Raw genomic sequence first — 72,089 nt, 5'->3', positions numbered from 1 at the left:
TGCATACAACAATACCTAAACTACATACCCGCATGCCCACCACACAAACCTGTATGATGATCTGCTCTTACCCCGACGTCCATTGTTGCAACTTCACTTTAATTATTTTCATCTCCTACTCTATCTCAGTCAACACAATAGCATCATAGCATACCAATATCATCATGATGACCTAATTGCATACAATGACCTCATGCACAACAACCTTCACCATGACAATGCATGCATAACAACATACAAACATTGACATGCATAACAAATCCATATAGAACCATACACTCATGACGACACATTCCACAACAACACCATCAACCTTCACATGGCAACATCACTACAACCATGATCAACAACATGAAAATGAAAAAAACACATGGACTACAAGCCTCAAGAACTCATATGCAACCGACATAATGAATGACCAACACACCCAACCCATCCAGTCCGAGGGGTGAACCATGCTCTGATACCATTCTATAACACCCTCCTCCCACATCTACCCAAGAAACCATCCAATCAGGGTAAACATGTGACAAGAGGCCACTATGGTATGATTCAACCTCCTAAGTGATGTTAAGGAAGTGGAATCGATGGACACACACCATATAGACATTCAACATCAGCATTAGGACCCTCAGGAACCAATCCAATCTTTCTACCAACCAACCCCTGGGTCCCACTGAGATTTTGGACCACTTGACCTCTGGACGCTCTCATGCTATGGGAATTCCAGCATCCAGGGACCTCTGGACGCTCTCACAGGCCTGTAAGCCAGCGTCCCTCAGTTCTGTGCTAGTGTCCCCAAGATTTAAGCCACATTTTCAGGCCCAGAGCCCAGGTAACTGCCTAGAATTGAATGGCACATTCCAAACAGTAATATAACATGGAAATGACAGTACAAATGAAACTACTTGAATAATACCTTGACTGGACTCCTACTAGCCATGATAGGCATTTCATCAAACATATCATGAATATGTAATCTACAGGTGTAAATAACATATCTAAGCATAGGGGTCTCATACTTCACTGATAATCGCTAAGAGACATTGATGCCTCAACACATTAGCTTACATTTCTTCCATTATGTGATACATAGTTCATTCATTTACTAGTAGGTACGTGATGAGAGCCATACATAGTTACTATCATTAATCACATACATAACCAACATAATAGCAACAAAAATACCAAGGAAATCATAACCACATAATCCATATGTAGACTAGTATAATACTCATAGAAATACAAGGAGAAATAACCTCATATTGATGATGCAAAAATCCAAACCCGAGATGGGACTTCCACGTTCCAGCTGATTGTAGAATGGCTGAGCTAGATATCTCTTCATCCATTCACCCCCGTGCCATATTCCAAGCATGATTGTGGGATCTCATAGAACACATCAATCCAAAACCATCCAGGGCTTCCATAGGCCAACCACCTCAACCCATCAAACTATGATTCCACCTCATGATCGGACATCACAAAACCATCATTATATTGGTCTCTATCCAAGCCTTCCAAGGCTCCATAGCATTTGTTCCAACCCGACTTCCAGGACTAGTAACTCAACCCACGGATGCTACTGGGTTGTAGAGAGTTTGTCCAACCAAGGCTCTAGGACTAGTAATTCAACCCACAGTTGTTGCCAGGCTCCAAAGTGTTTTTCCAACCAAGGCTTCAGGACTAGTAACTCAACCCACCAAGGGATTGAGAGCATTTGTCCAACCAAGGCTCCAAGACTAGTAACTCAACCCAAGTTGTTACAGGGCTTCTAGGGCATTTGTCCAACCAAGGCTCCAAGAACTAATAACTCAACCCAAGCTAAAGGAAACATGAGAACCAACCAGGAATACAAAGAAATAAACCCACAACACCATGGCTATCTAGGAAATAGAAAGGCTAGGTTAACCCACTGCCAATCTAGGCAATCCTCCATGCCAATGACAGATCATGACCAATAAACTACATGCGTACCAAAACTAGTGAGGAAAACATACATGCAACTTGGTACCTGCAAGAAAAACTAGTTGTAGTTGTTGATCCCTATGTCCTCTTGAGCTTTCTTTCTCTTCCTTTTCCTCCTTTCTCCAAAACTCTAAGCAGTCCACACTCTCCAAGAGTGCTCCAAGAAAACTCTAAGTGTCCAAGAGTATGAAAGAGAGAATAGAAGAGAGCTCCACAAAAGTTGAACTAACCAAGCTTACTCACTGATCCTCAGAAGCCTTTTTATCAATGAGGCCTCTATTTTCTTCATTTTCCATTATTTTCCTTCATTTTCCTCCTCACATGTAACCTATGACCTTTCACCTCCCTTTTCTCCTAATTTCCATTATTTTCATAAATAAAATTCCAATAAATATCTCTTTTCCTTTCCAAAACCTTTGTCAATTTCCTTTAGCCATAATAAACCAAATGAGCACCCACTAGGATGTTTTTCCCACCATTCAGCTTGGAATACATGTCCCATCATCGTGGCCTTATATATGTTTATATGGATTTTTAACCAAGGATGTTACAAATAACACACAGCTTGAAAGGAACACACAAGCATAAATGACATCAAAAGCTAATATGTGAAATAGTTCACAAGTTAACAGTGATGAATTCAACAACAACACGCATTCAACAAGATTCGTACCAATGAAAATGAAATAGTTCATAAGCATAAGTGTAAGTTAAATAACATACATTTCAAACATAACAAAAATAGTCCTACTATATTTACAACATATGCATGAAAATGTGTCGGTTATGAGCTTTTATTAAGTGAAAGTTCCAATCATACATATACCATTAACGAACCACTAACCCCAACAGTGGAACGTGAAGTCAAAATCACTTGCTCCTCCAAAGAAAGATAACTGCTCTATGCTATAGACAAGTCAAGGCTCTCACAAAATCCCAAGCCTTTGATTCTAATCCTAAGCCTAGCCAAAATCTTGGCTTCCAAAAACCCTTTACATGAGTTATAAGGATGCATTCATAACAAGATGGGTGACTCTTCACATTCCCCTTTGTGACACTTGGACTTCCCTCATGACTCTTCAACTTCTTTACAAATGACTATTCAATTACATTACATCACGACCCTTCACATTCCACAATTGACACTTGGAATTTCACTTACAAATTATTTACAAATAATATTACAATATACTTATACCCATATAGGAAAAAATTGGGTAGAGCCAACTAGACAACATAATAAGACAAAACACTATCATGCTTGATTTTGGGGAATGCAATCTCAACAACTTCCAGTTGATGTCTTTCGGTCACGTATTAGTGCCAAGCTTGGTACTATGTGATGACATCCCCAAACTGTGCGATGGTGTCTGGCTGGAAGCAGACTCTAGCCTCCATGGCATCTGGGTACAATGATTTGGAACCAGTTTGAACTTCTTTCTAGAGCATGAGCAACATTATCTTGATTTGGACAGGGCCACCAATGTAGTTTTGCATATTCTGTTTGTTCACCTCCAAATCTTCCTTAGTGGAAATCTGTCTAAGCTACTCCAAGTATTCTTCTATCTCCTGCTTGACCTGGTTCCTGGGTTTGGCTTTAGTGAGTGAGCCAACTGATGGGATCCTATGGGACTTCACCAAGAAATCCAGACCATTGTATAACCATGCATACGAGGCCTAAATGTTACCAATGAATGACGTGGGTTGTTTTTTTTTCTGGATCAACATCCACATCTTTCTTTCTCCAAATCTTCTTGTTGCTTCATTTTCTAGCCCAAATCAAGTGGTGCCCCTTTGTATCACGTTGACCATTCATGCACGACATTGATGGTAGCTTGTACATTCTTGAGAGTTTTAACAAAGTCTTTACATTTTTTATGAAAGGCATGCAAGTGGACACCAACCTTATGCACGGTAACAAGCTCCTCATATAGGCTCTGCATGGTCTCTCCAGGTGTCGATACTTCACCAAGTATCAATGCCTTCATTTCCTCTAGGTCGATCTGTGCGGAATCTGTGTTCTAAGATGTTGCGCGGAGCTGTTCAAACTCTTGCCTGGAATCCTACAAGTTCTTTTCCAATTGCTTGTTCTCAACCATCAAATACTCAGTTTTTGACTTTGCAATAGCTATGAAGGCCATGTTGGTTGTGCCAATCGCATTGGGATTCTTCCTGGTGTCCACCACTATCACACCTTCTCTAATAAATGCAGGAGATGCGAGGTCATCCAGAAAATTCTTCTTTCGCGCTAGTACAATCTTCTTCTAAAGTTCATCATATGAAAGATTGTATGTGTCCATGGTTAGATCGTCATCAAGAGGAACAACTTCCTCTTCCTCGCTTGGAGCTAACTCTACTGCTAGAGGTGGTGGAGTCTGAACAATGACCTGCTATGTACTTGGCATCAAGTCGACATCTTGATTTTGTGGCTTTCGTTCTTCCTCCATGTCTATGATATTTATCAACTCTTTAATATGTTGAGAAATCTCCATGTCCTACATTTGTCTTCTCTCCTCCACTCGTTGCCAATTTTATTCTTGCTCTTCAACGTGTTTCTGCATTGTTTCTTTTGTTATTGCACTTTTCCTCTCTTCTTCTTCCTGCTTCTACTTCCATTCTTGTTCTTGCTTCTGCTTTTATTTCTCCAATCTCCTATTCTCTTCCCTCTTCCTCAACTTTTCCCTCTGCATCCTTTGTTTCCTCTTTTCCTCTACTGCTAAAGTCTCTTTCATCTTGCGCCTTCGTTCTCCCCGTGGACTATCAACAACCTTTCTCTTTCCCTTATCCTGTGCAAGGTTACTCCCTTCTGATGGCACTGCTTCCAGAGTAGCTTCCTTTTGGCGGAGTAACCTGTGAAGTTCCTGCATAACTGACCAAATCACAGGACTTGGAGGCATTATAACAATTCTTCCATGGATCCTCCTTAGCCAGTGAAATGTCCCGCCGAGCCACTGGAAGTGAATTCTCACACAGTGATCTTTGCAAATACCATAGGGATCGTATGAATTAAAGTCCTGAGTATCGAATGAAAACTTCTCTATCGCCTTTCTTTGGTATCTGTGACCTTCAAGTTCTTGATCTCATACATTCCAAATTGCATAGGAAGAGTTGGCCAAGGTGCTTTCTTCTTCCTGTGCAAAGCTACTGACAACCCTGTGGAGAGATGATATGCAACTTCTTGCATGAAAATCTTATCGGTGGCATACCTTGGAAAAATATGTGGTGACTTCTAACTACCAAACACTCTAAGGTTCCATTCGTTGAGGCAAATCAATCTGCGATCTCTGATACTACTTCCATTGCCCCACGTGACATGCAAGGTGGTTATTCCTCAAAGATAATCTTGTATAGCAGAATGAGGAAGTGCTTAGTTAGCTTCTCCATTACTCCTCTGTGGTTGAAATATGAGAGAAATCTATAGTGGATGTGCATGGAAGGATCTTAAGGTGTCCTAGTCAAGTTCATGCCATGGAATGAATTGTGTGTGCAGATTGCATCCAATAAATATCAAGCGAACAAGCCTGACCAGTTTAATGGCTTCACCTCATTCACAACCTGGTTCAATAAGATTTCCCACCCTTTGGGAAAGGTCTCAGTGCTCTGCTAACCGTATTCTGCAAGATAGGATGATCAACAGCTGATAAGCCCTCCTAAGATATTTTGTCTCGTATGTGTTGGTGGGTGTATGTTAAGACTTTGTTGGCTCTTTTACCTAACCTTTAACAATGTCCTTCATGCCCAAATAGATGTTGGTGGCATAGAAGTATGAATCCATGAGCAATTATGGCTCATGAAAATGGTACATAAGACGGTAATCTGTTGCCAAAAAAGTAGCAAGCTTATGTCTGCTAGTATTGCTCAAAGTCATAGTCTTCTCATCAATATGTGAAATAATCTAGCTGATAATATTTGCAGATGGGAAGGCTGGATATTTGCATGCAATCCTATGTAGCCTTGATTTCTAGACATTAACATATACCTGACGGTCCTCTAGATCTGTTTTTAAGCTCGTTGCTGAAAAAACTTCGTTCAATTTCTGCAATGTTAGATCTGATTCCTTTTCCACAAACAATTGAGTCTTTGAATATACTGACAAGTTTACTGGTGTACTCTCAACTGTTTCCATGGTACTGCTTTCTATGGTATCTTTTGAAGCATCTCCCTTGGGTGCCATGATAATAGTGATTACTGGAGAGAAATGCTCAACAATTGTGATACCTACAGGAGGAAAAGGCACTCATGGAAAGATTGCATTAGCTTTTGCAAATCAACTTTCAAAGCAAGATTAGGAAGCAAACACACAGACTGATGAGAGAGATTACACAATTCTTGTGATTAAGGGAGGGACACTGGTTGAGGGAACTACGCATTGTGCAGTCTTAGCAACCAATGATGCAACCTGAGGCTTGAGACTGCGCAATTCAACCTTCGTAGTGACAAGGAGAGATTGTGCATTATGCAGTTTCAGTGGCCAAAGTGGCAAGATTGAGCCCTGGGATTACGCAATGTGTAGTTGGGCTAGCCTGTACTGCACATTGCATAGTCTAAGAGGCCAAGCTCTCAGCTTGAGCCTTGGACTTATGTAATGCCCAGCTGGGAAAGGAAGTGCATGGCCAAGTGAAGTGCATATATTCCTGGTGAGGGTGGAGGAAACAAGAAGATCTAAGTGATAATGTAAGTTAAAGTGCATATCTGACTAAGTATGGATAGATCAATGTGATTCAAGTGCAAAAACTCAACAAATTGAAGGAAAAATAAGAAAAATGATGCGACACTTATCAAAGGTGAACGAAAAACTGAATCAACATTTCTACAAGCTAATATAAGTTAAAACACCAGCAACCATGAAGAGAAACAATTAAAACAAAACTCATAGAAGTGAAATGACAAAAAGCGATAGAAAAAGCAGCAAAAGACAACAAAAGAAAAACTCACCTGGAAAAGCGACGTAACCTCCAACAAAGGCTCCTTGATCTCCTTGGGAATGTTAGAGCTCCAAGATCGAACGTACAAATGTTGTGTAACCAGCTCACAAAATAGAAGAAAATATATATCAACAAATTCAAAATCAGCGTCTTCGAGGGGGCAACCTCCTTTACATTACACAAATGAACAATTCCTAGATGATATAAATGACAAGACCTCATTTCTATATATAGGACTTTAAGGGGTCCCAATATAATTAGAGCCTACATAACGATAATATTGTAGAGGCACAACAATAACAATAGTGGGCTTCTATGGGGCATAATAATAACAACATGGGGACTAGATGGGCACAATAATACAATAATGGGGTTGCACTAATAACAATAAGGGGTTACACTAGTAGTATAGGGACCTAACATGCCACTCTCCTTAAAAAAGTGTTGTCCTCAACACTTGAGTAGTTCTGGATGCTTCTATATAAAATTCTCATCGTCCCATGTGGAATCTCCAGCGGGTAAGTTCTTCCACTTTATGAGATACTCTAAAATTGATCAATTTTGTAGCTGTCGATTTCTTATTTTTGTGATTGCTTCTAGTTCCAATATGATTTTTCCTTCCTCGTCAAGTTCTAGAAATATTTTTTGAACTGGAATCTTCTCACCTATAACCTTCTTTAAGCATGAAACATGGAAAACTGGGTGCACTCAGGAAGATGTAGGAAGCTTCAATTTCAAATGCCATAGTACCAATATTTTGTAACAGCTTGTACAGACCATAATACTTTAGTGATAATTTTGTTATCATTCTTAGCTTGCTTGAGGGACATTTGTTTGTATGGTTGTAGTCGTAGAAATACCCAGTCACCTACATCAAAAATTATTTCACTATGATGTTGATCTGCCTGTTGTTTCATTCTGTTCTGCACCAAAGTGAGGTTATCCCTTAAGAGTTTGAGAACATATTGTTGATGCTCGATGTGATCTTCCACTGCTTGAACCTTATAATTTTCTTTTAAAGATGATGTGATGGATGGTGGATGATATCCATAAAGTGCCATAAATAGGGTCATTTTTACTGCAGTATGGAAGGAAATGTTATACCACCATTCATCCAAAGGCAACCACTTGACCCATCGTGTTTGTTTATCATATACAAATCAATGAAGATATCCTTCCAAACATTTGTTCACTATCTCAGTTTTCCCATCAGATTGAGGATGATAAGATGAGCTATGAGCTAACTGAGTACCCAAATATTCCACCTCTTGTACTCCAAAGAAACATTTGGATCTTTTTTCATTTAATTGTTTCTCCTCCAATAGTTTGAGCACCTTGTCAACATGTTGAACATGATCCTTCCAAGACTTGTTGTAGATTAGTATATCATCAAAAAATACTAACACAAATTTTCTAAGGAAGGGTTTGAAAATGGAATTCATCAAACCTTGAAATGTATAAGGTGCATTGGTAAGGCCAAAAGGCATGACCAAAAATTCATAATGACCCTCATGACTTCTAAATGTATTTTTTGGAATGTCTTAAATCTTCATTATGATTTGATGATATCCTGAACGAATATCCAACTTGGTGAAGTAAATTGATTCATGTAATTCATCTAATAATTCATCAATGACAGGAATGGGAAATTTATCTTTAATAGTGATATTGTTGAGCTCCCTATAATCTAGACACATGCACCATGATCCATCCTTCTTGTGTACCAATACCACTGGAGTAGAGAAAGAACTTTGACTAGGTTGAATTATACCAACCTCTAGCATTTTGTAACCATACGTTCAATTTCACTCTTTTGGGCATATGGATATCTGCAAGGCCTGATGTTTGGGGAACACTTCCTGGAATCAAATGAATAGCATGATCATGATCATGAATAGGTGGGAGGCCTTTTGGAGCCTCAAATACCTTGGAATGATTGTCAAAACGTTTTGGAGATCTGGAGAAATAGATTATTTCAATGTGGGAACCTTTAGTGAACATAATTGTGCAATTACGCCCCGTTGTTCTTTCTTTAGAAGTTTTTCATGCTATTAGAGTTGATTATCTTTCCTGGTTTCCTTGCGATACCCCTTAATTCAACTTCCTTTCCTTTCCAAAAAAATTTCAAGAAAAGTTCTAGAAAATTAGAAGCTATCATACCAAAAGATTGTAGCCATTGGACTCCTAGTACAACATCTGCACCACCCATTAGAATTGAAAGCATTGGACTATTCAAGATATATTATCCCATGGATAGCTTGACATTATGGAACTTTCCAAATAAATTTATGATTCCTCCATTTGCAACCATTACTTGACACTCTAGTGCTGGATATAGGAAGCAAATCAATTCCTTAGCTATCTTACAATGAATAAAATTATGGGTACTACCCGAATCAATCAACACTATTGCCTTTTTCTTCTTGATATGCCCTTCTATCTTGAGAGTTTGAGGAGTGGTAATTCTTGTCAATGCATTACAATATATGGTCAGATTCATTTCTTCTTTCTCTGGGATTGGTTCCCAGTGTATATCCTCTTCTTTTGATGTTTCTTGTCCATTTTCTTACTCCTCTTCCCCATCTATGTAAATTAATTTCTTCTCAACACACTTATGATCTTTAGTGTATTTTCTATCACAATTGTAACAAAGCCCTTTTTCTCTTTTTTCTTCCATTTGTTGTGATGTCAAACTTGTAGGTGGTGAAAGGTGAGGAGAAACAACACTTCCATCTTTATAGTTGTGAGTGGTAGCCTTCCTTATTGCCATAATTTTGATTTCCATTTTTCTTGCCAACTTGAATGCCTTCTCCAATGAATTAGGTTCCCAAAGGCGAACCTCATGTTGGTTGTTATCCTTTAATGTCCCCATGAACACATCAATCTTATGCTCCTCTGGAATATCTTTTACCATTATATTCAATTTTTGGAAGTCCTCAATGTGCTCCATCATTGAACCCTTTTGTTTGAGATTTATCAATTGGCTAAAAAAGGTGTTTATTTTTGTATCCTCATAATGTGCTATCATTTCTTCTATAAAAATTGCCCAAGTGACAATTTTTTTACGAGAGAAAATCCATCGATACTATACAAACTGATTTGGTTCCAAATATAAAGTTGCAATGCGTAACTTTTTTGTGTTTTTCACAATATGGAGATCGAAATATTGCTCCATCTGTAGTATCCATGTTACGGGATCCTTGCCATCAAACTTCCTCATATCGTTCTTTGGAACATGGTGGGTCTTCAATCCAACGTTAGAGTCTATGAAATCATGATTACATTTCTTTTATTCTCATCATGAGTTTCCTTTACTACCCTTTCGCCATTAGTAAGAATTTATTTTAACAAATTTGTCAAATCTCTCTTCAAATCTTCCATGTTGCCTTTAAGTTTTTATTCTATACCATCCATATTAGCTTCCACGTCATTCATCTTAGCTTCCATGCCTTTCTTTAAACCATCCATATTAGCTTCCACATCTTTCTTTAAACCATCCATCTTAGTTTCCACGTCATCCATCTTAGCTTCCATGTCTTTCTTTAAACCATCTGTCTTACCTTCTATTACTTTTTGTGAGAGTGAATTTTGTTGCACTTGGTCTCATAATTTTGATATATCCTGTTTCATTTCTTCCTCTTCTTCATGAGTCATGCTAGATCTTCCAAGTTGCTTACTAGGTGTTTCCATTTTCTTTCTTCGAGACATGAATTAATGATAATAATGCTTCACTATGCCCTTTGAATTCCTTCAAACTAATTTTTCAACCAAACTTATGCAAAATTTAAAAAAAAAACTACACACCTTTTTTCACTTTGTAGGAGCTCAATATTGAATCTATTGTATCTATGTAATTTCGGATCTCCAAAGTCTAAAATTGCATCTTGCAGTATCCCTCTAAGTCCTCTTTCCAACCCTGCAAGTATGATCAATATTGGATTATCCAAGGAAGAGTTATGCCAAATCTCCCACGATGACCTGATTATAGACCAATTCAGTAGAGCGAAAATGCCATGATAACTTGTTTGGAGCAGCAAAACCCTACAATCCAAAGCTCTGATACCAAATGTTATGTAACCAGCTCACAAAATAGAAGAAAAGATAGATCAACGACTTCAAAATCAGCCTCTTCGAGGGGGAAACCTCCTTTAAATTACACAAATGAACAATTCCTTGATGATACAAATGACAAGACCTCCTTTCTATATATAGGAGTATAAGGGATCCCAATACAATCAAAGCTTGTATAACAATAATATTGTAGGGGCACAACAATAACAATAGTGGGGTTCTATCGGGCATAATAATAACAACATGGGGATTATGTGGGCACAATAATACAATAAGGGGGTTACACTAATAACAATAAGGGGTTGCACTAGTAGTATAGGGATCTAACAACAAATGAGCTATAGAGGCATCAATTAAATAGATTTTTGTGGATTAGGGTTTATGACACACATGCCTAAAAGCAAGGAAAAAACGATGCTTGGCAAAAATTTCTAAAAATAACAATTGTGCCACCTTCGAGAAACTAAGAATTATTCCCTTTTTTCTAGGGATGCTTTTTCATTTTTTTACTTTTTTGCCTTTTTGGTCTTTAAGGAAAATTGCCATGAACACTGCCAAGGAACATTGTGCAATTTTGGGGAACTGAGAAACTTCCCAGCTCAGTGCATTGCATAGTTTCTGAGAAAAAATGATGGTTTGCATATTTTCTGAGCTTAGTGTTGGGATTCTATCCATGACTGTGCAATTCTCAAGCTCAAGGCTGAGTTGTCATTCTAGATTCCGCAATTTCCATCATCAAGGCTAGCTTGCCTTCCAAGATTGCACAATTTCTGGAGGCAAGCCCATGACTGCTACAAGGTCAATTCATAAGGTTATCTTGTGACTCAAAAGGATCAGATCAATATCAAAACAATAAAACACAAGAAAAAAGATAAGTCTTGATAAAATCATGAATACTTGACGACAATAAAATATAAGCTCCTGTGGACAAAAGGGAAGGCTCCAAAATCAAAGAATAGGAAACATTTTGGAGGGTGGTTGTAGCAACTACAACAATAATCTTCTAAAATTTCATCCTCTTGTTGACTCATCCTAAAAATTTCTTCTTTAGAATTTCATGATTTACAATAAGGTTGATATTTTCTCAAAAATTCCTTTCTCATATCATTCTCCTAATCCCATACACCATTTTAATGTAGAACCTTTTAACGTAGCTAGGAATATACGAAGTTTTTTTGGATCACTTGTGTATCCATATATGCAGCATAAAATATCAAATTGAAATAGTAAAACATCATGTTCTTCAGTAGGTATACGATAGGCTTTGGAAAGAACATATGTATGGATATTCTTAATTTTTACCTCAAATCCAAAGATTAGGATGGGAAATCCAAAATTAGTTTCATCTTCTTAGTCTTCTTCTTATTCAACTGTAGCTCTTCTTCCTCCTACATTTGATCCTCTCTCATCATGATCTTATTTTCTTTTCTTTCCCTTTCTATTTCAATTCTTTCCCATTCTTCTCATTTTTCCCTTTCTCTTTCACACCTTTATTCTTGTTCTCTTTCTCTGTTTTCTCATTCACCATTTACATTTTCCATTTATCCTTGAAACAAACTTGGAATATCTTCAATTCAGTGAAAATCACCCTCTAATGTTTCACTATGAAATTGAGGTTGTTCTTCTTTAGATGTCCCTAGTTATTTAAGTATTGGTTGAGGAATTGATTTCCTTGGTTGTTCCTATCCTACCTTTTGTTTTTCTATGGAGGATGTTTCTGGTTGTACTTGTTTCTTATTTGCTTGTTGTATATTATTTTTATTCCAACTGTTTAATCATTATTCTTCCAACTCTTGTTATAGTTTGTTCTTATGATTCTTTTTCAATTTTTGATGTTCTTGGTACCACTAAAGGTTGGTTAGTAGTGGGGGGTTTCATTTTATGTACCTATCTTTGTGATCCCTAGGTCTATTGTAACAATGGATAAACAAACATAATTAAAAACTAAATCTAATACAAAATTGCAAATATAAACATGACTAGGATTCGTGAAGACTCGGCTAAAGTGAATGTGCAGGTTCTTACCTCTCATATTACCTCCTTCACACATTCATGTCTTAAATGTTTCTATTTTCAAACAAAATGAATGTAAAGATTCAAGAAAATATTCTAAGTCTAAATCTAGCTTGACATGTGCTTCCCTAGCAATGATGCCAAGAATGTCAATCTAATTTATTGACATAAATTTAAACATGATATTTTAATAAATTTGGGTGTTCATAAACTTAGAAGTACACTACTCTATGTAGGGAATTAGGATTATGTTTATTGTCAGGTTAGGAAATGGAAAATTATTATTTGTCCTAAATATTAGAGCTAGGTTTCTTAAAATTGACAAAATCAAGAAAGCATGAAACAAAATTATGATTTAGCAAGCCAAGCAACTGAAAGGAATTAATCTCACTTCTTGAAAGTAAAATCACATAACTCACTTAAAATATTTTAGATGATCAGGCATGCACTATTGTTGCACAATGTGGTTCCTTTGGGTTCAAAGGCCTACAATGGCTGACTCCTTAGTCTTGTACTCTTATCATCATGGTTGATTTCAAATGTAAAAATGAAAAGCAATTCTCAGGAATGGAAAAAATGCTTTGACGCAAGGCTAGTTTGATAGATTATGCATGCATTAGGGCCTTTTCTTAAAAGATGGATTCTTGTAATCTGTTATCCAATCCTTCAATAAGCTTATTTCTCAAATCACAAGTCTAGCTTGATAGATTATGCATGCATTAGGGAATTTTCTTGAGAAAGAGGCTCTCCTGATCTTTTACCTAGTCATTCAATAAGCTTATTTCTCAAAAGCATTGACAAATCTATGATAAAAAGACTTGATTTGTTCATAAACAATAGTAAAACTATGACGACTAGTAAAGTAATAAGGTCGATAATTCAAAATAGGGAGTTTTGAACAATTATGGACAAGAAAAGCATGAAAATGAATGTATGGAAAAGATAATTGGAATCTCATAAAAGTAAAGACTTGCTAGCATATGTAAATGTAAACATCAAAACAAAATACATACAAATATATGGAAATATCCATAGATATGAACAACAATTCAAATAAGTGCACATGTTGAGAGATTGGGGGCCCTCAATGCCTTAGCTTGTACATCGAAGACTACCAGTTACTAAAAACTCACAAGGACTGCATATATTACTCATAATGAAGCTTGAATTAGAGATTCAATGATGAAGATTTTGAGGATTGAGATCACAATAGAAATATGAAAGTTTGAAATCTAAAAGTGATTTCCAAGCTTCATTGGCTTGTCACTTATACATGAAAAATGAAACCAAATACTAAATATGATCTTTAGGCTAACAAAATACTAATTCAAGCCTTCTTCTAGATGAAATTCAACTTTCCCCATGGCCAAAATTGTGGGATAATTGCGTTTTCTTAGATTTGGGTGAAATTCCTCACCAAAAATTTGTTTTAGTAGGCAGATTAGCCATGTTGACCGGACCTTTGCATACATTTTCTCACAAAACTAGGGGGAATCTAACTATCTTGAGATCATGGGAGACAAAACTCGTGTCCCCAATTTTGCCCAGCTAGAGTAAAAATAGCTAAACAAATGAATAATTACAAAATTCTTTTATTTCCTGTAAATTCCAAAGACTTGATTTATGATGCATAATTTTTCATGAAATTCCAAAAATAAAAAATTAATGACAAAATGCCTTGGGAAGTGGTTTATTATTAAAATAAATGCGAAATGTAATAAAAGTGATGCAATATAAGTTTATTTAGATATGGATGTGGTGTATTATCATGGAAAATTATTGTAAGAATAGAGTACTAACATCACTGATGCTAAATTATCCATTCTGAACGTTCCCACAAAGGGATTAAGAGGAGTTATTGAGTGTATAACCCCAAAAACCAACCTTTTTTTATTTTCCAATTTCATTGTTCTTTCATGTAGCATACCATTTCCCTCTCTCATTTTGTAACATACCCCCTACTATTCCCCACCCATGTTAAGGTTTGTGGGGACGCAATTACTATGACGACCTAAATCCCATAGTCACATTATGGAAATGGGGTCTAAATTTTTCGTTTTCTTCTACCTTTCTGAAACTCAAAACAAATGATATCATTGCCTTCATGTCGTTAAAACGATTCCAACGATATTAAATTTGTCCCAATCTGACGCCCGAATCAACATATATGGTTGATTGAAGTCATGACCAATTAAAGGATGCCATAACATCAAGATGCCACGTGATCCCCGCATGGATTCTGTGGATACCAAATCATAAGCCACAAGTAAGTTGTCAAATCACTCATATTTTGGGTCACGAATTAACCCTTCTCAACAACTCATAAGGCTCGATGGAGAACATTAAACACACAACACACACACACACACACACACACACACACACACACACAGATATATATATATATATAGTTAACATGTGCGTGTGCGGGCCACCCTTGCCACCTCACCCGGAGACTTTAATCCCAAGAATTACATTCATGCTCATCGTCCAAACTAGCCAGGATGATGAGGACCAGGATGACATGGACTTGTTGAGGGTGTGTCAAGCCTCAAACCAACACTAGGGTGACGATGCTTTATACGGTGTCGTCCATCACTAAGAGATGGAGATGGTAACTTCCCCATTCCACGGAGTCTGTCTCCCAAAAGTTTCAACGAAATCCAACACAGAGATGATCTGGGATGATTCAACGTGGGGAGGATGTGGCATGAGGGCCTATCTGAGTACGGGAAGGTGAACGAACAACTGGAAAGTGGAAACAGGCCTGCACAACCCAATCGTAGTGCTTATGTCATCTCGGAAGGAATATCCTCAGAAGTAATAAAGGGTGCGCTCCAAAGAATGGCCTGGGAGAATGAGGCGTCGAAATTACATTGAGGCAAAACATGCACATCTAATAGAATCCTACAGAGGGTGTCCATGCCACTGTTGAGATGTCCTGACGCTTGAAGAAGTAGCTAATATTGGGTGTCGTGTCTCATATGACCATAGTCATGAACCTTAGTTGCATGTGCCTCCTTGTTTGCATTAACTCTGAGATTAAATGCCCACACACACACACACATATATATACAATGGTCGAAGGTGCCATAAAAGGGAGATTTTTTAAGGGAAAGGGTGATAACATAATACATATATAATACATACGCCCATAAATAGTTATCAAGTATATGAAATCCTTTCATCATGCTCTTATAATTGAGCCTTCCTCATCCCACAATCATGATATGCTATAAGCATGCTATAGGAATGAACAAGTTCAATACCACCTTTGGGTGAAGGAAGTATATATATATATATATATATATATATATAGAGAGAGAGAGAGAGAGAGAGAGAGAGAGAGAGAAAGAGATCTGTGTGTGTGTGTGTGAAAATATGTGTATCAATCCACATGCCCATAGCGTTATCCTTCCTGAGCTTGAAACTAAAGGAACAAGGCTTATTAGCCTATTGTATAAGCACAGTAAATAAGACGAGGTTTTCCCATTCATAACCCCTAAGGCCCATTAGACAAATTGCAAGCTCATCGCAACTCATAGGTCTACAAACCTCTTAGGCTTATATTAATACACATAAATAAATCCCATCTTATCTTGGAGATCCACTGATCTCTTGGGTTATTAATAAACATACAACAAACTCATGAAAGTGAACAGGAAGCATACAATGCCCAAATTCCTACAAGAAATCACATTCCATATGTAGACAGGAAATCTCAGTCCCTATTCTATTCAAAGGTATAAGCCACACATTTGAGCATCAAAATAACATCATTACAAGCATGTATCCATCACAACATTTGAATAAAATATGTGTGCAAGAACCAACACTCCTCAATATTAGTATGTCATTATCTTAATGCAAGTAACCAAGAAAATATAGTAATAACAAGCATAAACATAAGGTTGTGTTTATCTTATAAAAGTTATGGCAACTAAGAGTGTGACTCCAACTCTCCACCCAACCATAGACAAGACGTTGCAGCCAAGTCTTTCTTGGAATTCTCACCCTCGAGCTAGATTCCAAAGCTTGAGGTAGAGTGCTTTCAGAGGAGTTTTAAACCAATAATATTAACTAAAATAGGGTACCTCGAGGCCGCCTCACCTCCACCCACAAGCTATCAAAACCAAGAGAACATGGTGAGCCACTTCATGGGCATACAACCTCCTTCTGCTCAGAAGATTAAATCGATATCAATAATTGCAACAAAGTGTCTCAAGACCACACTGCCTTCACCCACTAGCTATTCAAAGATTTCACATCAAACAAGGAATGCTTACTTTTATATAGGGGGACTTACAATACAACATCCCAACATCTCTAGGGATTTAGTTACAGTGAGTCTCAATTCAGATATGGAGAAAGAGATATATAGTTAATGAGATGGAGGGCTTATCAACCATGTTACCTTTGAAGGAATAAAAGTGCACATCCCAACGGCTCAGTGGAATCTTCCACATCTGTTTTTCAGCCCAAATCCCATGAACTCCCATCAAGTGTTATTAGCCCACTAGCCCTGCGTGCCTCCACCTTTCAAATGTTATCAACCAACAAGGTCTCTGATAGATTTGTCGGCTTTGTAAGGCACAACCATTATTCTAGGATTATTAATCAGCAAGCCCCATGGGCTTCTCAACTGGATATCATCATTGTTTCTCTTCTCTGCGAATTCTCTTAGTTCTCATATATTCTCTACCCTCTCAATGATGTGCTTGATCCTCATGAGCCCCTCTGCCTCCTCTTTTCCTTCAGCATCTCCCTTTTAGCTTTGTTCTCTTACACAACGAATCTAGACATTACGTTCTCTGAAGATGCCTCCTGCATTTGCGTGAGAGAAAGAGAGAATGTATGAATCGATAATCAAATGTTCTAATTCCTTCCTCCAAAATGAACTAACTTCCCACACTTCTCCACAATTTGCACAAAAGTCAATGTCCTGGCAGCACAACCCATGCATGTCTTTAATTTTTGTCCTTTTCTTATCTATTGTTTGAAACTGAAGGACACTAGGAGCAATCCTTCTTCTTTTAGTTAATTTATTACCTAGTCAACCCACTCAACCAACCATGACTTGGTATTTAAAACAACAATTTCCTCAAGCAATATCCTTCCTCAAGTAATGGAATCTATGTGCCTCTCTCAACCATTTAAAATAATTACAATTATTTACAAGAGAGAAATGTTAACCAGGGGATGTCACATGTTCCTTCAATCATATTACTATTATTTTCCATGAAGATTTCAAGCTCTATTTGCTTATTTTTTGCTAGTTCAACCTATAAGTTTGAGCATGTCATCTACCTTCGGATTACTTCAACCCACACTACATAAATTCTCTCCCAAACTTTTCCCATCCCTCCCACTTTATGACATATAACAAGAAACAATCATGTACTTCACCATCATTTATTTCACACCTCCCATTTCCTCTATACATATTGTAGTTCTCACATATAATACAATGCTTAACATGTCCATGAGGGTTAGTTATTGTTTCAAACATAAATGAAACCTTCTACTTGACTTCTAGGTTTAACACATAACCTATTCCAAGCTAGATGTAGCCTGTAAGGAGCTACCCTTTCTGAACTCTCCCACTCTCGGATGTTGGAATTCAGTGAGGATGAACATTAAAACAAAGATAAAATTTCAATATTTCCCAAGCATACTACCACATGAATATGTGTGTCCCATCCTCACAGAGTTGATTAATAGAGACTATTACAACATAAAATGTGGATGCACACAAGGGAAGGGCCTCTTAAATGCCCAAATACATGTTTCCATTACAAAATGTCTCATGTCCCATGTTTAAATGTGCTTTATCCTTGTATCCTTGTAATTGAGGTTAACAAATACATCATGGGAGGTAACAATGAATTAATCCACCACCCCATCAACCTTCACCTTCCGTCCCTACCCACCCCTGACTCTACCTTCATTAACCCTTAACCATTTCCATAATTAAATTGGTTGCTTCATTTGCTTAATTACTATGTAAGAGTTATGCCATCTCAAAATTCTGAAGAAATTTATAAATTGAAAAAAAAATTAATAATACATATAACAAATTATTACTCTGTAATTTAGGTTTTTAAATAATACTAAAATATTAAAACTTTGTCTAGGTTTTTTAAATAACTTAGATCTATAATATATTTTTTGGAATTTAAATAATGTTATAATATTAGAACTATTTTTAAATAAAAATTTCTTGAATTTTAAATAATATCAAATTATTAAAACCTCTAAAAAATAAAAGTATTGAAACTTTAAAACAATATATATATATTTTATTTTCTTGTTTGACTATTTTCTATTTTGACTATTCTCAAATGGCTAGTTTTCAATGGCTACTTTTTAATGGCTAACCTTGGGCATTGATGCATCCTTACTATTTATTTCTGAAGATTGTACGATTTCGTTCATCTTGCCTTGAGGATGAACCACAATGGTTAGTTCGAAACGTCAACCAAATCTTAATAATGTGATTATTCCAAAAGACATTTATCTATAATATAAATCACAAAAATCTTAAATCTAACAATTCTAAACTATTCAAAATTAATTAACCCTTCTCCCATTTATAATGTAGGTAATTAGCATAATAGTTCAGGTTATACATAAGCAGATACACCTGTGAGCTGTAATAACTTACTAAGCCATATAAGCTACGGTATTTACCTAATGATTCCACTGATGATTCTAAGATACTAGCATAAAGGAGGAGGAAAAACTTACACGTGTTGTATTGCCAATATGCACGTATTTGACCTAATTAGATGATGAAGTTAGTGTGATAACCTATCTGCCATGTGTGTCCTTATCTTTCCATAATATATGAGCAATATGAACCAGGGTAAGCTAATGTCACTTGTACTAGCTCAATCTCTATGAATCAATATGGATCGTACTAGTGAATGTACAAGCTAATATGGACCAGAGTGGTTCATTCTCTATATCAATAGTAACGTCTCAACTTAATCATTAACAATTTTACCAAATCCCTAGACAAATACAATTTCTTTTTTTCTTTTCAAATAAAAAATGATACCACACTTATTACCCTTATCCAACACGTATTACCCTGATCACAATCACATTATCAATAAAATAAACTCTATGAAAAAGAATGCCACAAAATATTCGATAATGGCATTGCTTATTTAATTTATTAAATGTACTTTACAAAATAAACTCTATAGAGTACATTGGAACAAAATCTTCAATAATGACATTAAAATATTAAATTTACTTTACAAGTATGGCTTTATAATTACATAAGTGGGATTCAATAGGCATCCATTATATTTTAAAGTTTTCGTAGCCTTGATGCAATGGGAATGAACTTATGGCTTTTTGTCCATCATTAAGCACACTTCTATCGAGAAAAATAAAAGACAAGAATCATTATTCATATTACACTTATTAATCATGATATTAAATAAATAATCATGTATATGCTGTTTTTAGTATAAACTAAGTAAATAAGGGACACATAGTACTTCTCTTATAATCATGAAAATGAGGGACGAAATAATAGCACATGAAAGGCAAAAAGTTTATAGCTCATGGGCTTGATTAACGATCCACATCATGAGTTGGGTTGGTGGTCATAAAAAAAAATACAAAATTTAATATCAACAAAAACATAAACTAAAACATCGAGTATGAAATATCTAATTTTTTGTACTATCAAAATTAATATGCGCTTACGCATTGAAATAATTCTGGCAGGCTTACGCATTGAAATAATTCACGCATATATTTATTATAGTAAATGGGTCAATTATGCATTTCTATTATGTGCGCTCAACATTCCAGTGGGTTGGAAGTGCCAATTAATAATTAAAAATGATGACCAACATACATTTATTCAAAGTGGAAGTGCCAATTTATAATTAAAAATGATGACCAATACACATTATTCAAAGTAAAATAATGAAAAAAATATATCTATCTAAAATCTTTATTGCATATTGAATTAGACCTATCATTTCAGAGATTCAAAAAATTATCACTTAGAATTAAAATGTGGAGACTTTATAGATTAGGAGAATCTATGAATAGACTTTTAATTCTTAAATTAAATATTTATACATATATATTTCTCTCCATACAACCCATGTTATGTTGTTTTATTTAATGACATTTGAAAAATTCTAGTCAAATTTTAGGAATAAGTTGCGGAAGTCTATTCATAAAGAGTTATCTATCGATAGTGTTATAAATGATGGGACTATCAGGGAATGTGAGCACAAAAAAATAGCGAGACTCATTTAATACAATCATGCATACCTTTTACATGTTACATGCCATATATTGCATAGGGTTGGACCATATCTACTGCTATGGGGTAAAATGCACGGGATGAAAACTACCCTCGAAAGTCTTCCCAGGACTTCCGACAGACCGTAAGGTTATCTGCAAAAGGTACCTGTTACACACATGTTCATCTATCTAACATATATTGACAGGATATGGAGAAAGGATCACCTTTGGTTCTTTCTAGATTCGCTTGGGGATCTCCGTGCGGTAAGAAGAACTCCTCCTGACTGGCTCCAAGACGATTCCTGCACAAAAGAATGAAGCAAACCAATCACAACATATACTTCTGACAATTAATGAAAGAATCCATAACAAACATGTATAAATGTGTAACTTATCTACTCAACACAACAAGCATCAGAATGGACAAATAAATGCACAATATCACCGACACTTCGAGTAGTGGAACACAACCACAGTCCTATATTTAGAACAGAAGAATGATTACAACAACCCTGTTGCATCAGCCTTCCTTATCCCTTCTTCCTCTCTCTCTCTCTCCTTCTTTCAGCTAGCTCCTTCAAGAATATGACAATATCACAACAGCACCATGTACTATCCTTCTGAATGCTCTAACCCCTGTGCAATGGCCCTCTCGTTGCTTAAATAGCAATCGAATTATTGCTTCCCAACTCCACCTGTAGTTCATTTGGGTAAAAACCATGAACCTGCCACGTTTACCAGCTTTTTTGCATTTGCCTCTGTTTCCAGAATAGAATTTCTCCAAATATTTTTATTTTTGGAGATTCCCTGCTTTTCTTGCACAAATTTAGGGAAATAATATCTAGATATTTTATGGCAGATTCGTTGGCGTAACCACTTTGAGCATCACTAAAGTTCACTAACGCTCCCCCTGGTCTAATAACATGAGTTAGCAAGTATACTAACGCTCCTTTATGCTTGTAAACAAGATTTATAAAGCAGGTTGTCAGTGTACAAAGAGCGTTAGTGTGGATTCTGGGCCTGCAACTGTGGTCAATCTTTCAGTCATCTTGTCCTTCTCCTCTGAGTTGATTAGGAGGTCAATTTGTCCTATAACAGATGCCCCCTAAAGTATGAGATCAGAGGCAGAGATGATGGCCGAAATACTTTATGAAAATACTGTAGTTTCCTGTCAAAATCTTTGTAGAGAGAGAGAGAAGTTTCGGGCGATAAGGAAAACCTGATACAACAAAAGTACATATATATGAACTGCTAAAATCATGTCTTGAGTCGAGCATTCCCATGCTCAGTAGCTATGTCAGAGTAACTTTCTCCTCAGAGATATAACAATGTTGGCCGCCAATATGGCACAGGGCGGATCCAATGTCATAATATATTATCCTAAAATGGTTGTCTTCAAAGAACAATATCGCAGCTTGGGAGAGGAAACAAGGCTGAATGATGTAAGCCTCTACCCAAGGTCTTGATTCCTGCTTCACCGAACAACATAGATCGGTACATGTGATAAAGTGAGTTGATGTCGAACATGCACGAAATCATCTGATTACCAGCCAATAATGGAGACTATTAACAGATGCGAGGAAGGCCACCGATAATGGTGATGGTCTCCAAGATGCACAGTGCAAACTAGCAAGTGTGAAAGATTTTTTGTCGTCGAACACTCATAGAATCGCTTAACCAGGAGCCAATGATGAAAACCCGTGATCAAGCACAAGGTAACCTGCCACTAATGTCTACAAGCACCAAGGCATTGAATGTGTTTCTGGGTTATCTTCCTAGATAGAGTGTTGAAGTCGATAGGAAGGAACCTGTCGAAAGGTAGGCAATGACGTGTCCTACATCAGTCGACACGAAACCGGACAAGGATGATTTTGTTTTCTGAAGAAACTTTTGAGCTTTTGGGTCTAAACAATGGAGGGCATGATGAAAGGATATGTAGGGTCAGTTGATCGAGGAAACAAGTAGGGACCCTTGAACAATAGAAGGCACGACAACGGTTTTAACCAGACAGCACTAGACTCATGAACACTACAAAGTGTTTAAGATACAGAGATGCAATGGCATCAGGGTATATAGGCTAAAAACTCATAGTTTGGTATGGTTCATATTGAGAGGCTATCAAAATGACGGTTTATCTGAGGGAGTGCCATGTTCAAGGGAGCTTCTGCTGCTAAACCATGCTTCAGAATACGGTTGTATTTCCACTTTTCCCCATCTAATTTTTAATGAGTCCAGACGGGTAAACTCGTCGATCTTTTCATGTTTAGAGAGTCTGAAAAGGATCACAAAAAGAACGACTCTTTGCCCTATCTTATTAGTTTAATGAGTCTAGACAGGCAAACTCGTCGATTTTTTCATCTTTTAAGAGTCTGAAAAGTATCGTAAAAAGAACGACTCTATATCTTGTCTGTTTATTTAAAGATTCCAGACTAGACAACTCGATGATCTTTTCATCTTTAGAGAGTCTGAAAAGATCGTAAAGAGAGACTCCATGGTGGTCCCTTTGTCATAGTTGTTAAACGGGTGCAAAAAAAAGTTAATAGTATACCCGTATCGGTTACTTTTCCGTATTTAATCTACCGGACTCGGATAAAGAGAAACCTTTTTCTAATAGATGTCAACCTCATTTTGTTATGAGTACGAGGCGGCAAACTAAACTCGTGTTTTGTCGTGACACTTTAACGAGCTCAATAACAAAAACTCAGGATTTTTCATTTTTTAACGAGCTTGAAAAAAGTACCTGAAAGAATGATTGGGTCATCTTTAGCATTTTTAACGAGCAGCAAGACACAGCTCGGGATTTTTTCAGTTTAAAGAGCGAGAAAAAAGTGCCTAAAAAGGATGCTCCGTTGGTCTTTTTCAGTTTATGAGCTAGAACTAGATCAAAAAAGAGGTGCTCAGAGCATCGTTTGCATATATTTAACGAGTGCAAATGATGAAAAACTCGGGGAATTTTATATTGTTTAAAGAGCGATAAAATATCCCTAAAAGTGCTTTACGGGTTTGTGGTATATATATTTAACGAGCCCTACTACAAAAACTCGAAGGCGTTTATATTTTTTAAAGAGCGATAAAATGTCTCCAAAAGTGCTCTATTTATCATTGCATAGATTTAACGAGCGCAAGGACAAAAACTCGGGGATGTTTATATTTTTTAAAGAGCAATAAAATATCCCTAACAGTGCTCTACCATAGTTAGAAAGTGTTTAACGAGCTTAACGATGAAAACTTGGGGATGTTTGTATTTTTTAAAGAGCAATAAAATATCCCTAACAGTGCTCTATTATCTTCATTTGTAGTTTAACGAGCCCAAAGAAGAAGACTCAAGGTTTTTCAGATTAACGAGCAAGAAAAATACCATAAAAAGAACGCTTGATCTTTCTCGATCTCATGCTTGACATTAGAAGGGTCTATGCCATGCATTTCCTCATAAGACCAAGGAAAAACATCGCGGAAGTCCCTAAACGGGTAGGTGAAGCTCACAATTTCCTCAGGATTGTGATTGGCTCCACTCTGTATGTTTTCCACGATGCCTGTCATGACAGAAATATCGGGGAGCAATGTTTGTGAAATATTGCCCCTGTTTCCTTCCAAGTCCAAAAGTTGGATAGTCGTATACAGTGAGGAAACGATTTCATGTGCGTCAGGTGACAGGATTTGAAGAGGCATCATGTCCGAATCAGATATCGAAACATGATGGTGTGAATCCTCCCAAGGTCGGCCTTCTAACCTTGTGATCTCTCTAATAGCTTCGTCCACCGATAGGACTTGATTGAGTGGATCAAAAGAAGGAGCGGTTATGGGAGGGGTAGTGGTACCATTGGCCGAAACCAAAGTGACCGAAGATTCGGGTGTAATTTGAATGGCTTCGCAGGCCAATTCAGCTGGTGACAGCAGCATTTGTTCTCCATAAGTGTCAATGTCTGAAGGAGCCGGTAGGATCCATGGATCGGTCTGTTCATGAGGAAAATATGAAAGCATGTTGATTGATTGTGAAACCTTCGGCGGTTGAAGAGGGAAACAACCCATGAGGGAAGAAGCCTTCAGTAGACCGGTACCTAAACTAACGTAACTGTCAGTTCCACCTCCTACTAGGGGTATAGAGCCACTTGGTAATGGTGAATAATCAGGGGTGCAGAAAGACAACTGATCTACTGTAATAACCTTTCCATCCAATGGAAATTGGATGATGCGAAAGACAGTAGATACGACGGCCGTCATGGCATATGTCCAACTACGACCCAGCAACAGATTATAGTCGAGTTTTCTGTCTACGACTTCTACGTCCACCATTACGGTTTTCCCAGCCAAAGTGATGGGAAAACTGGCTAAGTATCCTTTTGGGACAAAGGTGTGGTCGTTGAAAGCTTTAAGGGAGTTCGACGGTGGGGATAGGGTTGGGGAACCCAGGGCGAGCCAACATGAAGCCGACATGATGCAGGTTGAAGCACCTTCGTCGATGACAGTTCGGTGTATACCTTTACCTTTCAAAGTGATATGCACCTGAAATGCAAGCTGGTGGGAAAGGGGAGGTTTACACTTGTCCATGTCGAAAATAGCAAGCATGGAATTTGTAGGGTCAATACCCCTGATAGCCGAAAGCAAAGCTTTCCTTTGGCTGGGGCATGTTTGTAATACTTCGAGCACCGACATAGCCGACGGCACTTGCGCCAAATCCTCTACGATGTTGTAGTGTTGAGCGGCATGTGCAGATGTGTTGTGCATTGTGCGTCGAAGTGCCCCCTTGGGGGGTCAAATTACAAAGTCCTCAACTGGCCTTTTGATTCGCAAATCATTGGGCGGCGATGGGTTTTGACCTGCGGATGATTCTGCTGCTGGAGCGACAGGAGCTCCATAAGATTTGGCTCTTGTGGTGAGATCTACCATTCCAAATGTGTAAACGGCAGAAGATCCTTCACCAGCTGAAGGATGTTGTGAACCGTCGCTGCCCCCTGACGTGGGTTGCGGTTGGTTGGCACGAGATTTTGCTGCTAGTGAGTAGGAAAAGGATTTCTAAGGACAGCAGGTGCCTTACCAGAATCTCTTTTGGCAAGGTAATCCGTGCATTCTTGAAGACACAAACAATGCCAGGTTTCATGATCTTCAAGACAAAGTTTGCATGAATAGTTGGTGCCTTTATCCTTTTTTGCATCAGTAGGCACAGCGGCCTTCTGTTTTGTGTTGGGCTACTTTGTTGACCGCTCTTCAGAAGGAGCGGTCTTTTTCTTATTTTTCTTTTTCTTTCCACTGGATTTCTGTGTAGTTATTCGCAGTGGCAGGAAGAGAAGTCGTTTTGGTAGAGGGGTCCACTGCAAACTTGGCAACGGACCCACTGAGTTGTTTTACAACACCCGTGGAGGTTGCGCCGACAATCCCGTCAGACTGTGCTCCAAGGCGCTGAGTGGTGGGGGGATTGGGGTTACTGGGAGCATAGGGGATAATGTCGTAGAGAGTGCCAGACTGTGAATAGATTAAATCCAAGTGTTGGGCATGACGTATGGATTGGTCCTCCGTGACCGCACCACCTAGAGCGACATCTCTAGCAATTTGTGGGAGTAATGACTTACAGAACCAGTCTGTTAAGAGAAAGTCAGGGATGGGGGCTTTGACTAACCTCCGCCTACGTCTCCATTCATGGATATGATCGGAGATGTGGGTGGCAGTATCCTAACGAAATGAAGTAAGGAGCTTCGTCCCTATCTCATAACGGATAGGTAACTGAAAGTGCTTTAGGAACTCCATCGCTAAAGCGTCAAAGGTATTCACTAACGCACGTGGTAACTCAATATACCACTTTGTAGCATTGCCAGTGAGGGTGCGGGGAAAAAGACGCAACCGGACACTGTCATCCACCATGGAGTTGGAAACACACCATAGATGGTAGGTGGTGACGTGAGTGCCTGGATCCTCCCCTTGTTTTCCGTCGAACTTAGGAATATCCGTCGTATTTTATGCAGGATCGGTGGCCATTGTAGGTTATGATAGATGGGGTCGTTAGTCAACTTGTATAAGTTGGGGATATCCAATGTTGCCAAAAAAGGCAAATTGTTGGGTGCCCCCGACTCGGACCATTGTGAAGACGGATGACCTGAGGAGCTCTACGCTCCTCCCATCATTTGGTTCCCCATGGTGTACATGGGTTGCGTGGTGTAGCAGTTGCTTTGCGGTACAGTGTTGTAAAGTGAATTACCATGAGGATTTTGATACTGGGGTATGAAGTTGCCCCCAGTATAAGCGGTGCCCCCTTGACTCATCTGAGTTTGTGAGTAGGGTGCCCCCATGGATTGGGTGGGGATCCCTTGTGGATTCCCCACCGACACTGAACTAACCATATGGCTTTGATTGACAGAGGGAAAACTCATATCAATCAGCGACTGTCTGTGCATGCCTGAGAACGGCGGGGGAACTGTGACATTCCCCGCCGCCATGTGCATATTGGGAGCCGCCCCAGATATCTGAATCTGGGGGTTATAACCATACATTGGCGGCTGACCTTGGTTTTGGTAAACTGGAACCGCGCCCATAGTGCCACATTGAGTGTTATATGGAGCACTATATGTGGCACTAGTCGAAGGTATGCTTTGGCGCACCATAGGAGTGGAACCTGGCATCTGCTAGGTTCCGCTGATAGAGGGTGTTGTGTGAGTTGCAGTACCTGGGACAAATGGGATTGCGGGGTTCCACATTGCCGGTGTTGTGATGACCGTCGACTAGGGAAGTGGTAGAGGACTCACAGTGTCTCTATAATTCCACAACCCTTGAGGTGCCGACTGAATAGATGGGAGAGTTCCTCCTAGTGAAGACTGAAGTACTGGTACGACAGGATTAATAACAAGATCTGAAAAATTTGTAAGTAGTGTTAAAATGAGGAAGAAATCCTTCCGTGAAGAAATCCTCCGACAAATCAGAATCGTCGATCGTCTAGAACGATCCTGTGTGCGATTTAGGAGACTGATTCCTCGAAGATGAGGAATCCGAGTCAGTGGATCTCGATAGATCCTCCACAGTGAGTGGAGGAAGTCCTAACAACCGTCTGGATTGACAGTGAGGGCCAGATGTAGCCACAATGACTGGTAAATTTTATCAGATAAATTTTTAAGGTGATATTCTTTAAGTCTCAAAAACGATAGCACTCAGGTACCTAAAAAGAAAAAATACACTAAAAATGACAATCAACAAACAAAGTGAAATTACCTTGTCTGATAAACACCGATTACTAGAGATGAAACCCAGTCTCTCAATGAGTAACAGAGAAGGATGGCCAAATGTACGGTTACGGTTACTTTTGAGCTTCGCCCGAACCTCAGATTAAGGGGCCAAGTACTCTCGTGAAGATGAGCACCCTCCCAAAAAATGAAGACAAAGTAGGTCCGTCCGTTTGAGGTACCAGGACAACCTGTCCCAATCACCTTAGGTAAGTACCTAGAAGTATTGGCCACTAGAGATACCTCAAATCACAGACATTACTAGGGGGGACATAGTCGCAGACAGCACGCTGTGTGGGCAGGATACCTGAGTCCCCGACTCAGTTCCGAAATCCCCGAAGGGATCCCCGTTACACAGAATGCCCAAAGGAGTTGTAAAAGAAGGCGGGCTACCTTCAATTACAATCTGATTTTGTCTCATATTTAGCTTCGTTGTGAGTGGAGTGGTCCCGGTAATATGAGTGCAGAAGGATTTTTCACTCTTTAACGACACTAGTTTGATTTTCAACCTTGGGTAGTTGACTCACTCTCTTATCCCAAGGTTCTAATCTATCTAATGTTGGTTTGCTCTAAAAAAGAGTATCTGATTGATTTTAGTGTAAATTTTAGTGTACTTTTTTTATTTGTCTTCGAAGGGGGTGTTGACGTATGAATATTATGAGACTCTCGACTCGATAAACCGTGTAGAACAATGCTTTAAAAAAAAATTCAATTTCTTATGCAAGCAAGTTTTATTCTACACATGTATTATTTCACATATTCATGTATTCGTCAGTGCATCTAAAAATCATTCAACACTTTTCATAACCGAAAGTTCCTTTTCTCAATATTCCCTAACAACTATTGAACCAAAACAAAGCAGCCTACAACTAATTTGACAGAAGGAGATGTACAGTCTATTAGCAATTCTTTCAATAAAATTTCTTTTATGAGAGAAAAACTAAAGCATTTTCTTAAAAAAATAAATTTTAAGACACCAAATTTGTTAGCATGATACTGTTGCAGATCTTGATTCAGCCCTTGGGACAAGTTTCCCCCCCTTTTGGTCCACAAAATCTCTTGAAAAACATGGAAATGGGTCACTAACGCTCTATCTATGTGTAAACAGAGCTTTAGTTTGGCCACTAACGCTCCCTGTGCACAGTCAAAGAGCTTTATAAAGCTCTGTGTAGACCAGCAACCTGCGTTAGTGAGGGAAAGAGCTCAAAAAGTGGGCTTTTGGGATCAGTTTCTGAAGAGAAAGCAACTTTGCAGGATGCAACAAACTAGATGGTGGATCAAAGAAGGATATGAAGAAGCGAGAAGCTCATAGAAGAGAGAAGAGATTTGAGAGGAGTCCAGATAACCGGGAACTAAAGTATAGTCCCCAGCGGAGTCGCCAGTTCTGCTATGGGGTAAAATGCACGGGATGAAAACTACCCTCGAAAGTCTTCCCGGGACTTCCGACAGACCGTAAGGTTATCTGCAAAAGGTACCTATTACACACATGTTCATCTATCTGACATATATTGATAGGATATGGAGAAAGGATCACCTTTGGTTCTTTCTAGATTCGCTTGGGGATCTCCGTGCGGTAAGAAGAACTCCTCCTGACCAGCTCCAAGACGATTCCTGCACAAAAGAATGAAGCAAACCAATCACAGCATATACTTCTGACAATTAATGAAAGAATCTGTAACAAACATGTATAAATGTGTAACTTATCTACTCAACACAACAAGCATCAGAATGGACAAATAAATGCACAATATCACCGACACTTCGAGTAGTGGAACACAACCGCAGTCCTATATTCAGAACAGAAGAATGATTACAACAACCCTGTTGCATCAACCTTCCTTATCCCTTCTTCCTCTCTCTCTCTCCTTCTTTCAGCTAGCTCCTTCAAGAATATGACAATATCACAACAGCACCATGTACTATCCTTCTAAATGCTCTGACCCTTGTGCAATGGCCCTCTCGTTGCTTAAATAGCAATCGAATTAGGGCTTCCCAACTCCACCTGTAGTTCATTTGGGTAAAAACCATGAACCTGCCTCGTTTACCAGCTTTTTCCCATTTGCCTCTATTTCCAGAATATAATTTCTCCAAATATCTTGATTTTTGGAGATTCCCTGCTTTTCTTGCACAAATTTAGGGAAATAATATCTAGATATTTTATGGCAGATTCGTTGGCATAACCACTTTGAGCATCACTAAAGTTCACTAACGCTCCCCCTGGTCTAACAACATGAGTTAGCAGGTAGACTAACGCTCCTTTATGCTTGTAAACAAGCTTTATAAAGCAGGTTGTCAGTGTACAAAGAGCGTTAGTGTGGATTCTGGCCTGCAACTGTGGTCAATCTTTCAGTCATCCTGTCCTTCTCCTCTGAGTTGATTAGGAGGTCAATTTGTCCTATAACATCTACTAAAGACTAAGTCTCTTTGAATCATTTTAAAATATTATGTACTTAATATAGCAAGAAACTTTATTTAAATTTTAAATTTTATTTTCAAAGAAGCTTACAAAAAAAATTAAAAAATTAAACAACTTACTCCCTCATTAAGGTCACTTTGGACCATCTCCACTAAAGACTAAGTCTCTTCGATGTTGGAAATAGCAACAAGAAATGCTAAAAATAGCATTGCTATAAATAGCATTTCAGGTACCAATGTTGGACATAGCAACAAGGAATGAAAAATGGAAGTGCTAAAAATAGCATTTCGGGATAGATTCCAATTTTAGTTAGTCCCTGAACTAAAATTGAGAAGTAAAATTCGAATTTGATCTAGCAGTTGTTTGTAAAATAATTAATTAATTCATCTTGAGTTAATTAGTTGGAGAAAATCAGACATGAAGTCTTTGTGAAGACTTGCAACAATTTCTCCATTGATTGAGGAATTTATCCCTCAGTTAAGAGATAAGGATGAGTTGTAATTAGTTAGCTCAATTAATTGAGTTAAGTCCAGTTAGATTAGTTCTAACAGTTTGTTGAATTAATTGTGAGTTCAGTTAGTTAATGCTTGCATGCATGTAACTGCTGCTCTCCAGATAGCTGAATATTCTCTCATAAAAAACTCATGCATGTCAGTTCAGTCAGAGACCCAGTTGAGATCAGAGGAAGGGACAGTGTATTATCAGTTGGAGGATTTTTCCTATATAGGAAACTCATCCATGCAGAAGGAATCATCTCCTTCAGGATTGCACAGTTAGATCAGAGGTTAGTGAGTGTGTGAAGAGGCCAATTCACACAGGTGGCAGCACTGGACCCCAAGGAAAACTGCGCAAGGAAATAGGAGGCTTGGAGGGCAGAGGAGAAGGTTTCTGAGAAGCCTTTGACTGTCTATGAGCAATAGTTTGATTGCAGAGAGAGCAGGATAGCTTGTGAGTTGATTCTTTTTGTAATCTGAACATATTTTCCACTTGTATGATAATACAGAGATTGAGATTTTAGGTTGAGGCTTTCCCCGGGTTATTCTTCTATGTTCATGTGTGATTGATTTCTCATTCTCAGTTATATGTGTTCTATTTAATCTTGCTCATATTCTATTAAGCTTCCGCAAAGTTTGTTGTATAAGTAGATCTTGTATTTTGCTTTAGAATATTTTATAATCTGTTGATCTACAGTGGGAATTTCTACATGGTATCAGAGAAAAGGTGATCAAAGCGAAGAACAGTATATAAAGAAGGGAGAAGTTTGAAGTTTGAAGTTCCTGATTATAGAAATCGAGTTCTTATCACATCTCAATTTCATCAATGGAATTCAACGGTTTAAGACTTAAGTATGCCCTTGATGGCAGCTCAAATTATATAGCCTGGAAGGATCGCATGGAAGCAGTATTAGAGGATAATGGTCTAAAAGACTTCATTGATCAAGAAGTCCCCAAGTCGACTGATGCTACAGAATTGGCGGAATGGAAGAAATGTGTGGCTAGAGCAAGGAGAATCCTTCTGGAGGGAGTTTGAGACCACATAGTCTCGTGTCTCCATGGGAAGGGGACACCATTTTCGATGTGGAAAACATTGAAATATCTATATCAGAACTGCGGTGATCAGAGGAATTTGGCGATGAAAGACAAGCTTCGGAAAATCAAGTGTGAAAAGGGCGACATGATCTCTACATATTTGAACAAGCTCACCACTTGCAGGGATCAGATTGGAAGTGTAGGGATCACGACAGCCGATGATGACATGGTGAGTCTAGCTCTCCTCAGTCTTCCTAAGAGCTGGCATAGCTACCAAGACTCGGTTAATAGAAGAGAGAAACTGCCAGATTGGGAACAACTTTGGTCAGATTTGATGCAGGAGGAGATAAGAAGAAGCACCAGAGATGGTTCTTCATCCAAGGAGGATGAAGAAAATTGCACCTTAGCGAGTAAGGCGAAGAAAGGGAAGGAGAAGGATTCTCATCCCAAATCAAGTTCTTCCCATGGTGGGAAGAAGTTTGACAAATCAAAAGTGCGATGCTTTCATTGTCATGAGGTGGGCCATTTTGCTACAAATTGTCCACTAAAAAAATCCAAGATGAGATCCAAGGAAGGATCTGAAGGTGAGGCATTGGCCTCACAGTTCGAGTTGGATTTCACCCTCTTCGCATGCATGGTTTCATCCATGGTGGGATGTGATTGGTTTCTTGACAGTGGAGCTTCTTTCCACATGACCAGCGACAAGAGTTTGTTCAGTACCTTGGAGGAGAAAGATCTCCAGATATGCATAGCGATGGGTAATAATGAAAAGTATAGTGTCTCAGGTGTAGGCACGATTGTTTTTCAGAGGGAGCATAAATCTCACATTACCTTGACCGATGTTAAGTATGTACCAGGGCTGAAGAAAAATTTGGTATCAATCGCAATGCTAGAAGACAAAGGCTATGATGTAGTCTTCAGTAAGGGAAAGGTTTTCCTTTAACACATCACCACGAGACAGGTGAAGCATATCGGTTCACGAGTTAAGAACTTGCATGCTCTTGAGGTTCAAGATGCATGCAAATCCTTGAGGAGCAAGGCAACTGTTGGAGACTTGGTGGTTGAGAGGGAGAATACATTACCTCTCAACATGCAGCGCCAGAAGAAGTCTTAGACAATTGTGGAGGAGCCACAATTGGTGAAGCAGCTTCAGGGGGTTGTGGAGCAGCCACAACTAGAGAAGCCAAGAGGAGACTGAGTGGAGGCATCCACTCATGCAAAGACCTCCAGTAGGGGGATCTCAAGCCAAGTGGGCAGAGGGATCACATGCATCCATACCTCCAAGTCAGATGTGGGGCGATGTGGAGTGATAGTCCCAAGAAGGCTGGAATAGGGGCAGGATCATTGAGGTACCCAACCTATTTGATTAGACCTTGCTATGGGAGCCCGACGAGGAGTAGCAAGACTGACTGAGTGGGTAGAGACAGATGCGGATGGAGCAGCAGAGAGAGCTACAGTGTAGGAATCCCAAGACAGTGTAGAGCTAGCAAGTTGCAACAATGCGAGAGGCACATGAGTGTTGCACTAGTGTAGGATAGCACAGAGAGGTGTGCAATGGTGCGAGATGCATGGAGTGTTGCAGCAGCTCAGAGGTCAGAGAGGGAGCACTTGTCAGCGGCAGATGGAGCTTCAGCATCAGAGGATGTTTCTAGCCCAACAGGGAGGTTAGTTGGGAGATTTTTTTTTGTTTCTAGAGTTGTTGGAGCAACAACACTTGGGAGAAGTGTTGCATGCAGAACATTCCAAAGGTTTAGGATCGGGTTCGAGTTGAATGCCTTTCTTGTTGAGAGGGAGTGTTGGAAATAGCAACAAGAAATGCTAAAAATAGCATTGCTATAAATAGAATTTCAAGTACCAGTGTTAGACATATCAACAAGGAATGAAAAATGGAAGTGCTAAAAATAGCATTGTTATAAATAGCATTTCGGGATAGATTCCAATTTTAGTTAGTCCCTGAACTAAAATTGAGAATTAAAATTCGAATTTGATCTTAGCAATTGTTTGTAAAATAATTAATTAATTCATCTTGAGTTAATTAGTTGGAGAAAATCAAACATGAAGTATTTGTGAAGAAATGCAACAGTTTCTCCATTGATTGAGGAATTTATCCCTCAGTTAAAGAGATAAGGATGAGTTGTAATTTGAGTTGTAATTAGTTAGCTCAGTTAACTGAGTTAAGTCCAGTTAGATTAGTTCTAACAGTTTGTTGAATTAATTGTGAGTTCAGTTAGTTAATGCTTGCATGCATGTAACTGTTGCTCTCCAGATAACTAAATATTCTCTCATAAATAACTCATGCATGTCAGTTCAGTCAGAGACCCAGTTGAGATCAGAGGAAGGGACAGTGTACTATCAGTTGGAGGATTTTTCCTATATAGGAAACTCATCCATGCAGAAGGAATCATCTCCTTCAGGATTGCGCAGTTAGATCAGAGGTTAGTGAGTGTGTGAAGAGGCCAATTCACACAGGTGGCAACACTGGACCCCAAGGAAAAATGTGCAAGGAAATAGGAGGCTTGGAGGGCAGAGGAGAAGGTTTCTGAGAAGCCTTTGACTGTCTATGAGCAGCAATTTGATTGCAAAGAGAAAAGGATAGCTTGTGAGCTGATTCTTTTTGTAATCTGAACATATTTTCCACTTGTATGATAATACAGAGATTGGGGTTTTAGGCTGAGGCTTTCCACGGGTTATTCTTCTGTGTTCATGTGTGATTGATTTCTCATTCTCAGTTATATGTGTTTTATTTGATCTTGCTCATATTCGATTAAGCTTCCGCAAAGTTTGTTGTAGAAGTAGATCTTGTATTTTGCTTTAGTATATTGCATAATCTGTTGATCTACAGTGGGAATTTCTACATTCGAATCATTTTAAAATATTATGTACTTAACATAGCAAAGACTAAGTCTCTTCGAATCATTTCAAAATATTATGTACTTAACATAACAAGAAATTTGATATAATTTTAAAAAATTTATTTTGATAAAAACTTATAAAATAATTTAAAAAATTAAACAAATTTATTTATCTCATTAAAGTCACCTTGGTTAAACCTAGATTAGTTTAGGTCTTACGAAAAAAAATTGCAAATTTTCCATAGTTTAATTTTGCACATTGAAATTTTGTATTTTTTCACAATATTTTAATTTATTTATCTTCAATCTCATTGATTATCAGAATGAACATGTTATTGCTCATTGTATTGATTGACAAGCCAAGGGTACAATAGTCACATCATAGGTTGGTGGTCTTGCCCTGATAGCAGGGTATGGTTGCAGTCCACAAGTAAACTTGAAAAATCTTTAATAACAACAAACATTAATAAGCAACCCAACAACAATTTAATTTAATTATTTTTTTTTCTTCACTTTCTGGTTCACGGATACCCGGGTCAATGGGTAGCCGCTACATCCAGGGTTTTTCAACACTGAGTGGACGCACCCGAAGGCATCAACACCCCTCGGCCTATTTACTGACCTAACCCCAAGAGCTTTCGGGATTCGACCCTGTGACCTCCCATTGGTGAGGCACTTGATTTGACCGATTGAGCTAACTCTTGGGGCTTATTTAATTTAATTATTGCTAAACTTGAAAAATATTTAATAGCAACAAACATACATAAGCAACCCCACCAACAATTTAATGTTGGTAACATAATTTTTGGACTCATGGTAGATCAACTTGATTATGATAATGCAATATGGAATGAGGTTTTTTAGCTTTTTAATTTTAACTAGAATGTGTTGATTTATCATAATGTTTCCTTATCTGAAAAGTATATCTATATATATATAGATATATTTGAATAGTTTAAATTACAATTTTTTTAATTTTAATTTTGAAAATATAATTATAAAAGAAATAATCATAACAAATTTAATTTCATAACTACACTTATACTAATAAAAAAAACTTGCATTGGCATGAACAAAACCTATGTACATCTTTGTTCCTAAATTTTTCAATAATCTCCATACACTATCTCTAAATTTTTTGAGGAAATGAAAACACTCAATTCAATATTTCTTTAATATTTGGGAGAACGAAAAAAAATGAATAACATCCATTAAGACCAATATATATACATGCTCTAAAGAAGCTCGTATGTGCTCTAATACCCCTTGTAAATAATTTGCGGTGCAACTATGCTTAACGCACTTTACTATACAATTTTTTATTTTTTTACTTGAGTCTAAATATTAATGATTGTAATGTAACATGAAACAAGCACATGCAAATTTTTACATGTGTTTATAGCTCTAAGGTCTCATGTAGATAATTTGTGGTGGAACCATGCTCAACACACATTAATATACAAATAATTATATGCTAAAATTGAATCTTGTTAACATAGTGAACCACATCCACATCATATCAAAATGGTCACCATAAATATCCTATTAACTTTATTTAAATCCTTATTAAATCACTAAAAATATGACCATATACTTTTACAAATTAATAATAAAAATAACATATTTAACAATAACATATATTTTAATTTATCTATATTTAAACTAAGCGGCAAGAGCTAGTCACCGTGTAATGTAGCACTTGTTATTATTATTATTATTATTTCAAAATTTTATTATACATTAGAAAAAATATATTATTGTTCATGTAAAGTCTAGTTTCAATCTGCCTTTAAGAAAATCATATCTATTGACCATTTATTAGAGTTCAAGTAATGCAAAATAAAAATATCTAACGTTGATAAACTACTAACAACTACCATAAATTGGACTACGTAAAGAAAGAAAACAATTATCGAGAGGCAAAGCATATCATCAAGAGTTTGAAGAAATAACAGGGGTTGGCTCTTGAGCACTTGTTCCAACTGGAGCAAGAGGTTTTAGATCACACAGAAGGTGATTTTTAAGGTGAGCAAGTCAGGCATCCAAACTAGCAAGACATGAGCGTTGATTTCATTTAAGGAGGAGATTATATCATTGTGGTCTTCATGTTTCTCCTTCAAGACCTTGCCTAGAAGTGTTTTCATCTACCAATGGAGGGTGATGGAGTTCATATATTGGCTTTGTCTTCACCTGGTATGGCCAGGGTTAGGAACCTAATTGGCTACCTCTGCTTGGATTTCAAAATCAGAACAAGCTTGTCGATCGTTGGTGGTTAAGGCTTCGAGTTGGTGAATTTCCTTGCGAATTTCAAAGGGGGTGGTATAATGGAAGATGGATGCAACATCCTGAGCTTAAGATTAGGCACACGACCTTCCCTGAGGGCCTCTACCCCTAGCCCCCGGTGGCTACGCATTCACTACCAGGGCATATTGCACCAAAAGAAAAATAGCCAGATAAGATGACTTATCCACAACACCTAAGGACTTAAAGGGTTAAGACATAGAAAGCCAGAAAAAGGAAAAACCCAGGGGGTTATGGGTTTCCAAGGTAGATAAGGCCAACAAAAAAAGGTATATGAATGAAAGGAATGGTAGATGAAAGAGTCTTGACAAGGTCTAAAACTTGTCGGGAGAAACCATAATTCAGGCCGCTACCCAACCTAGTGGAGCTCAAAAAAAAATAAGTGAACATCCACCAACCAAAATCGAAACTAGAGAATGAAATTTTTGAACCGAAGAATATGACATTACCCTATACTAACTAGCCCTTCGAACCTAAACCAACAAGGTCGTGTGAGCTGGAGAAAGACTAGCACCTCCTGCTCCTATAGGGGCAAACTCCAATGTTGCCATCAGTGTCTTAAGGTTTGTGACACCTGCATGCCCAAGGCTTGTCCCCTTACCATTGTCAGTGCTTGCACAGATGGTCTCTAGACCCAGAATCTAGGTCGCTTATAATGCAATACCTACATGTTAATTCATAACTAGAACAAAAGGCCAACGTCCTAGCATGATAGAAATCTCACTAACTACTCCATAACTTCAAGAATTTATCGTTGAATGCAAATCTTCCTCTATTAGATGCCCAAGGGAATTGTCCAACCTATAGCGAGGGAGAAGCCCGTACAAGCCAGAAAATTTAGAGAACAAGGTCTCTCCTCTAAGAGCAGTCATGTGTAGTAAAGATGGTCATTTGAACGAAGATTAATGTATTTAGTTTGCATGTGTGTTGCATGTGGAGGCCTGGCCACACCACCTCTGACCCCTCTTAAATGCTATGGGAGGAGGCGGGGTGGCGGGCTCACCCTCCTACCTCCAATGTCTCGACTTCTAACACCCCGATTAGGGGCATGTAATGACTTATTTTATTCAAAATTTGATATTTTTTGTTTGCGCAGTCTAATTAAGAGATGAAATGGCCTTTTTTCTTCGCTCTTTTTCTAGTAAAGAAATATTTTATTTAAAAAATCAATATTTTTTGTTCACATAGTCTACCTAATAGATGAAATGGCCTTTTTCCAGGCACTTTTTGTGGTCAATCTTGCTCAAAGGCTAATAGAGATTTTTTAAAATCATAATTTAAGTTGTTTAATCTGCTAAGTCTGAGTACCTCATGGGTTTTTTAGGGTGTTGAATCCATTTATGCATTCAAAAGTGCATTTTAAACAACAAGAAGGCACAACCTTGCTCGAAATTGTATCACTAAATTCCAACCAAAAAAGTTATTTCATCTATTAGCTAGACTAATCCTTTCATGTTAATAATTTTTAAACATCAAAATTATCAAAAGTAAATTAAAATATATTTTTCAAAGATGCTAAACACATGTTTTTTTTTAATATCAAACATAGTAAATTTAAATAAAAATTATTTCAAAAATATTAACATCAAAATTATTAAAATTAAATCGAAATTATAATTTTCAAAAAATACTAAAAAAATGGGAATTTGAAAAATTAAATTAAATTTAAAAATTGCTAAATAAATGGGAAAAAGAAAAAAAATGTTATATTTATTTTAATTAAAAATATATTTTTTGAATTATTGAGCTTTGAGATTTGTCTAAGTAAATAAAATTATGTTTAATTAAATTTATCAAATCTAAATAGCATTATCATGTTGACATGTGGAAAAGTATTACCTGTAACAGGGGAGATATCACCCAATCATGGTCCCAATTAGACCCATATTTGTTTGGTATGGTGATATTGATCAAATTATAGGCTCAGTGGTTAGTATTGATCTAACCTAAAAAATGATAAAAACTAATTTAAACTAGGGTACATATATGACCTAAAATTATATACAAGTAAATATTATCTAATCTATACAAAATGTTGGCATTTGGATGGACTTGTGTTATCCAATAGCAGGTGTGAAGGAAAGCTTACCCAAATGTAGGCCTACAAGAAATTGTAGTTGTTTGGAGTAGTAATCTTTCTCATTGATATGTGGGCTTAGTCAACCACCTGTAAAGTGTGTGCTTTGGTGAGAGAGTTTAACAAATTGTAATTTTTTTTAATGTTTTTTGGGGTTTATTTGCATGCAATCTTTAATCTAATTTGTAAAAATTTAAACTATCTAAAAAAAGAGAACAAGTTTCAATGCTAATAGGGTGAATATCATATTTCAAAAGATGGATGTGTCCAAAGACTCAAAACAAAGTTGAAAACTTTAAATAAATCAATGAAACATTTGCATATCTCGTTTTAAGGAAAAGAAAGATGCATTCCAATATTTAGTTACAGGAAGTAATTCAATAAATACGAACTCGTGAGAATATAAAAGCAAAGATACATATAAAGAAATTATATCACATAAAATACTCCATAAACACAGAGAGATTTGCCAAATGACTCCCAGGTATTCAAAACATAACTAAAACTTTTGATCAAAAATATCAGCCTTGATTGTAGTACAATGATTTCCAACCCCTTCTCCAATGAAGAGGGTTGTATAAATAACCAAAAATAAAATATATATGCTAGTTTTTTTTAAAATAGAAAATCTATTGACTTTTGCAATAAGATTTTCTTACATATTAAATTCATTTGGATGTCTCACAACCTTCATACATGGATGAATTTTGCTCCATCTGATGCTAGTCTTCCTCCCTCTGTGGAGAAAATTGTCCTGAATCTTCTATTGGTTGTAAGGGATTTGCTTCCCTATCTTTCTCCTTAAATTATTTGGCCCATTGATTGTATCGATCGGATATTTAAGGTAAGTAAATAGGAATATTATTTTGTAAACCAATTTGACACTGACCCATACACATCGGAATATATATTTTATTTCTTCTATATTTAGAAGAAAATCTTGAAATTAATTTCATGTATTCGTAGGTAAATTTGAAGAGTATTTTTATCTTTGTTCCACTCCACTTAATGATATGACGAATTTCACTACTACTAGCCTCTTTGTTATCATTAATTACTTAGGTGCAAATAGTAAGAGGTAAAATCTCCTTGATTCCCCTAGGATGAGGCATATTAACTTCCTTATTCACATATAATGCACTGTCCCAAATTGAATCACACCAATCACAAGACCCTTTCATCCATTTGTTGATGATGTAGAAATTAGATTTTCTTTGATCTAAGGATATTTGCATCATCCTTTTTTCTTCCTTAGAAAGTTTACCAAAAACTTCAAACTTCTCTTTATTCTTCCGCATGGTAACTTTATTAAATTGGTGGAGTATTACATCATCGTCCTACATCTAGCCATCAACCTAATCTACAAGGGTGAGTAAGTCGTGATACAAATTATAAGTTTTGTTTATTTGATTGAAAAAATATAATTCTACTTGCTTAAGTTGATCATTGGAAACAATGGTTTGATCCTTGAACATTTTCACCTCCACAGGTTCTTTCTTTAGTTGTTCTATTTGTCCTTCCAGATAATTGATGCGAGCTTGAAAAGTTGTAGACACTATTTGAGCATTAATCTCAAACTCTTCCTTCAATATATCAACTTCTCCAACATACACTTTCCTTAGGACTTCCAATTGTTTAGCATATTTTATCTGAGCATCAACAAACTACTTCCTACACTCCTCCTCTATTTGAATTCTTTCATCTCAATTTTTTTCTCAAATTCTTCCATAGCTATGGAAAACCCTTCTCATAACCTTGTGGAATGGGATTTCCATTCCTTAGCCTGGGTGATTTTTTTTTTTTTAAGCTCAGTTTCCAACTCATTGATTTTGTTTTGGCATTTGTCCAGTTCTTCAGATAACACATGGATTGAAAATTGATTAGCTTACGAAAAATCCTTAAGCTAATGTTGTTTCCATAGCCCTACCTTTGGGATCATTTGTAGGTTACCATGCCATTAATGATGATATTTTTGTCATGAAAGGGTTAAAAAACAAATCTTGATCTCTTCACAATTGCCTTTGTCTGGCCGTTGAAATAGTATTCTCCTAGAGACACTACTTTCTCTTTAACATGATCTAATTCATCGAAATTCATGAAAAGTGATGAAAAAATTGTAGTACTAGTTGTCAGAGGAGTCATTATGACTCCTGGAGATATTACCTGAGTGATTTGGGCAGAGGAAATTGGGCTTTGAGAAACATCCTATGCTGCTCCATATGATGAGTGTTAGACATTGATTGATCAACATATTTTGGTGCCTTAGATATCTTCTCAACATTTTTTTTTGTTTTCCCTGTTAATTCCTCTATTTCACCTGCTATTCTTTCCTTTTGAACAATGTCCTGCTTCTCTTGAATTTGATATTCAATTAAAGATTTATATTGCTTTCATAATTTCTCTTTTTGCCCTTGTTGTTGTTGTTGTTGTTGTTCCTTTATGTTTTTTTCTCATGTTTCTATTTTTTCTTTTGCTGATTCTAAACTCGAATAGATCCTTGTTGAGTGGATTTTGTTTGATCAAGTATATCATTTTGAGCTCTTGTTCCTTGACTAGATTGTTCATCTTCTGAACTTCCAAATCCTTTAGGCTCATTAGTGTTGTTAGTGAACAATAAACAAATACCTTCTCTCATTTTTAGCTCAGTTAAAGGAACATGAAAGGCCTTACTCATTTTCTTAAGAAAAACAAATATATGTTCTCCCTAAAGGCCTGAATACTTTCTTTCTCCTCTTTGCTCATTTGGTAGAAAACTTTAAATCCAACTTTGATCAAAAGAGTCAACATTTTTTAAAAAAGAATCATATAGTGGTTCTTGATGCACATATTTTTTACGATACATCATTAACTTGATATGTACATTATGATGTCATGTGGATCATAGTTTTAAAAAGGCAGTGAATGCAATCAAACATATTGAATTCCATTTGCCTTAACTACTGCGTGACCTTTGTCTTTATGAGTCTCGCAGCCAATCTCGATAGGAAAATTTGGCCATAGTTTCTTTGATTTTATATGAAGTAATTGTGTGATAACATGAAGGGTTGTTTGATAGGATATTTCCCTCACAACAAGCCTATTAGCGATGAATCTAGATAACACATGAGGACCAACCTCACATCGATAAAAAATAAGAAAAACCATGTTCAACAAACTAGTCTCCAATGTCATATAATGTTGATTGAATTTATTTACTTATTTTGGGAGGAGGCTTTCCAAAAAGGACTTGATGGAAATACAATATCATATTATCACAAATATCATAAAATATTGTTTTTATACTGACTTTCTCAAAGAATAAAATAAAACTAATGAATAGGATGAGTGTTGAAATACCAATTCCATTTCAATAATGGAAAAGGCACATAGGCTACTATAACATCAATTAAGTAGTCTAACATGTAAAACCTAAGTTAAACCCTACTGGAGATGACTATGACAACTTAATAGGATATGAAAAATTTTGAGACAAAATATATGTCGAATTAAATCTTTTAGATTGATTCATGATTCCATGGAACAAGGGAACCCATTCTGACTTGATATGTTTAGGATTTGGCTCCCCATAAAGTATGAAAAACATTTCAACCACATATGCATGAGGATTTTTGAACAGTCTAATTTAGTAGAGCGTATTTGATTTGGTATTAAAGCCTACATAATCATCTACCCAATCCCTTATGCATCCAACTGAATGAATTTTCTGTTCATTTACACTCTTAACTCAAAATTGATCATATATTCTCTATCAAGGTAAATCTCAGGAGGAATCAATTTTTACATTTGATGTAAAATCTCAGGTCTCCATGAAGCTATAACTTTATTGGAGTAATTTAAAATTGAGCAAGTTTTAACATGAGTGTGGGAGATAATCCAACTTACCATGTCATAACAAGGAAGCATGGCAGGCCTGATTGCAACCTTATGCAGCTATGTTCTCTTGATGTTTACAAAATTATCTGAGTTAGAGTTGGAATCTTCTTTTGAGCCACTTCCTATAGGATGTATCCAATTATCATTCTCAAAAAAATCATACATTTCTTCCCAAGACATAGTTCAAGCTTATTGGTTTTTGTATGTAGTATCAGAAAATAAAGCCAAATTAGGGTTATTTTCCTCAGCGAGCATGACTTTAGGTTCTACTACTTTCAACTTGGCCTTGATATTCCAAACAACAAGTTTAATTGCTTTAGACTTCCCTTTTATACCTAATGGAACTGTACAGTATAAGACAATGATATTGAGGGGGCGAATTTGTCTTGAAATAAAAATAAAAGCATAATTTAACCTGAAAATTTATGTCTGCAAGAAAATGTTTTCCATTTTCTTTTCCATGCATTCTAGCATTAACATTAGGTAACCATTCAAGGGCATGGAGAAGAGACTAGCTCCCATGTTATGGGGATGTTTCTCTATATTTTTCATAGCTATTATGGCTAGTACAAGTATTACAACAAGAATTTCCCTTGTGCTTGTGGCTAGTAAGAGCCATAGAAATTGGGGAAGCTTGCTACTAAAATCATGGGAAAAAATGGGATGGTTAGAGAAAGATACCATGCATGGAATGTGCACCAATAGTTGAGTCATGCAACCTTATTATTGCTACTCATTGACTACCTTAAGGTCATAAGTTTTCTATTCCCAAGTTATTACCAGAAGGCAAACAACACATTGGACTATTATATACACATTGAAGAGAGGGAAAAGTACTCAGAGGGACTACTAAGCAAAGAAAGAGTAGGTATTATTTATGTTGGCCCCCCTCCAATGCTCCCCTCTTGTAATGTTTCTTCTCATGTTTGGACATGCTCATGGATGTATTTACTTTCCAAACCAAATGCATCACTTCAATTTTTCTATACATTAACTCTAAGCTCTATGATATGTGCACGTAGAGAATAAGGGTTTGCATTATCATACATTTATTTGGTTTATTCTAGATAAAATTATGTACAAAATAATGCACAAACTATGGATGGTATAAAGGACATTGATATGAACATTAAATTGGAACTATATATCATACCAAAAAATAAAAAATAAAAAATAAAAAATAAAAAATAAAAAAATAAAAATAAATAAAAATAAAAATAAAAATAAAAATAAAAATAAAAAATAAAAATAAAAATAAAACAAAATAAAATAAAAATAAAAATAAATAAATAAAATAAATAAATAAATAAAAAAAAAAAATAAAAAAAAAAAAAATAAAAAATAAAAAAAAAAATGGATGTTATTTTGGACATTGTTGAGAAATGTACTTATTGGGAGATGTGTATTTTTTTGAAACTTTTTTTTCCAATGAAACCTAATATTGAAACATAATGGATGCTTCCCCACATTTCTAGATAAACTTAGCAACGTAGACTAGTGTGTCTCACCCAAGCGTACTTAAATTGGGTACTTGTTAGCACAAACCTAACGAAATGCCCAACAACATTGATGACAACAAATTGACCTTCAACTTATCCCAACTAAGTTGGAATAGGTTCCTCCTTGAGATACTCTAATGGAAAAAAACTAAAGACATTCTACTAAGGTTTCAAGGACATCAATCTTATGTCTCTTAAAGGCTTCATCAACTTGCCAATGAGTATTACTGACCAAACTTTTAATGGCAGTAAGTAGTTTGTATAATGATTTTATGACTTCTAATTTCAAACCGTGTATGCCATTTTTATCGCTTCTAATATCTTGCACTTATAAGCTTCCATTTTATATCAGGATTATAAAATTATTTCATTGGATGACTTCATGGTTGTATCTCAAAGGAAGGATACAAATGTCATTGTCTCCATGAAATTTTGAAGCTAGTATCGACTACTAAATGAGTTAGTAGGTTATCAGTGTGTTGTAGAATGAGATACCCAAGTTTTGAGCCATCTTGTCTCTTTAGCGCGGCTAAAGAATCTACCATACTACTTTGTAAATATAGTAGGATGATGTTAAAGTGTGAGAATTTATGGTGACAAGCAACACCAATTTTTAATGTTAAATTGAAAAAGTCACATTAATTAGCTAGAGTGTCATAGAGGGAGCCCAATGTGACTATACTTAACTACTATGGAATTTCCTTGTGAACATATCAACATGCAAGAGGATAAGTTGAGAGAAACATTAGTTTTATGAGGGAATAATTTGGTGACAAAATGAAGGAAAGCCTTTGGGAGCCTTGTTCTAAAGATAGACAAACATAAAAGGAGAACCACCATATTCTTTATTTTTTAGAAAGTTGTATAATAATCGTTTCTTAATGTACTTTTCCTTGAAAATGGGAATATCATAATTCAAAATTTACATAGTTTTTTAATACAACTCTTTTCATTGCTCGCCTCAAGGGATAGCTCAGTTGGTCGAGTTCCTATTGCTAAGTACCTCGTCTATGGGGAGGTCACAAGGTCAAATCTCATCGACGCCCTTGGGGTTAGGCCTTGCTAGTTTGGTCGGCGGGTAGATCCCTTCGGGTTGATCTACCTGGATTTTCCTGTGGTTGTAGCAGTCACTCAGTGTTCGTGAACCACCCTTAAAAAAACTACTTTCACCACTCTACCTCCTTATTGGTTTGAGATTCTTTATTTATGAACAAATTGACACTCTTCTTAATTCTCAAAAGTAATCATAATCCATGAGATATGGTTTTAAATTTCCTATGAAGTATTTAGAATATTTCCTTTAAAGTAATCAATATGTCTCAATTATTTAATTATAATTATCCTTAAAAAAAACAATTTCTTTAATTTTAATATATTCAAGGTGTAACAACCCATCTCAAATTAAAGATGTGAATATTAGCATGCATATGATAGCTACATATGCATGCATCGCATGCACTGCACTAGCATATGTGTTAACTAATTATGAAAAGTCCAATAAATAAATTATTGAGACACTCAGTAAATACCAAACTCGACAGAATATAATGTAGACATTAAGATGAGTTACTTACTATGTAAACCACCATTAACATATTATCCTGAATAAAAGTAAATACAAAGTGTTATTCAAAATAAAAGATAACTATAATATTATGAATTATATTAACTAAATAAGCACTATAACATTATATTAATTATTGTTAATTCTTAAATATAATAATGAAGTTATACTTTTGTATTAATTATAATATAAAGTAAATGAAGGAAATATAAAAATATAACTATGTCAACAAAGGGAACCAAAGAAATATAATTAAAAGGACACATGTATATAGAAATATACAATATATTATTGGAAAAGGAATTGAATATAAATATTAACTTGGTATTAAAAAAAATCATGATTAATAAAATATAAAACAAATTAAAATAACACATAAGATAATTTATAAAGTCATGTTGTCAAAAGAAAGAGGTGACCTCACACAAATTAACTCGTCGTGTCAAGAGAATACAATGATCGCCTTTCCAAATTCAGAAAGATACCTAATATCAGGCAGCAAAGAGGTGGGGCGGTGAAGGAAACCTCGGGGATTTAAGGCCAAATTTAGAAAGATACCTAATATCAGGTAGCAAAGAGGTGGGGTGGTGAAGGAAACCTCGGGGATTTAAGGAGAAATTGAACCTGAGGAGGGTATGGATTTTATGAATCTTACAGAGACTGAAATTTCGAACAGAGCCACAGGACAAAGAGGGAGAAGGAACTTAATTGTCCTTGGAGTTTTGAGCATGGGGCCAGAGTACTTCACTCTTGAAGTATTTTAGGAGTTGGGTACTGAGATTGTGTTCAGTTTGGCAGGGAGGTTTTGGTTGTTTTGATAACAAAAGCGAGAGCATATCAAAAACATCTTCAACCACATAAATCCCAAATAAATACTCAGAATCAAAATGATAAATTTAAAAATTATTATACTTTGTTTTTACACTTTAAATTTAAAGCTTTACACAAAAGTTACCAATTCACCATAATATTAATATATATACCCCTACCAATTCACCATATATATATATAGATACGGTAATTATTTAATTTACAATTTATAAATAATTTATCTCAAACCTTCCCATGATGTTTGTAGATGCCTTTTTATCACTATTCTTAATATAACTTTAAGAGCACAAATCAAATTGTGCTATGTTTATAATAATCTTGAGTTGGGGGTTCCCCTTATTGTTAGCTAATCTTCTAATCGCTTAATTCCCATCCTTTAATGCCAAAGAGATTTCAATAGATTCTTTAAGAAATTTAATAATAGAACCACGTGTTTTTAATAACTATTCAAGATAACCATCCAATTTTCATATCATCATCAAGTGAGACAAAGCAACTTGACCAAGAGTAAGAAACAATTTACCTTTGAGCACAATGATAACATATTTTAACTTGCTGCATGTGTTAGTTGAAACCACATGGATGGTTTTGATTGATGGTTTATTTTTCATTATTTAAAATTATATTTTTATGTCGGATAGGTTTTTATATTTCAATTATTTTGAGTTTTTTTTCCGATGCATATTTCTTTTCCATCTATAATTATATAATTTTAATTATTTTATTAAATTTTGTGTTTTTTAATGTGATTATAATCGAAGTGATATACGTTTGAGGAAGATTTTTTTATGATTTTATAGGAAAATTTGTAGTTATTTATTTATGAGGTTAGTGTTAAGCCATAAACAATTAGGTCAAGGTTTATGTTTTATTATATTAATTTTTTTTAGTTAAAGTAGAAAAGATTAAATTTTAAAAGTCAGTAGGGATTTTATAGTGATATTCATCTATGTTGAGAAAAACCACTTCGATGGACAACAAAATAACAACCATTATACTCGAACAAAAAAGAAAACGAGAAAAAAGAGCAAGCTCGTTCTCTTAAATTTACTTTTTCCATGTGAAAATATGTCTTATCTATGTGGTGGATTAGTGGGTTAATAAGAACACAGATTTAAAGACAAGGCGCCTATGAAAAATGGGGGAATGCATAATAGGTCTATCCCCTAATGGATTTATGATAGATCGACACTCCAACCCACGATGGACACTCCAATGCACTAGCAATTAATAGCACATGCATCAATAGTCAGAGCACAACTATAATCATTTTTGAAATATGACCTCGGAAGACATTCTTATGTACTCCTGACATGAAATCATTTATCTTTGCTTCAAGTGGTGAAGACTTTGGACCATTAACTTGTCAGGAATGTGGGATAATGGTGAACCCAGGTATTCCAAATAGGTGCATTAATAGCCTGAATTCGATAAGGATCGACCTTCTAGTGTCTATGACCTCTATTCTTGGGCTATTCGTTGATGTTGTCTATAATATTTTTTTTAGAGATACAATGCTCTATATTCCATATGAGGAATATATATGTTCCATCTATTACATCAAAGTTCACCATGTCACTTGCGAGAATTGAATGGGGGCAAGGAGATTCACAATCATTTCTCCCAACCACCTGGGATAACCCCAATTGGCAATGTTGTTTGTAATTTGTCTAAATGGTAGAATCAATTATAAGGAAGTGGTTTTGGTGGAAGGTTTAGTATACAAGGTAGGTCAATTTAGTTCTTTCAATGAGATTTCTTTGAATTTAAACTTGTATCATTTTGGTCATCTAATTCAAATCCTATATTTGCATCTTTCTAGGCCTACTGCATTTGAGACTTATGTCATAGCTAGTATGGCATGTGGGGTTCAATCTAAGTTGCTATACTACAATGAGTCTGGAAATTGGGGTTTGAGACATAGAATATTTACATCATTCAAAAACCTAAATCATGGTGACAACTATTATTGTTCTCTTAATAAGGAAATTTTAACAAGTTTTAAACATTTTTTATATTTTGATTAGAATTCCTCCCTTTCTTTACTCACTTCTTGTTTTAATATTAATGATTTTCTCTGTGAAGAGAAATCAATTTTTATTTTTTACTTTGTTTCCAAACTAAAAATAGAAAGAAAGGCTTTCATATGCCTCTTCTCTATTCATTTGGGCCAAGAGTATCATAGTTTGGTCATTCCTAAGATTATAGAGACCCCAAGCATGGATAATAGAGAACATGGAATTTAAGAGAATTTTGTGAAGACATGAGGAAAGTACTACATTCAATAAGAGGTTTTTGCTTTTACTATTATTAAAGATGAATAAAACTAAACACCAATTCATATCACAACATGCCAACATTATGAACATAATGGTTCATAAAAAAAATAAAAAGACATTCTAAAAACTTGTTGCAATATGTTAAGGAATTTGATTTCAAATCTATACACAAACTCCTTGTTGGTAGCTTCCAAGAAATAGAAGTTTGTTGCACTATGTAAAGGAATTTGATTTTAAATCTCTCCAAAGACTCTTTGATGGTAGCCTCCAACCATAAAGCACCTAACTACTTGACTTAGGTAGAATTTAAAGAGAAAAAAATAGGTAGAATTTAAAGAGAAAGAAGTAGTACATCAACTCGAGGAACCAATGTACAATGAATATCATAACCCTTCGCTTTATGATGTTGGCTAGGAGAAAGCAAAACAATAATCGTGTTTCAAAGTTATTCGAATTCTATGAATTTTCGGGAAGCAAGAACATGTAGACTATTTATCATATAATTTGTTGTGAATTATAATTTTCGGGAAGCAAGAACATGTAGACTATTTATCATATAATTTGTTGTGAATTTTCGGCAAGCACAGAATTATCTAATTTTGTTTTTTGAAACTTTAAACAATCTGTTTAATTGTTTTTAACTTTTCTATAATCTTTATATTAGTGATATAATATATAATATTTGTATCCATGTAACAAAAAAAGAGATCAGTTCTCTTTATATTAGTGATATAATATATAATATTTTTATCCATGTAACAAAAAAAAAGGTTATTAGTTCTTAAAATGAGAGAATGGAATATTTCCATTATTAAATTTTAATTGTGAACAATATTGTTATAATTTATATGAAATGTCTTTAAATCTAATAATTTAAATAAATACTTTAATCATCTTTGAAAATATAATTGGAAATTTTAAAAATAACAATATTATAAATATTTGAAAAAATTAAAAACAATATCATGTATATTTGACAAAATTGATCATGTTAGATTTGAGACTTTTGTGATCCATATTGTAGATAAAAATCTTTTAGATTAATCACATCATTAAGATTTGGTCGACTTTTCAAACCAACCAATGTGGTTCATGTAATATTAAAATAATAATAGTAAAATAAATATATAATAAGTATTTCAAAATACCTAATGGGGTGGGTGAACAAGTTACAGAGCCTGGCTTCAGGCAAGCGAAACCAAGTGACATGATGCGTGTTTTATGACAAGGAAATGACCACACCAAGTGGCATCGCCCGAACAGAAACCTCGAGAAGGAAGAAGCTCCCTATATATCAAGGCATGTCAAAAAAAAATGTTGTATTTCATTTATTGGCATGGGCAGTTGGGTGAGAGGTTTCATTACAGTTGAGCGTGCACAGGCTCTTCACCTGTGCATGCCCCCTGGTTTGGGTAGCTCTGTGTTGAAAGAAGTTGGCTGGGGGTGTTATGTTTGTACTGTGGGACTTGTCCGAGCAACAATGAGGGTGGTGTGCCATCCCAAGGAGCGAAGTTGGGGGTGCACACAGAGTGTGCCTAGAATGTGGATTGAAGCTTATGCAATGAAAATTCAAGTGACAGAGCTTTTCCCTAGGTGAAATTTTTGCATTTGCGAAGGAAATTTGGTAATAGGGGGATTTCCCTCCTGCACTATTTTCTTTGTGTTTTATGCATTATGTCAGTATTTGGTCACCTCAACTCGTTTCCTTTCTTGGGAGGGTGCAACTCTGGGGAGGTAGAATTGGGCGGCCCTTCTATACTGAAGGCTTTGCAAAGGGCCCTCTCTTGGTTGATTGTGTAAAGTGGATCCATAGCTGGTGTGTTGGAAGCATTTGTGGCCATTGCACTTGTTGGATGGATAAGTTCCCTCACAATGGCTGGAATAGTTGGAATTGTGGGAGCCAATTGTGTGCTTCTTTCTCTTTGGTTACCTGGTGCTTAGATAACTTGGTGGCTATGTTACGCCAGTGCGGGTGTTCCCGACAAGTAGTAGGACCTCGTGGCTAGCCTTGGAACAGGTCAACTGGGTGGAGGCAAGAACGAGGATGTGGTGGGGGGAGCAAACATGGAGGGCGAGGTTGCTCACAGCCATGCCCAGTCACCGAGACATATGAAGCAACCACCTACTGTTGGCATTATGGTACATGTGTTGTCCTTGATGGAAACCCACATACAAGTCAGTTTAGAATTGATAAAGGGAAACTCACATTGTAACAAGTCTATTCAGAGGTAACAAAGTAATGGTACAGAAGAACAGGATGATGAGACACGGGATTATTGATCAAAATCAAGAAAAGTAAGGAAAGAAAAGTTGTATTAAGTTGTATACATTGTTTCACCTAGTCCAAGCAGTGTATACAAGCGGGTTCACAGAACAAAAGGAGCATATACGTATGCACGCACTTTCACAAAAGGAAAAGCGCATATGGGATGGAAAATTAAGGTTAAAGAATACCAAGGGTCCATACCATGGTATTAGCCCACAATATTGAGCGAAGTAACAGTTACTTGATCCCATCTAAGAATACCACAGGTTCTAAGTGTTGTTTTGGTCCGAGGTATTGAAAAAGGCTCTAAGTATATAAGGAGGAGAAGATCAAAGGGCTAGGTGTGCAAGTGAAATGGTTTTTCATGAATACTTCTATCTAAAGTATATTTTGGGTTGTAAGGGCTATGGTTATGATATAGATCTGAAATATATTGTGCACCCTTGGATACAATGTTGGATCAGGATCATGAGACCTGAAATGACTTATCATTGTATGATTTGATAATGGATAGTCTAGATCTGATTGCTAATGCATGTTTTATCCTTTATATGCTATGATCTGGGTATATCTAAAGTCTAGAATAGTTGTGAAGTTATAAGTTATTATTTGCAGATCTATATGTTGGTTCACCTTGGCAAAGGCGTGTATACACGTTGGTTCGGAACTTCCAAGTAGTGTATGCAGAAGAAAATCTTGTTGTTCGTAGATGATTGATCCATCTGATCAGTGTTGTTGTTTTACTGTTGTTTGTCAATTATGTCTTCATTATATCTAAAAGTAAAACTTATTGTATAAGGAGATTGAGTCTGGTTGATTGATTGATTAAGTAAGAAGGGTGATCTTTGCTGCTATCTGTTTATAACTATGTAATATGACATTAGATCTTCAGAATGTCATTGGTTGGTACAATTTTTGGTTCAAAGGTTTTATGATTCAATATCTTTAGAGGTATATGCAGGTTGGGTTACAGAAAGTAGCGTATACATGCAAGTTGGCTTCATTGAAGTAGCGTATACATTCTGACATATGATTTTTGAGGTTGCAGTTGGTTCTAGTTGTTGATGTAGTGTTCTGGGTTCAGCTCTGTGTTCTGGTGACAGTGATCTGATTGTTCAAATTGACTGATTGTTGATAGATGCAGTTGTATTTGATGGTTGATTGATTTTGAGCTTCAATGTTATTGATGGGTCCAGTATGAAAATTTGATGAAACATGGCCTACATATTGTGTTGTTGTGTACCAGGAGTATCCAATCTGAAAATTTATGAAACGTGGTCCCTAGAGGAAGAGTGAAGGTAGTATCCTTCTGTAGGTCGGCACCTACGTACTGGTAAACATATCAGCCAGTACAAGAGCTAGGGGGTTGGAGCTCCCTTCCAGTAGAAGCTGGAAAATGAGTGAAGGTTATAGTCTTCAGCAGGTAGATGCCAACGTACTGGAAAAAGTATGCACCAATACAAAACTTGTAAACACTTTTTATTACAAGAATATTGAAGACTGAGATGATAGCAACAATGGTTTTTTCCCACATTGGGTTTCCACCTGAAAAATCTCGGTGTTCATGTGTGCTGCTTATGTGTGTTGATTTATTTTATTCTTACTGCATAGTAAATAAATCACACTCTGATTTAAGACAATGAATTAACTGTTTATAAAATTTTAGTATCTATATGTTGGTTTCATTCTTTATAAGCGTGGACATACACTGGTTGGTTTTAGTAAAATAGCGTATACAGATTGAAAAAGAAAATCATTATTGTGAAATTTTAAATACTGATTCACCCCCCCACCTTCTCAGTATTTTTCCCAACAATTGGAATCGGAGTAGGTCCTTCAAAAGAAGCTTGATCGCTTGAAGGAAGATCTCTCAATATGAGCAATCGTGAAGGCATGGGATCTATCAGACCACCAATATTCAATGGAGATAACTTAACATTTTGGAAGACAAGAACCAGAGCCTATCTTCAGTCACTTGGAGTTGATGCTTGGGAAATTGTGGAAGGAGGATATCAATATCCAACAATAGTCCCCACAAATCCAGCAGAAAAGAAAGCATATGAAAACAATGCCAAAGTCATCAATGCATTATTGGGAAGTCTATCAGAATTAGAATTCGTCAAAGTCATGCAGCTCAACACAGCCAAAGCAATATGGGACAAAATCATTCAGAGCTATGAAGGAGACTCCCAGGAAAAATGTGTTAAACTCCAAACTCTCATAATTCAATATGAAACTCTCAAGATGCATAGTGATGAAAGTATTTCTAGTTACTTTTTACGAGTAGATGAGATTGTAAATTGTATGAATAATTTGGGTAAAGAAATAAAGGAGGCTACTATAGTAGAGAAAAATTTAAGATCTTTATCTTCTAAATTTGAGTCAAAAGTATCTTCCATTAAATAAAAGTAGGATCTACAATCTGTTATTGTTGTTCAACTTCATGGAATTTTAACTGCCTTTGAAATGAGGAAAGGAGGTCCATCAAAAATCATAGAAGCCGCTTTCAAAGCATCTGCAAAGGGAAAAGAAAAGGAAGATCTCAAGGAATCAAGATATATATCAGAAGAAGATGAGGTAAAATTTGTGAAGAAAATTCAACTGGGTACCGGAAGATTCAAAGGTAAGCTTCCCTTCAAATGTTTTGCTTGTGGTATAGTTGGTCATTATGCTGCCAAATGTCCTCATAAATATAACCATGACAAAGGAAAGGATTCTACAAAAGGTAATAGGAAACAGTGTGTTAATAGAAGAAGTTATTATACTCATGAAGATAGTGATGGCTTATCTAATAATGATGAAGGTGAATCTAAACAAGATATTAAGCTACTCGTGGCTTATGAAAATTATGAGTTTATGGATGCCTTAGAAGAAGAAGGTTTTCTTGAATAAATCACTCATCTTAAAACCTGTTTGGAAGAAAAGAATATGGTCATAGACACTTTGACGCATAAACTCACTGAAAGGGAAAAGCACAATTAGAAATTAGAATGTGAAGTAGTGGGTCTAAGAAAAGAACTTGAGAAGACAAAATATATGAATCTTAGATTTTCTAAAGGATCAAAAACCTTAGATGAAATCATCAAGGTTCATCGTTCTCCTCTTATAAAGACTGGTCTTGGATACACTGGAGAAACATCCCAACTAGAAAAACCTTCAGTCATCACCAGAAGCTATCTTGATGCAGCAAAAACGAGTGACAATTCGTCAATCCTTAGCAAAATCCTAAAATTACTCCCCAGGTAAATCATGCTCAGTTTACTCCAAAGGTGAACATCAATAGAAGCGCCAACCAAAAGGTGAACAATAACAAAAGATTTTATGATCACAGAAACTTCTTCTTTAATGGAAAATGTTTTTCATGCCATAACTTTGGTCATAAGGCTGCTCAATGTGTTGCTTACAAAACTATCATGACTAGAGAAGAAAGAAAACAAAGGAGTGTGACCAGAATCAAGAAGAGATCTTATAATAACTTTTCTCCTCTTGAAGATGAAATTGAATTTTCATTTTTTAATAACTTTGGTCATGAAGTATCTGAATGGAGGAGCAAATTTTGGCCAACATATCAAAAGGAGCAAACATCATCCAACTCCAAGGTATGGAAAAATAAGGAACTACAGTCAGAAAGATGTGGCATAGCTCTATTTGCAGAAGGACAATAAAATCAGTGGTACATTGATAGTAGATGCTCAAAACACATGACAGGTGATAAAGATAAACTCATTTCATACAATGCTTTAGAAAAGGAAAAGAATGTCTCTTTTGGAAATGACACACCAGTTGTCATTAAGGGTAAATGTTATGTTTATCTAAAATAAAAGGTTAAAGCTCGAAATGTTATGTATATTGATGGTTTAAATCATAACTTGTTTAAGTGTTAGTCAAATGTGTGATCAAGGAAATGAAGTTTTGTTTCAATCAAAAGAATGTGTGTTTCGAGAGCTTGACATAGGAAATACCATAATCAAATGTACAAGAAATCCAAGCAATCTATATATACTAGAAGGAGGTCAAGAACAATGTTATCTAAGAAAAACAGAAGAGAATTGGTTATGGCACAGAATATTGGGGCATCTAACTTTTCTCAAATAAGAAAATCATGCAGGCTCAAGGCGGTTCACGATCTTCCATATATCATGATCCCATAAAATACCATCTGCAAACCATGTCAATTCGGTAAGAAAACTAGAGTTTAATTCAATGCCAAAGAAGGATCAGCAAGTAAGCCTCTTAAATTCATTCATACTGATTTGAGTGGGCCAGCAAGGAAAAAGTCACCTCATGAGAAGAATACTACATTTTATTCATTGATGATTTTTCTAGAATGTGCTAGATTGGTTTACTAAAGCATGAAGATGAAGCCTTTAAAAAGTTTAAGGTATTCGAAGCTTTAGTTGAAAATGAATTAGATCTAAAATCAAATTCTCAGATCTGATCGGGGAGGAGAATTCATATCAAATGAATTTTTTGAATTTTGTGAACAGCATTGAATAAAGAGATAGTTCTTTGTTGCTAGAACTCCTCAACAAATGGCGTTGTGGAAATAATGAATAGAACAGTTCAACAAATGGCTTGAGCTATGCTTTATGAGTCTGGAACTCCTGACACCTTCTGGCGTGAAGTTGCACATACTGCATTAAATATTCTCAACAAATATCATGTACGTGTAAATAGTGATAAAACTCCATATGAACTTTGGTATGGTAAGCCTCCTACTGTAAAACACTTCAGAGTTTTTGGAAGCAAATGTTTCATCAAAAAGACTGATGAAAAACTTGGTAAGTTTGAACCCAAAGCAAACGAAGGAATATTTCTTGGTTATTCATCTAGAAGTAAAGGATACAAATGTTATAATAAGAGACTTCGAAAAATTGTTGAATGCATTGATGTTGTAATCAATGAAGCATGCAGAAATCCGAAACAGGTGACATCAGCAAAGGAATATGATAATAATGAAGACGGTGAATGCTTTCCCGTATCAAATCAAAATTATATAGAGTAATAAACCAATGAAGCATCAGAAGAAGATATCTGACAGGTAAAAGGCTCCATCCAAGTATGTTCAAAAGAATCATCCAGAATCTCAAATTCTAGGAGAAAAAGGGTCTAGAGTACATACAAGAAGAACTCTTGTACGATATTTCAGTTATCTAGTATTACTATCCTCCATAGAACCACAAAATGTAAATGAAGCTAGCAGAGATGAATGTTGGGTTAAGGCCATGGATGAAGAACTTGACCAAATTGAAAAGAATGATACTTGGGAATTAGTTCCTAGACCTCATGATAAAAATGTTATAGGAACAAAATGGATATTCAAGAATAAGTTGAATGAAAATGGAGAGGTTATTAGGAATAAAGAAAGGCTTGTTTGTAAAGGGTATGCTCAACAAGAAGGTATAGACTTTGAAGAAACTTTTGCACCTGTTGCTAGACTTGAAGCCATAAGAATGTTTCTTTCTCTTTCAAGTTTTCGAAAATTCAAAGTTTATCAAATGGATGTAAAATCTGCATTTCTTAATGGAGATTTAGAAGAAGAAGTATACGTTGAACAACCAAAAGGATTCATTCTGGGAAATGATGCAAATCTTGTATGCAAACTCAAAAAGGCTTTATATGGACTAAAACAAGCTCCAAGGGCATGGTATTATCGTCTTGACAAATATCTTCAACAATCAAGGTTTCACAAAAGGATCTGCAGAAAACAACTTATAAAAAAATTGAGAATGATAAACTGCTAATTATTGTTGTTTATGTTGATGATATCATCTTTGGCGATAATGAAGAATCTATGAGTCAAAACTTTGCTTAAGTTATGCAACAAGAATTTGAAATGTCTTTACTTTGACAACTAAATTATTTTCTTGGTCTACAAGTGAAACAAACAAAATATGGCATCTTTCTTTCACAAACTAAATATCTCAAGCAGATTCCGAAGAAGTACGGAATGGAATATTCCAAACCAATACATACTCCAATGGTAACAGGATGTAGTCTCAACTCTAATGATGCATCTCCTATAGTGAATCAACCAGAGTACAGATCTATGATTGGAAGTCTACTTTATCTAACAAGCACCAGACCGGATATCATACATGCAGTAGGAATTGTTGGAAGATTCCAAGCCAATCCAAAGGAATCACATCTTCAGGCTATAAAAATAATATTCAAATATCTCCAAGGAACTCAAGACTTTGGTCTATGGTATCCTAAAGATACAAATCTCACTCTTCATGCATATACAGATGCAAATTGGGCTGGAAATGTTGATGACTAAAAAAGCACTAGTGGAGGTGCATTCTATATGGGATCACGATTAGTATCTTGGTTTAGCAAGAAACAAAGTTTGATTGCCTTATCTATAGCTGAAGAAGAATATGTGGCTATTGCATCTTGTTGCACACAACTACTCTGGATGATGCAAACATTACAAGATATTCAAATCACATGTTCTCCACCCATCTCCATTCTATGTGATAATATAAGTGCTATTAGTATTTTGAAAAATCCAGTCATGCACTCCAAGACCAAGCACATACCCATTAAGTACCACTTTCTACGAGAACAAGTGCTTGAAGAAAAGGTTAAATTGGAGTATGTTCCCTCCAAAGAACAGGTTGCTGATATATTTACCAAACCTCTTCCCAGAGAAGCATTTGAATATCTCAGACAAAAGTTGGGAGTTGTTTCTGCCTCATCCTATTGTTAAAACCAGTTTTCAAAGGAATGTTTCCTATACGCAGATTTCATGAAGCAGAGTCGCGTATATACACGAGTTTTTGTGCCTGCAGTAGCATATGTGTTTTTCTGATAGAAAAACAGTGGGTTAGACTCAAAATCAGTTTCTGACATGGGTGTTTAGTTTGATATTGATGGTTACAGTCTGCTAATATGCTTTTCTCATTGATGTTTATTTGATTGATGAAGATGCCTTGATGAATGAATTGTTGACAATGCACAGGTAGCACAGGTTCAGGGGGAGCATTAGCCTTCAAAACATTATGCATTGTTGGCATCATGGTTGTTGAATTCAGCTATGGTCTCAGTTATTAATATCATTTGTTGTAAAGGTCATGTAAAGACCTATGGTGTAATAATATGTCTCTTTCTGTCATAGTCTATTATGAATGAGTCCTTTTGGACATATGATGTAATTTGTACCCCCACTATGCATGGGAAGGATGATGTAATAATTGTAATTTTTAGTCATGTATGAACATTTGGTATATCCCCACTTGGTTGGGTGATTGATGTATGTATGAGTCATTGGTGATAGGAAGGTCATATTCACATAGTTGAGTTATAGAGTCATGTTATTCTTTTGAAACATATTTCTGCAGACTCTGCATGTGCTCAATGGGAGCTTGGACAATATAGTGCATCTCAGCATGTACTAAGGGGTTGAATATCTTGGTCTGCCCTTTGCCCTTGATGTCAAAGGGGGAGAGTATCTTGGTGTTGCTTGATATATCTAACAGGTTCTATAGCTTGAAGTGGTCAACACCAATATGGTTGCCATCAAGTCTAAAGGGGGAGATTGTTGGCATTATGGTACAAGTGCTGTCCTTGATGGCAACCCACATACAGGTCAGTTTAGAATTGATAAAGGGAAACTCACGTTGTAATAAATCTATTTATAGGTAACAAAGTTATGGTACAAAAGAACAGGATGATGGGACACGGGATTACTGATCAAAATCAAGAAAGTAAGGAAATAAATGTTGTATTAAGTTGTATACATTGTTTCACCTAGTCCAAGTAGCATATACAAGCGGGTTCACAGAACAAAAGGAGCATATACGTATGCACGCACTTTCACAGAAGGAAAAGCACGTATGGGATGGAAAATTAAGGTTAAAGAATACCAAGGGTCCATACTATTGTATTAGCCCACAATATTGAGCAGAGTAACGGTTACTTGATCTCGTCTAAGAATACCACAGGTTCTAAGTGTTCTTTTAGTCCAAGGTATTGAAAAAGACTCTAAGTATATAAGGAGGAGAAGATCAAAGGGCTAGGTGTGCAAGTGAAAAGGTTTTTCATGAATACTTCTATCTGAAGTATATTTTGGGCTGTAAGGGCTATGGTTATGATATATATCTGAAATATTTTGTGCACCCTTGGATACAATCTTGGATCAGGATCATGAGACCTGAAAGGACTGATCATTGTATGATCTGATCATGGATAGTCTAGATCTAATTACTAATGCATTTTTTATCCTTTATATGATATGATCTAGGTATATCTAAATTCTGGAATAGCTATGAAGTTATAAGTTATTATTTGTAGATCTATACTCTGGTTCGCCTTAGTGAAGACGCGTATACACGCTGGTTCGACACTTCCAAGTAGCATATGCAAAAGAAAATATTGTTGTTCAAAGATGACTGGTCCATCTGATCAGTGTTATTTTTTTACTTATGTTTGTCAATGATGTATTCATTAGATATGAAATTAAAATTGATTGTATAAGGAGATTGAGTCTAGTTGATTGATTGAGTAAGAAGGGTGATCTTTGCTACTATCTATTTAGAACTCTGTAATATGACATTAGATCTTCAAAATGTCATTGGTTGGTATAGTTTTTGGTTCAGAGGTTTTATGATTCAGTATCTTTAGAGGTATACACAAGTTGGGTTACAAAAAGTAGCGTATACATGCAGGTTGGCTTCATTGAAGTAGCGTATACATTCTGACATATGATTTTTGAGGTTGCAGTTGGTTCTGGTTGTTGATGCAATGTTCTGGGTTCAACTCTATGTTTTGGTGACAGTGATCTGATTGTTTAGATTGACTGATTGTTGATAGATGCAATTGTATTTGATGGTTGATTGATTTTGAGCTTCAATGTTATTGATGGGTCCAGTATGAAAATTTGATGAAACATGGCCTACATATTGTGTTGTTGTGTACCAGGAGTATCCAATCTGAAAATTTATGAAACGTGGTCCCTGGAGGAAGAGTGAAGGTAGTATCATTCTGTAGGTCGGCACCTACGTACTGGTAAACATATCATCCAATACAAGAGCTAGGGGGTTGGAGCTCCCTTCCAGTAGAAGCTGGAAAACGAGTGAAGGTTATAGTCTTCAGCAGGTACATGCCTACATACTGGAAAAAATTTGCACCAATACAAAACTTGTAAACACTTTTTATTATAAAAAGATTGAAGACTGAGACGACATCAATAGTAGTTTTTTCCCACATTGGGTTTCCACCTGAAAAATACTGGTGTTCATGTGTGTTGCTTATGTGTGTTGATTTATTATGTTCTTACTGCATCTGTTTACTACTTAGTAAATAAATCACACTCTGATTTAAGACAATGAATTAATTGTTTATCAAAGTTTAGTATCTATACGTTGGTTTCATTCTTTATAGGCGCGGACATACGCTGGTTGGTTTCAGTAAAATAGCGTATACAGTTTGAAAAATAAAATCATTATTGTGAAAGTTTAAATATTGATTCACCCCCCCCCCCCCCCTCTTAGTATTTTTCCTAACACCTACGTTGGCCTTGATATTTGATTAGTTGTGTGATATCTTGGCTAGTCTTGATGCCATCTGCCAGTAGAGGTAGAGAGACATAAATGAGATCATCACTTACATTAATGATGTCCAATACAATCAAGGGGGGGATTTTGGAGCACTTAGCCTTTGTGCATCGTAGCCAGCATTGGACCAGTGAGCGGCTGGACGAGATTGAGGTGTGGCCTGCTCATATCAATTTTCATGTTCATGAAGGTCATAGCCCTCTTGTGGCCCCAGGTGCTTCTTATGCACCAGATCCTCTACCTTGAAATGTTAATTTCTAGTTGTTTTTTGGTTTTGCATGTGTTTTAGGCTATATAGTTTTTCTACTTGTGGGGTTCATGTAAAAAATTCCAATATCTTCTACGCTTTTGCACTGCTCTTTTGGCTAACAAATATGGTCGAAGTGAAGTCAGGAGAGCAGAAGGCTTATGCACTATATGTTGTATCTTTTTTATGAACTAATGAAATTTTCTTGATCGACAAAAAAAAAAAAAATCAAAATAAACTTAAAATTTGAAAGTAAAGATGAAATCAGAGTAATACTTAAGGTATCAAAGTAAATTACTCTAATTTATTTTTATTTTTTTGCTAGGTTGTGTGAGTCCTGAGATGATTGACACGCCTAATCTACGGCTTGAGTAGTTGCAATCTAGGGGCATCTAAGTCGTCAAAATCACCCAGGGATCACACTCGACCTGGGCCACACCAATCCTTAGCATGACTAGATTTTTACCCCCAGAGTTTCGAACTAGTGAGCTTTACACCACGAAGTGCCTTAACAAAATACCTTGTCACTATCTACTATACATCCTATGAGCTAAATCACTTTAATTTCATAAATAAATAAATTAACTAATTAAAATTAAAATACATTAACTCGAGATGCGAGGGGATTATGGTTACAATTTCTTTTTTGTATTCTCTTTAAATGAGATTGGAAATGTGAGTCACGTATATGGTTTATGACAGAGCAAGAATATAATTCTTTCTTAAAAGTGGAATATTTTATTTTTTTAGGTTTTCTCGACCCTATTTTTAGTGGTTTTCTTAATGTATGTTATACATTTATTGTGTTTAGTTCGTTTTAAGTATGTTATTACTAGCAATTGCACCACATGTTTCAAAGGAACGCCATAAGGTATTGGGAGTTGATGACTTTTTAAAATCTATCAAATATTGTTGTTGGAACTTGAAAAACCATCTTTGAAGATTAAGAGGCAATATATGTTGGAAACGTTGAAGGATGTGTGAATTTGGCATAATATAATTGATTTATCTTTATCTTCTAGCTTTGAATAGTATTTTGTTTACTAATTTTTATCTTCAATAATTTTTTATATGTCAATTTTTTTCAAATTCCCTTTACAACATCTTGTGCAATTGCTAATATATTCCAAAACCAAAAACTCCTCATTTTACAATTTTCCAATTGTACAACTTTTCGAGGACACATAATTGGCACTTTCATCACCATTTAATTAACATGTTTTCTTGGGTAGCGCAAGCCACTCAAATTTGCAAAAGCACCAGGTACATCCGAAAACATGTGACACTCTTATGCAATTCTTTTAATTTATTTTTGTGAATTCACATTTTATATTTCATGATTAATTTTGAATATAAAATTAAATATCAAGAAGATATCGTAAGTGAATCGTAAAAAAATAAAATTACAACATGTGTGACACTCTTATGCAATTCTTTTAATTTATTGTTGTGAATGCACATTTTATATTTCACTATTAATTTTGAATATAAAAATGAAATATCAAGAAGATATCATACTTGAATCATAAAAAAATAAAAAAATTACAATGAAATCCACACACTTATTGATCACTAAGACAAATTACCCACTACTCAGAAAAATTAATTGTGAAATCCACTAACTACTGTGTCAATGGGTAGTTGTTGCGGATTTCACTAATTTGAAGAATATCACAAACTCTAACAAAATGGAGAGAGTTTGCATTCATTTCCAAGTGATGAATATCACAATTTGTAAGGTGCTCCGACCAAAATAGCGAAAGTTACATTAATTTGGAAGCGATGGATATCACTATTTCTGAGGTGCAACGACCAAAACAAAGCGTTTACCTTAATTTCCGAGTGATGGCGCTCATAATTTCTGATGGACACCAACCAAAAGAATTTTGAGAAATTCACATTAATGGAAGAATAGAATATCCATCTCTTATGTCATCTCTACTTAGATTTTTTTCAATGGTATGGAGGTTCTTTCTCCAATTAATCTATACGAGGAATTCATATCATTATTGCAATTCATCAAAACATGTTACGTAGTTTTGATTATAAAATGATCTTTTCCCTCTCAATTTCCTACGTAGTCGTTTTTCTACTGGTCATTCAGATCGATATGATCAGATTGGATCCTAAAATACAAATTTGTATGTTGAATAACTAATGAAACTCTTGTTATTGACTGTGTTTATTTCTTTGAATGGCTTCTTGAAAAAACATTAGATTATCTTAAGAAATAAATTATGCGTAAGTTCCTTGAAATTGACGAAATGAAATAAATTTTACCACACGAACCCCTTCAAATCGTGGAAAATAAGTAGCATAAAATTAAATTTGGAATACAAACTAATGCATTTATTATTTGAAAACTACAATCTGCTTGAGATTGAAGCTTCCTTTCACAATGTTTCCACAGACAGTGGCTCTCTTGGCCTATTGACTTGAAAGATAAATAAATGTGCAAGTTTTAGCATCTGGATTCTAGATATATATCATAGTTTCACATCTTGATAGATTTCAGAAAGCGGTATGTGCTTTGGAAGGTTGGGCATGGTAATTATAGTTTAAGTTATACCACTGGTTCAAAAAAATTATAATTTAAGTTATTGTATTGCATTTTACTTGATTTCAGATAGAGACCCAATGTCTCCTTTGTTTTGATTCAATTGCATTGTTGTTGTGTTATTGCATTGTGAGTGCTGATCACACAGCTGAGCGATTGCTAGTCTTTGTGAGATTTTGATTGTCTTTTGCATAGATCTTTTAAAAAGAAATGATTGGAATGACCTTTGAGTTTCTTCTCAAATTTAAACCCTTGGTCTCTCGTAATAGAAATGCAATAAAGATGCACAAATTACTGAGGAAATGAAGGATGGATGTGCAAGAAAACAACCAATAGAAATTCAATCTTTATAGAACTTTAAACTTGTCTAAAATAATAGGATTTGTTTACAAACTCAAAATAACTTAAAATCACATATTTGTAGATTTTCTTTCGATTTTCCTTTTTCAGTTATAACCATGTTTTGTTCCCTTTAATTTTGAAAATAATTGTTTTATATTCATTGTTCTTTGTTCTCAGCTAACAAGCGGAACCCTTCCACCACCAATTCTCAGTGTACTCTTCCACGAAATCTTCCCTAAGGTTCGATCGTGTGACCTTAGGATGAGAGCTTTCACAAATGATGAGAGAATTCACAAATCTTTGGATTATGGGTGTTTCCCACAATCACCTCAGGGTTAGATTCCCCATGAGCTTGAGAGTTAAGGAAAATCAGCGGAAACCTAATGAGTCGGCTTATAGTATAATTCAACGGAAACTTAAAGAGTCTGTAGACAGTTAGTTCAGTAGGTGGGATGCAACAGTCCAACTAAAAAATCAATGAGCAAGTTCGTTGAGGAGAGTAAATCAAGGATTGGGCGAGTTGGTTGAACAGAGTAAATCAGTTCACTTGGTGTGATCAACGAAAGAGAACACTTCGATCGTCTAACTCTTGATCTAATGGTGCATAATGAAGACAGCTAAGCCTAAAGGGAAGTTCATTTCAAATGGAACGCCTTACAGCATAATTACATGATCTTGTATTTAGTGGTTTTATTAATATATGTTATACATTTATCGTGTTTGGTTTGTTTTAAGTATGATATCATTACACAATCTTTTATTTAATGCGATTTTTTTTGTTGACATAGCATTATAATCATAAAAGTCTTACATGTTTACATAATATTAGAGTTTGTAACGTGTTAGGAATTATGTTATGCAAGTTTATATATGATGTTATTAGGTCATTATCTTAATAACCGAGAAGTTATGTATTTTGTTGGATATTAAAGTTTTATGGAAAAAGTAATAATTATTGATGAATGTTAAGAAAAATTGTTAAGGTTGAAGAAGTTTATTTTTATATGGTAGGCATATATTTAAGTTGGTAGTTTAAGTGGAGGAATTTCAAGTTCTAGTAACATAAGAAGCATTTTATGAGTATGGGATTAAAGTTGTCATAATGTTGGAGCCTCATAATGTCGTATCTTTAAAGAGGACCAACTCATGGTTATTGCATCTATGTAGAGAAGTATCATCGCCTTTGGGGCACAATATGAGGCTAAATGAACAAAGATTTAAGGTGGTGACACAATATGTGGCCAATATTTGTTTTATGAGATTGGGTGTCCTTGTAAAGGTGTTACAATGTTGTCGACCTTTGTCATTGGTGATTGGGAGGTTAGAGCATTAGATGACATGTTGTTGATATAATAAAACTATATTACATGTAATAGTTTTTTTTAATGATAGTTGGAAGGTTGAAGTGTTTTGGGTAGTCCACAGGGGGTGGCTACATGACAACACCGAAATAATTGCTAAGAAAATAGAGGTTCTAGAGATGTGAAATATGGGGTAATCATCAAATTTCTAGTAGATGTTTAAGGTGCTAGAACTTGCAAAATTAGGCCTTGTGTGCCACTAAAGTTATTGGATGCAACAAAGGACTCCATGAAATGTAGAGACATTGAGATGGGTCACCTCACTAAAATTATTTTAGTGAATGATTGTTGTGCATGTAGCCAAGAGAATGATGTTGTTCCTATAAATTCCAAATACCTAGACATTAAAAATGGTAAGAACATGATGATGCCTACGGAAATAGTAAAAACTATTTTGATGGATGGTAGTTAAGTTGTTGTAGTGGTTGGACGTGCGGGTAGGCCATTGTGTGGCACTATAATTTTGAATAATCATCATACTACAAATATTTGGGAGCATGGATTATTTTGGGACTAGATATTTTCCATGTTATATGATCTATGATTTGGCCTTGGAAGCTTATGTAAATAAGATAAGGTAATTTTGTTAATCTGTTAAAAATGACAACTAATAGATCAACCAAATTTCTTGGTATAGTTTTGGCACAATATTTGGGTTGGGGAGGACTATGGAAAAGGTGTAGGAGGTGAACCAATAGGCTATGTTGTTGGTTTGGCTACAATATTTAATTTGTAATCCAAAAAATAAATAGAAGTTATGGTAAGAGGTGGTTAAATAGAAATGAGATGGTCCAACATGGGAAGGCGCTTGATGGCTTCAAAGCTAGTTCCAATGAAAGTAAGCACAATTGCCTTAATTGAACAATTTACTACAAAGAAGATTGGTTAGTTGGAGCCAAATGAATCGAAGATGAATGAAGGAGGTGCTCATTTGTTGCAAGGTGTTGTTTTTGAAGCCCGTGAAAAGGGAAATATGGTTCCATGGTGAGATTATGTTGTGCCCAAAGAAAAGGACCAATCGAACTTTTATTTGTTTGGTATGGTAAAACCCTCCACGATATGAGGCTTGTCAACCTTGTTTGATGGGCTTTAACTAGTTTAAAGAATGTCTTTGAATTTTTTTCTAGTCTATTAAATAACCTAATTAATTTCAAAACCTAGAATAATTATGTTATTATAAACATAAAAGAAAATACAAAAATCAAGAAAACATATAAATTTTCTAAAAATAGAAATTACAGTAGTACTAGAATCACATAAATAGTTCCATCTTAAACGAATTACAGAGAAATAAATAAAGAAAAATCTCGACTGAATATAAAAGAATAATAATAAAAGAAGCCAAATGTAAGAAACTTGTTTCACGACGAAAAAATCAGAAAAATGAATATATAAGCTCTTAAGAGCATTTCAAATTGACATTATACAAAAAAAATATGCATACATTGAGAACAATATTTAAACCCTTTGATTGGCCTCCTTCATTCCATAAAAGAGAAGTATTTGCCATTGATTTCTTTGAAGTTCAAATGCCAAAAATCTCAAAAGCCCACTTTTCTTTGAGTTTTTAGAATTTATAATTGCTTACAAGATAACTACCAAGGAGTTGTTGCTTCTTCTTTTATTTATTTTTCCCATAATTATGACTAAAGTTATTTTTTATAAGTTATGCTGCTTTTTATTACTTCAAAAAATAAAAATCAAAATACACCCCTAATTTATCTTGTTTTTCTACTAGCCTACCACTAGGAAAATCAAACCAATAGCACAACATAAGTTGTTTTGACAAGTGGATACCATGTCTGCCTATCCAAAATGTAGTTACATTACAAAATGGGTCAGGTTTCCTTAATAGCCTACTTCTACTATATTGTAAATAAACATAATATGAACAGTGATAGGCATAATCATAGACAACATAAGTAGATACATCAGGTCATACATGAACAAGTTAATTAGTGGTTGAATCCACTTGGATGGTCTTTGGGTGTCTATCTTCCACCTTGATCTTTGTAAAAATTGTAACAACCCTGGTTAAAAATCCATGTAATAAAGTTAATAAAAGTAAAATAAGACCAAGGTCATGGGACACGTATTCCAAGTTGAATGCTGAGAAAAAACATAGTGATGGGGATCACTTATGATTAATTTATGGCTATGGAAATTGGTAAAGGAAAAATGGTATTAAATGGAATTTATTTATGAAATATAGGAAAATAGGAGAAAAGGAAGGTGAAAGGCCACACAATTGCATGAGAGGAAAATTGAAGGAAAAATAGAGGAAATTGAAGAAAATATAGGCCTCAATGAAAAAAAAAAAAAAAAAAACATAGTGATGGGGATCACTTATGATTAATTTATGGCTATGGAAATTGGTAAAGGAAAAATGGTATTAATTGGAATTTATTTATGAAATATAGGAAAATAGGAGAAAAGGAAGGTGAAAGGCCACACAATTGCATGAGAGGAAAATTGAAGGAAAAAAAGAGGAAATTGAAGAAAATATAGGCCTCAATGAAAAAAAAAAAATCATAGTGATGGGGATCACTTATGATTAATTTATGGCTATGGAAATTGGTAAAGGAAAAATGGTATTAATTGGAATTTATTTATGAAATATAGGAAAATAGGAGAAAAGGAAGGTGAAAGGCCACACAATTGCATGAGAGGAAAATTGAAGGAAAAATAGAGGAAATTGAAGAAAATATAGGCCTCAATGATGATGATGATGATAATAATAATAATAATAAATAAAAATAAAATAAAATTAATTAATTAATTAATAAAAAAAAAAAAATAACTTATGAGGATTAGCTCACAGCTTTTGTAAGTGGGATAGATTTTGCTAGTTTTAGCTTGGAGCTCTCTTTTATTCTCTCTCTCTCACTCTTGCACACTTAGAGTTTTCTTGGGACACTCTTGGAACAAATTCTCTAAAGCATTGGACAACTTGGGTAAAGACCTATCTGGTGATGGTTAGTGATGTCCAACCGTGAGGTGGAATCATTGGTTGAGGGTTAAGGTGGTTTGGCCTCTAGAAGCCCTGGTTTGGTTTTGCTTGGTTTATTCCATTAGATCCCACATTCTTGCTTGGAATATGACGCAGGGGTGATTGGCTTAAAGAGAGATTTGATCCATCTTAATCTATGGTCGGGTGCTACGTGGAAGTTCTGGACTGGGTTGGATTTGCATATGTTAATAAGAGCTCTTTTCCTGATGTATTTCATGAGTATTTATACTTGTTATTATGTGGCTTTAATGGTTGTTATATCAACTCTATTATTCTGGTTATATGTTGGTTATAAACATGGTTTAATGAAAAATTTTAGTTATGGCTCTTAACATGTTTTGCTTGGTAAATGAATGGTTATTGAATGCATGACCTAATATATGTTATTGCAACTATTGTGAGAGGGCATAAGACCTTTTGATGATTTTCATATAATTATGATACACTTATGTTCAAATATGAATTTATGACCTGTAGATTACATGCTTACAATGTGTTTGACCAAATGTCTATATGTTGAAAATGCAGCAAGAAAATCTCAATTTGACTTTGCCTTGGTCAAACTAGAGAGAATTAAAATTTCTATTTCAATAGAAATATTGGAGGTAGTTAACTGAGGTGACATGGCACTTGTCACTCAGTTAACTCGGTTAATTTGATTTGGAGAAGCTTTAGTTCAATACATTATGATTGATTGCTAATTTCGAGCAATTTATTTCAGTTAAATTGAGTTATTGTCAGTTAAATTAGTTCTAACTGTTAGAGGAACTAGTGGAAGGTCAAGTAGTGGGGTGTGACTTCAGTCACAATTAGTGATAATTTAGTTAACTGATTAATCAACCCAAAATAATTGATGCATGCAGAGAACTTGAGTTACCCAGTTGAGATAGAGGTTCAAGGGAAATGTACTATCAGTTGTAGACTATTCCAAGTTGTACAGGTGGTGCATGCAGTCAGAGGATGAGCCTAAAGGATTGCGCAATTCCAGTTGAGGAATTTCCTACTTAATAGGGGCCTAATTCCTCAAGGAATAACACAAGGAAATAAGAGCTTGGAGGACTTGAAAATTGGCTAAGTGTTGGCCAGAGTCAGTGAGTCGGGAAGAGGGATAGACTATACAGTTGCAGGTTGTGGTTAGGGTTGAGAAAGCATTGTATTTCATCTCTTTTATTTGATTAATGCAATAGAGATAGGAAGGGGTTTTGATCAATTACTTTCCCCTAAATAAATCTTTATGTATGTGTGATAAATCTTTGTGCATGTTTATGATTTCTGTTCTCAATCATGAATTAACTTCTCCAATTGAGTAGAGTAGATTTGAGTCTTATGTTTTAGTAAATTACATGAGCAGTTTCAGATCTACACATAATTTTTACATGGTATTAGAGTGGGATTCACAGTAGAGAAGAGATTTTGAAGTTGTTATTGTAGGAGGATAGAATTTTCAGGATCATTTCTTTAGAGCTAGCAGGATGGTTTTCTATGGACTAAGACTCAATTATGCCCTTGAGGGAATCTCGAATTATGTTGCTTAGAAGGACCGCATGGAGGTAGTGTTGGAAGATAATGGGTTGAAGGAATTTCTTGATATTGAAATCTAGAAACCGACAACAGTTGATACTCAGAATCTAGTAGAATGGAATAAGTGTATAGCCAAGGCAAGGAGGATCATATTGGAGGGAGTATGAGACCATATTGTCTCAAATCTCCACAGGAAAGAAACTCTGTAATATGCAATGTGGCATGCATTGATAGATTTGTTCCAGAACAGCAGTGACCATAAGAAGCTAGAACTCAAGGACAAGCTTTGAAATATTAAGATGCAAAAGAGCATCACCATCCTGCAGTACCTGAGTAGGTTCACACAATGTTGTGATGAAATTTGTAGCGTTGGGGTCACTGTTGTAGAAGATGATCTGGTAAGTCTAGCTATTCTAGGCCTTCCCAAGAGCTTGCCAACTACAAAGATTCAGTGAATAGGAGGGACAAACTACCAAACAGGGAATTCCTATGGTCCGATTTGGTACAGGAGGAAATAAGGTGGAATACTATAGACGATACTTCATCTAAGTATGAGGATGAAGAAAATTATGCCTTGGCTAGAAAGTCAAAGAAGGGAAAAGGGAAGAAATCCCAATCCAAAGGAGAATCCGATCAAGGGGGAAAGAAGAAAACTTGTCCAAAATCAAGTGCTTTCATTGTTCATGAACTCGGGCGCTATGCAATGAAGTGTCCACACAAGAAGGCAAGCAAAAATTCCTTAGGAGAAGCGGCAGGTGAAGCTTTGGCTTCAGAATTCGATTTGGACTTTGTTAGAAAATCAGAAAGGCAGAAATATTTTCTTATGTTGATAATTACTTATGATATTCTTATGTTCTTATTAACTTTCTTATGTTCTTCTTTTATCTTTGCTTCATAAAGCAATTATCAAAAGCAAAAAATGAAGATCAGGGACACCAGATGTAGGCAGACAACCAGGGCTAAAACCCCTATATAGGGGAAAACCCAGTCAATGAACTCTTCCTTCAGTAGATTCAAAATCAAGATGAGATAGACCAAGACTCTAGACCCACCACCAAGTCAACCCTTCCTCCTTGTAAATATCATTTTCTTAGTCTTACAAATGTTAGCCCTTAAAAGTGCATCTTCAATCTAGAACTTTGATCCAGCAGCAGAATTTTATGTCCATCTACTCCAGAATTTCGACCTCCCCAATAATTGTATAATTTCAACCTTCCAAAAAAACTCCAAAACTTTGTACATGTGAGATGAGAAAGAGATAAATCGAATTCTTGACCTTGAAAGAGACCTTCTTCTTTTCCCTTATACTTGTCCTCCTCTTCCTTGAAATTTCGCACTTTTCTAGCTACAATTTATTGTAAATTGAACTTTCTTGACTTCCATTTCAAATGAGGTCGAGCTGCTCCAATATATAGGCTTCTTATGAGGTCGAATTGCCATGTTTGAGGCTAACTTGTCCTTCCTTGAGGCTAACTTGGTGGAGGAGGCCTAGAAGACCTAAAATACAATAAAATAAATTTCTTCTTTGACAAATAAATTCGGAGAATG

The sequence above is a fragment of the Pinus tabuliformis genome, chromosome 2_1, assembly GCF_031772625.1.
Source record: "Pinus tabuliformis cultivar Carrire ecotype Pingquan chromosome 2_1, CPIR1, whole genome shotgun sequence".
NCBI classification, from domain to species: domain Eukaryota; kingdom Viridiplantae; phylum Streptophyta; class Pinopsida; order Pinales; family Pinaceae; genus Pinus; species Pinus tabuliformis.
The sequence above is the reverse complement of the archived record's forward strand: the minus strand, read 5'-3'. Positions refer to the sequence as shown.